At 53.6% G+C, this 60,948-nt stretch overlaps 3 protein-coding genes across 3 annotated transcripts; 1 reads left to right on the top strand and 2 right to left on the bottom strand.

Moving 5' to 3' along the window:
* Window positions 1-3,299: 3,299 nt before the first annotated feature.
* ELAVL1 (ELAV like RNA binding protein 1) lies at window positions 3,300-40,120 on the bottom strand. The gene is made up of 6 exons (XM_080815380.1): window positions 39,948-40,120; window positions 28,361-28,548; window positions 18,158-18,261; window positions 12,536-12,689; window positions 7,602-7,827; window positions 3,300-4,874 (listed from the first exon to the last, which is right to left on the bottom strand). The coding sequence occupies exons 2-6, from the start codon at window positions 28,530-28,532 to the stop codon at window positions 4,550-4,552; spliced, it is 981 nt and encodes a 326-aa protein (XP_080671506.1). The 5' UTR covers window positions 28,533-28,548; window positions 39,948-40,120; the 3' UTR covers window positions 3,300-4,549.
* On the top strand, window positions 36,717-49,503 carry LOC308354067 (uncharacterized protein; the record flags this gene model as incomplete). Its single annotated transcript, XM_080821316.1, has 6 exons — window positions 36,717-36,722; window positions 39,661-40,030; window positions 40,085-40,419; window positions 40,945-41,060; window positions 42,823-42,945; window positions 48,427-49,503. 6 exons carry the CDS (start codon window positions 36,717-36,719, stop codon window positions 48,491-48,493), a joined length of 1,017 nt encoding a protein of 338 aa, XP_080677442.1. The 3' UTR covers window positions 48,494-49,503.
* A 9,597-nt stretch (window positions 49,504-59,100) lies between these two features.
* On the bottom strand, window positions 59,101-59,328 carry LOC308354128 (cytochrome c oxidase subunit 6C-like; the record flags this gene model as incomplete). The annotated part of the gene is made up of 1 exon (XM_080821432.1): window positions 59,101-59,328. One exon carries the CDS (start codon window positions 59,326-59,328, stop codon window positions 59,101-59,103), a length of 228 nt encoding a protein of 75 aa, XP_080677558.1.
* Between the last annotated feature and the right edge of the window lie 1,620 nt (window positions 59,329-60,948).

Here is a 60,948-nt window from a genome sequence, read left to right on the forward strand (position 1 = left end):
ATTTTGAAAAATGGTCTTCTTTCAAAGCTTCTTTATTAATCTGAAATCTTCTGGATTATCAAAATCTAGGTTTGCTTTTTTCCTCCTAAAACACTAAAGAACATTTATTCACAAGGATAAAAAGGCAAATGGGGAGATGGAAAACTGAGAAGGGCTTTTTTTTTTTTTTCCCTGAAAATAATAAAAAAGAGCTAGTTACATAAGCATCCTCAAAAGAACACAATGGGATTCATTTTATTGTTGACTTTTGGACAGCAGTGTCAGACTTTATTGAAAACAAACCCATGTAAAAACAAAGTTAAAATGAAAAATGGTACCTGAAAAATAAATTATTTTATATAAAACAAATCAATAACTTAAAACACACTAATATACAAAACGTCTACCCATCTACTGTACAACACGGGAACCCGCTGGTCGAGCGCCCGCCCCCCCCACCCCCAGAGCAAGTCACTGGAAACGGAACAGTACATGGTAACGAGGTGGCCCCAACCCACGGACAAGGCTTCTCTCCCGGTGGAAGGCCACAGAGCCCTCTCAGAGCCGCTGCTCGAGCCGTCGCTTAGCCTAACTTAGGTCCCTGCGGTGACGTACAAGTAATTTTTTTGTTTTTTTTTTTTAATGACCAAGCGGAAAACTGGAAACTAGGTCACCAAAAGGCTGTGGGAAAATAGACGATACAATCATTAGAAGTCAGAGGCAAATCAAAAGGTTTGGAAGCGTGCGCCCTGCCGGAGGTCTGGGGTTCGGGCTCTACTGCTACGGTCAGCGCGGGCCGGTCGTCAGCGCCGCCAACAGAAAGCCCCGGCGACGTGGGCCGGGGGCCGGGGGGGGGGGGCCAGGGGCCGGGGGGGCCGGGCCTGGGAATCTGACGGACAGCGGGAGGTGCTTCCTGAGGAGCTGCCTCAGGTCCCAGAAGTGCCAGAGGTGCTGGGAAGGTGGCAGCGATTTCAGGGGGAGGAGGGCTCGGGGAGGGCGGCGGCTGGGGGACACCGACTTCTGGCGGCGTATTCTTAACTCTCTCATCCAACCCAGCAAGGCTGCCGAAAGCACAGAGAAATAAAACCAGGCTGAATTGGATGCGAAAGGAACAGCTGGGCGACGTTAACTTTGATTTCCAAGGCCCACGGCGGACTTGGGGTCGGGCAGTGGCCCTAGTTTGGAGGCAAACCGGGGCGAGTTATTGCCAGTAACCGTCTACGGATTCATCCCCTGGTCTGACCCAGCAGGGCCGCAGCATCCCCCCCCCTCCCCGCCCCCCAGCTGCCGGCTCAGAAAGCACCAGCTCCCTACAGCAGCTTGGGTCAGACCCTGGACGCTGGGTTTCCGGCATGAACACCAAGTGCAGACTCTCACAGGTTAAGGCAGCTGCCCTTGGCAAGGGAAGGACTCACCTTCAGGGAACAGAGAAGGCAGAGCCTGCCCAGCACCATCTGCCTTACAGGCCAAGCAAGCCTGTCTCCGGCAAGATGGTGGCGGCGGGTGGGGGTGGGGGTGGGGGGTGTCCCAGTCACAGGACGTGCGACTAGAGGCACAGCTAGCGCAGAAAACCACAGCTTGGCGTATTACCATGAAAAACTAAAGAAGGGCAGAGCCAAGGCGTAAAAAGTGACTAATAATTCAACCGGAACCAGGTTCACAAATTTGGAGCTTCTTAGCAAACGACTATCAGGGGAAGTTACGCCAAAAGAAAATTCAGTCAAAGCCTCTTTGGTATTTATGTACCAAACCAAACTTTCGATAAAGTAACATTATCTACTCTTTAATTCTTTTTTTTTTTTTCATCAAAATTCCCAAATAAAAGGAGAGAGCACTCATTTTGCGAAATACAAATATGATTGACCTATGTAAAAAACTTTTAAAAAACAGTTTTCTTTTGGATCGTGACTTTTAAAAAAATGGGATCTTCCTTTTTGCAAACAAGCCTGGAGAAGAGAAAATGAACCTTTTGGACACAGGGCCAGCACCTGATACATCACCGGGAGCGACAGTCGCTTTTCAGGGTTAAGTAGCACGTCAAGAGGGAAAGCCTTCTACACACCTGCAGACTCGCACTCCCACAGAAACGCACTGGGGTTTCAGCGAGAAGGCTGTTCGGAGAGGAGCCCGCGTGAAACGAGGATTTTACTGAACTGAGAAAGCTCAGGCAACTTTCAAAGGCTCTCCTCCTCCTCAGGGCGAGCATCAGAGTGATCAATACGGTTCGGATAGCAGGGAGGGGAGGGGAGGAGCGGCGGGGCTGGCTCCGAGCCCACCATCGTTTCACGGTTTAGGCTTCCGACAGAATTCGAGGAAGACATCGAACACTAGTGAGGGCGGGCAGGAATGTGTGTCGAGGAAGAGACCTAAGGGTCGCTTTCGGAACTGGGAATCTCATCTTCACTGAGAAGACGCTGGCCCAAGCAAGCACAAGCTGAAAGGCATATTCTTCCAGGAAAACATCCTGGTCTGCGGTGAGGAGGGCTCCGGGGCGGACAGAGCAGGGGGCACCCTCTCCTGTGTCAAATGCAGGCAAACGGGCCTTGGCTCTGGGTTCCAGGAGGAGGCACGTAAGCTGGCTTTGACTCAGGATCTGGAAACTTCCGCTGGAGGCGGGTGGGGGGGGGTCCTCCATGGCACATGGCCAACTCATGAGAAGGCCTCCAGGTATGAACTTGGCCCCTTCTGTAGGAACACAGCACGACATCTCAAGTCGGGGAGGATAATGCAAGCAGTTGGCAGCCCCCTGGTGATGTCTGAGGGATACGGGGCTGGGACAGGCAGCCTCAAGTGGTCCGGGGGCTTCTCAGAACACTGACCTGCTCTGGAGAAGGCTGTGCCCACTTTTTTTTTTTTTTTCCACTTAAATAAATAAATAAATAAATAGGTAGGTAGGTAGATAGATAAATAGAGATAAATAATACCACAATTGCATGATATTGATCAACTAAAACTGCCTATTGTTATGTGTTTTAGTCTTATGTCAAGGCTAAAAACTGTGGGTACTAAGTTCTCCTGTTTTCGATTCTCTCTAAACACTAGATATTTGTCAAAGTCACATCACACTCCTGAGGAGTTGCCTAGAGGTCCGGCCCTGCTACTTCTCAGGCTCTCTCTCTCTCAGACTCTCCCTACTGGCTCCCCCGTTTTAAAAAACGGCGTCTGTGACCGCACACACCTACGTCACAGACCTGTAAATGCTTTGTCTTGAGGCAAGTCTTTGTTTCTTAAGATCTTTTACAAATCCTCCCTGAATGCTGGCCGTCTGGACCTTACCTAGCCAAAAAGAAAGAAAAGGTAAAATAAAAAACAAAACAAAATTCGAGCAAAACAAAATCAAATTTAATGGTCTTAAATGCAAAAGTAAAAACAAACAAAAAACACAAAAAAGCAAAAGAAAATTAACAGAACAGAACAACCCAAAATGTCAAGGCAGTTATGAAGAGAACTTGGGAGGGTTAATCTTTAAAACTACAAATCAAAGGTTTTTTTTTTTGTTTTTTGTTTTTTTTTTTTTTTTGTTAATAGATAACTGGCAAGAAGTAAGTACTTTTCTGCTGAGTGTTCATACGAAAGCAAAGTTTCAAAACAAAATCCGACTAAAATAGAAACAAGTCTAGCGCTCACGAGAAGGGATGCGAGAAATACAATGCTCAAATGTTTCTGTGTTCTTAAAGTATAGAGCGATCTTAGGCATTCGAGCTGTGTGAACTGCTCTTGGAAAGTGGAGAAATGACCGGGAACACCAGTGCCCGGTGTGCGGGGCACCGCGCATGCAATGTGTGCACAGAAATTCGGGGTGTCAGAGGAGCAGCCCGTCTTCAGGCGCGCCTGGAGTTAGGTCTGACTCTGGAATATACTGGAGTTTCCCTGAAACTCTTTGGTCCGTTCCCACTGGCGCCTGGGCTTACGAAACCCGTGCGTGTCCTTCTCTGGAGGGCCCGGCGCGGCCCGGCGCGTGGCCCCCCCCTCCCCGGTGGCGGCCCCCGGCGGATGGCCCGCTGCAGAGCCCCGGGGCTGAGTGAGCAGGAGGTGGCAATGGCACCTGCTGGGGAAAGCAATTTCCTGTCAACCAAAGCAGAAATCGCTTAAAATGTTGAAGCGGTTGAGAAAACGCACACTCAGCATCTGTCTAACGTCTTTAGTTGGAAAACTAAAACTAAAAGGTCATGTCTTTTTTTTTTCTTTTTTCTTTTTTTTTTTTTTTTATATCCAGTTTGTGGAGACACCGAATGAAACGAGTGTTAGACAGTCTTAGAAGTTAAAGCATGCTTCAGGGTCACCACCGTCCCGAGGGACTGGTTAGTCAATGCAGTCTACTTAGATTTCTGTTTAATATATATTTTAAAGGAAATAACTTAAGAAACTTAAATTGGTCTAACATTGTGGGATTTCAAACATTTGAACATGTCGGTTGCATCCCAGAGTATAAAAACCTTTTCACTTCTCATTTAGACTAAGACAAACACTTGTGAAAATTGGCGCAAAATGAGTTGTACACTAACAAAAAAGTTTCAACTTCTTCACTCTTAATTATCTATTCCGTACAAAAAAAAAAAGCATGAGCGAGTTATTTGTGGGACTTGTTGGTTTTGAAGGAAACCTGTAAGATTTTGTCCCCCAGGCGGTAGCCGTTCAGACTTGCTATGGCCATGGCGGCTTCTTCATAGTTTGTCATGGTCACAAAGCCAAAGCCTTTGCACTTGTTGGTGTTGAAGTCGCGAATCACTTTCACATTGGTGACTGCCCCAAAGGGGCCAAACATCTGCCAGAGGATCCCCTCGTCGGCGTCCTGCCCGAGGTTGTAGATGAAGATGCACCAGCCCGAAGACGCGTTGCCCGGGACATTGACACCAGAAAGCCCACTCATGTGATCTACACCCATAGGGGAGAACCTAGCAAACAGAGAGCACAGCATGCAGGTCAGGGTCACGCGGGCTGGTGTGCAACGCAGGGGTGGGGGCACGGCTCGGGCGAGGCGGGCACACCCCCATGGGTCACCAACGGGAAGTCGGTATCGGGGGGCGCTGCTCCCCGCTCCGCAGAGAGCTGGCCCCAAGGAGAGACGCTTGCCACCTGCAGAGGGTCAGAGCCTCAACCAGCTCCCCTTGGAGGGACGGCCTGTCAGTGACCAGCCGCTCCCTTCAGCCCTTCCATCACTGGGAGGGGGGGGTGGTCCTGTTTAGTCATTCCCGGCCTTCCCTCGTTTTAAAGGATGGAAGCTTCTCCACGTCCTCCTAGGTGCTGTCATACCTGCAGATCTCCCGAGAGGAAAACTCACTCTTCACACCCTATGCCTCTGTATTTATGTATGTGTTTGGCTGGTGGGAGCAGGGGACTTTTTTTCTTCCTCCCCCACCACCCAAATTCTGTACCCTGCCCTCATCTGGACTGTCCCTGTCCGCGGGGTACCAGGGGAGCACAGCCCTGTGAAGGGCCAATGCAGGGCACAGGGAATTCCTTCCCACAGCTCCAGGCCACCTTCCGCTGCGGGTTCACCGCATCCCAGGAGGGCCAGGAGCCCAAGTGATGGCCGTGAACTCCAAGTTCGCCGAGCTGTACCAACACCGTGGGACCCTCTCCAAAGCAATGCTTTCAACTGCATAAACGATGAGCCTTCTACAAGCGTGTGGCCACTGCGACAGGATTAAAGGAGATGATAAAATTGTTGCTGAAGCCACATGGCCTCTGAAGGTTTTGGAAAAATGGACTCTGGGTCGGTTTAAGAACACCCGAGTGTGACACAGCATCTGTGGGGTCATGCTGTGCAGGACGTTACGACCTGCTCTGAGACAAAATCGGGTTTTGAGCTGTGGCGCTGAGCCAGGGGGAGCAGGAGCGTTCAAGGGCCATTCAACAGATCTGTCTTTTGACAGACACGAGACCGGAGTGACGGGCTCCCCGGGAACGGCCTGCTTATCCGGAGATTCTTTCCGGGTTTGGAAGAATCAAGATACAGGACCGGCCGTGCCTCTGAATCTGCAAAAGTAGTTTTGAACAGCTCATCGCCGGGATGTCTGAGTTGGTTAAAATGACTCAGGCGGCTTGTTAATGGACTTGACTTTGCCTAAACAGTGATCCCAATGTCACCGAAGCAGGGGTAGGAAAAAGCACCCTTGCTATCTGTGGGATAGTAAGCCATGCTGGTTTTCAATGAAAACTGGAAAGACGTTTCGACTTTTAATGGACCCTCATCGCCCCCCAGCCCTGGTTTTGTGGGAAATCAAATTCGGGCCCAAGTTATGCCAGTTAACCGGAACCTCATGTACCTGTTGTACTGAAAGTAACCTGAGGCCTTATTTCATGGGTTCTCATTCCTACTAATCAGCATTAATTGGTTCCTCTCCAGCTCACTGGAGCTGGTTTCTTTCATCCTGACCACCGTGAAACCCACCTTCCCATTCTTTTCTCTGATGATACAAAGGAGAGCTGAACTTTCCTTTATTTGGGGGCTTGTCCTGCCGTGAGAACCGACCGCGAACTCTCCGCTCCGCTGGCCTCTCTTCCTCTTACTTGCTGAGTCTCTTCCGGTGGCATGGGTTCCCTCCTGCCTCCCCGGCCACCCTCGCTGCCCTCTGGCTCTTCTCGCCGTGAACCTCTCTGGTTGTAGGGACCCCCTTCCTGCCTGGCCAGCAGTTTCGGCTGCTCTGACCCCCTTCCTTTGCTGTTGCTCGTTCCTGCGACCACAGCCCCTCCTCCTCCCGCACCCTTCCCCGGCTGCCCAGGGAGCCGGAACCCGCCGCTTGTGGCTGTCCACGCATCCCACCTGATTGGACGGTGTTTGCTGACCTTCAAAAATGGATGGAGCTCGCTTCCGCCCCAAGACACTTCCCCTGCCTTTGCCCCTGAACTAGAAAAGCCAGCGATGGAAGGCCCGCTCTGGAACCCGAGCGGAGCCGAGAACTCCCCATTACTAGAGGTGCCAAAATTGGTGCCTCCCCAAATGGCCTCTGTGCTGACGAGCAGGGTTTTACCCAACCTCACGGATTAACACAAACATGGGAAACCTGCAAAGTCGCAGAAAAAAGGTCCCTACCCTGCCTGAGATAAACCCTCACACCGCTGCTTTAGGTTTCGACAAAAACAAAACCAAGGGGCCCGTCCGTCGGGACTGCCGCTCCTTAAGAAGCGAACACACCCGACTTGGACGCCCAAGCTGCTGCCTCTCACTGTCTCTGTCCTACTAGATCCTGGCGACTGGTCACTTTCAATCTGGAAAGATGAAGGGATGTCGGAAAGCCATTCGCCTCCAGGACGGGGCTTCTCACCAGCAAAGCCCTGGGGAGGTGGATGAGCGAGGGCTCCCCGCAGGCCAGGGAGCGGGGCAGCTCTCACCTCTGCACGCCTGGGGCTGCGTGTTCCCGCTTGTACACTCCCGGCCCCACTCTGTACCCGGGAGTGCTCTGCACTCCCCGCTCCCTGGGCTGGCTGGAGACAGAACCCTGGAGACTCGGTTGGAAACGATCCATCCCTCCGCGCAGACACCCTGCGGTGGGGGCAGGGGCGTGGGGACAGGCCAGGGCTCCGACCAGCCTCACGGCCCGGGCTCCGACCAGCCTCACGGGCCCCGCGGGCCACAGGGGGCAGAGCTGCACCCGTGAGAGCGCCGCCTCCAGACCTACCTGAATCTCTGCGCCTGGTGGTGAACGGGGCCTCCGAACCGTCTGGCAGGCGAGTGGTACAGCTGGGAGAGCAGCGCCACGTTTTTGTTCTGGTTGGGGTTGGCTGCAAACTTCACTGTAATGGGCTCGGAGGAACCTGGGGGTTTATGACCATTGAAACTGGTAATTGCCTCTTCTGCCTCCGACCGTTTGTCAAACCGGATAAACGCAACCCCTCTGGACAAACCTTTTCAACAAACCAACAGAGACGGAGTTAGGGGGGAAAAGGCAATGATTTTTCAAACTGAAAAAAAAAAAAAAATCAAGTCAGTCAGGCTGCTGTGCTTCAAACCGACGCTATCTTCATGAGGCAAACAAAAATTAAACCTATATAGGGAAATGAATGAGTGAACTTTTAAAAAACATAGACTGCTGAAAGATGGTTTTGGACTTCCCTCTGAGTTGCGGCAGCAGCTACGGTCCCTGCCGAACGGTCTCCTGCTGATGGCTCGCTCACTCAAACCTCTTTCTCAGAACAAGCCATGGCAGAAGGGACGCCGCCCGCCATCGCCCCGTCAGCGCCCGGTGCCCACGGGCAGCGCACGGCCAGGCCAAGGAGCGGGCAGGCGGGCAACGGGGTCGGGTCTGAGGGACTCTCCGGCCAGCAGGGCCCGGGAGCAGCCGCTGTGAACAAGGAGTGATGGTCGGTCCTGTGGTCCTGCTAGGCCTTTGCAGGCCGTCGCCTTCCCCGCTGGCCTGACAGAGTCCCTGGCGGCTCAGCCTTCTCCGTCATCCCCAGAGGACACGGAGTCCTAGCGCACAGCCCTTTCCGCCTGCCCTCGGCTCACTCACCTTTTGGATGTTCCATTCTAAGGTCCCACTCCACGCCCGTTCTGCTCCTGCGTGGCAAGGCCCAGGACCCCTGTCCCCGGCCTCCAGCTGCCTCGGGAAGGCACTGTCCCTTGCTACCTAGACTGAGCCTCCCGAAGTCGGGCCCGGGGTCCCTACTCTGTCTCTCGACAGAGGAAGAATGTGGGCCAGAACCGGGCTGCCTGAGCTCTGAGGCCCCATTATGAAGGCGACGGCTGGTGGGGCGCGGGCGTGCAACCCAGCAAACTGGGCACAAGGGGCTCAGCCATACTCCACCCTGATCCGACCACACTCGAGGCCGGGAGGAGTGAGAACCGTCCCCCGTAGAACTCGACGAACAGGGTGGGGCTGGGATGAGGGAAGGTGGAGCCGTGGAAGAGGACCGGCTCCTTCTCTGGGGAGAAAAAAAGGGGGTCAAGTGTGAAGGTCCAAGTGCAGTGGAGACAGGACAGCCAAGGGCCAGTCTGAGCATGACGTCACGGCGGGAGTCATGGATATATTCCGGGGTGGTGGTGGGGGGGGCGACTGTGGGAGACAGCCCCTATCCCAGACACTCTTGTCTCGACTGCCAGTCATAGCCTGTCTGAAGTCGCATTTCTTCTCCAGACAAATGCCTTCAGCACACAGTGAATGGCAATTATTAAAGCAGGACAGCCCAGGGCCTTGGGCCCCCAGCTAAGCGAGTGCACCAGGTGTCCCCCAGGCAGCTCCCACTTCCCGCACCTTTCCTTACCCCTTCCCACAGAGCCCCACCAACTGCCGCACGAAGGGCACAGGCTGTGGGTCTCCCCTGCTGGCCCAAAGGCCACAGAGGGGCACAGAGAGACTCAGACATGCCAGGTGGGATGCTGAAGTGACAAGTGCACTGTGAGGTACAGTCACCCACTCTGGGCTTAGAATCCCATGCCTCAGCCTGACTCAGATGCCCCATCTCAGCAGTCAGGCAGCAGCCAGGGACCCTCGGGCCACGGCTTCCTTGTTTACAGCTTAACACACCGCAGACGCTCGGTGGTGAGTCCGAAAGCACAAACCCCAGCTCGCCCAACTGGGAAACTCTCCCTCCTGGTGGCCCCCAGCACAGCACCCTGGGGGGCCACACAGCTGCTCCTAGTGGCCTCCCGGCTGCCTCCACCTTGACTCCGTGATTGTTGAAATATAAATTTAAAATTCACACAGCCAGGGGCACCTGGGTGGCTCAGTGGGTTAAAGCCTCTGCCTTCGGCTCAGGTCATGATCCCGGAGTCCTGGGATCGAGCCCCGCATCGGGCCCTCTGCTCAGCGGGGAGCCTACCTCCCCCTCTCTCTCTGCCTGTCGCTCTGTCTGCTTATGATCTCTATCTGCCAAATAAATAAATAAAATCTTTAAAAACAAACAAAAAAAATTCACACAGCCAGAAACACTGAATTAGTGAGAACAGACCCAGCAATTCACACGTGTACCAAGAAAATTCTAGACACTGAGCTCGTTTTCCAATTTCAGTTCAGAAGGAACACCTAAAACCACACACTCAACATGCACAGTTTGCATTTACTCTTGAACGGCACGAACGACAGCTCTGACAGGCGGGTGCCTGAACGGACGGTCCGCCTCGGGCAAACGTAACCGGCGGCCGTCACTGGCTTCAGGGAGCCGGCTCTGCTCTACGGAGAGTGACCCTGTCGTTAAGCTGAGAGTGAGTGTGTGTGCAGGTGTGGTCTCCCTGCTCGGTTTTGGTTTTGTAAAATGACTTTCAAATGGGAACCGCCCAGGTGAGATGAAGAGAACCCAAGAAAGAGAAAGTCAGCGATCTGATGAAACATTCACCTAACTAACCAACCTACTAAACGATGTGAGGAATGAACACCTTTCGAAGGGGGCCCTGTGGTTTTTTCCCTCTAATGTTTTTAGAATCAAGGGCAGAGATCACCAAATGGCATGATTTCCAGACGAGTAAACTCTAAAGTTCACAACTGAACCGGGTAAGAAGGCAAAAAAGATTTAAAAATGAAGTTGTGTCAACGACGGAGGTTAAGAAAGCTGCCCACTGCTGTCCACGATACAAGGACATCGCACGGAGGCGCACCGGACACGCACGCCGGCCAGCCACGTTGTTTTCTGCTCCCCGGGGATGCCTATGGGAGCGTGAAGCTCCCGTGGACGCCACACTGAACTCACGGCCAAGCCGGGAGCCCTCCAATCCTGGGGCACTGCCCCCACCGAGACAGCAGCCTTACAGAGGGACGGGAGACCAGAGGCCCCACAAATGGCTGTGGGCAACGGTCTGCAGAAGTGACCTCTCTCGGGGCGGCGGGCACCCCTGGGAAAGCTAGTGGCCGGGGCGGGGGTGCTTCTGGGGAGAGCCGGCTCTACTCCGGTCATGCTGGGCTGCACGGAGATGAGCAGAGGCACAGCAGGACGTGTGGCAAGAGGAGGAGGGCCACGGGAGCAGAATGTGTAGCACAGTCACGCCATCCAGGTCCCCAGGCAGCCCACACAGGTGGGGCTGCGGATAAACACGCGCACCGGCCAGGCGACTGGACTGTTCTCTCAACTGGCACTTGAAGGTTAGTAAGGGAGCTTCAGGGACCATAGAAAACCGTCCTGGTGCAATCAAGGGGGTTGATACTGAGTAGATGGGATCCCTACCCGACCCCGTCCCACCCCCACCCCAGGGCGAAGGTGCAGAACAGAGGCTGCGGGTGATCCCTGCCCCTCCAGCAGAGCCTGGCGTCAGAGCAGGTGTCTGGAGCAGGCACGGGGCTGCTTAGAGCTCCTGGGAATCGCCGGTGAGCTGCACCTGCGGGCCACACTCCAGAAGGCCCTCCTCCCCCTCCAGGCCCTGGGGACTCACGCCGGCCACTCCTCTCCAGGCCAGGCCTCGGCCCAGACAGCGGGGCCAGCATATGCAGAGCTGAGCTTCCACAGGGGAGTGGGGGAGGGAGGGCAGGCGGCAAGGCCACCCACCCCAAAGCACACAGCTCAGGGAGACGCAGGTAAGTGTGTGTGCACCTCCACGCCCGCCGGCCATGGGCCAGGAAGGCCCAGCCCACCTGATCTCTGGGATCCGCTCTGCAGCCTCCCGGGGGCGCTGCTGGTCTCTTGGAAGGGAGGTCACCTCCGAGTTAGAGGACTTCCTGTGACCAAACTACCCAGGGTTTGCTGTAACACCACAGCCAAGGGGGTGGTAAACACACTGTGTTGGAAGAACATGAAAACCAACCGCAGAGCATTGCCAAGGCTTTGTGGGGCTCCACGAGCAAAAATCTTCCTTGCCAGTGCGTCAGCAGGTTTCCACTCGTGGTGGGAACAGAACCGAGGAGTCCTAAAGCAGGTGTGGCCCAAGCTCGCTGCTCTCCACGCAGAGCCAGGCCCAGGGCTGGCAACTGACGTCCCGACCCCAGTCTCTAGGCCGCACGGTCGGGGCTGGCACCAGCCTCCCGCACAGGGCTGCTCCCGGGTGCGGGGGGGGGGGGGGTCCTCAGCTCAGCTGTGCCTCACTGCCTCCTGCGAAGCCTGGAGCCCGCCCGAGCTGGTAAGCTCCCGGGCTGAGATGACCTACGAGGGGCTGGTGAAGGGGACAGGATGGCCAGGGAGGGGAATTTACTGCCTTAAGCAATCTGAGCTTTGAATGTGCCACTCGAGGGGCGGGGGCATCCGGATCGTGAAGACTGGAGACTGGCTCCTCAGAAACAGCCACCCTGTGGCTTCGGGCCAGTGAGAGGCGGGGACTCTGTATCATTCGGGAAGACGGTCCCGCATGGCACGCCACGTGCCTGCGAGAGCAGCAGCAGCGAACAGCTGACCGGTGGCCTTTCCAACCCACTCACGAGCCAGGCTGGGACATCTGGATGCTTGAGGGAAGGTGCCAGGATCTCTTGGTGTTTTCACCATAATGTGCTGGCCTGACACGGGGGCGGCTCTACTACCGCTTTTACCTCCCCAGCCTCGTAAAACAAAAGCCAAGGTCTTCTCGTTTGGAGTCTGTCCTCCCTGGGGGAATAACTATTCTGCTGCTGAAACTCAGACAGCAAGCGACCTGTCCTCCTGGAAACTCTCGCCCCCGCTGCAGGAAAACCTCAGCCCGCATCCGGGCCGCCCACTGTACCTGTGGTCTGATCCACAAGGACTCGGGAGTTGATGATTCGCCCGAACCGAGAGAACATGTCCTCCACGTCCTTCTGGGTCATGGTCCGCGGGAGCCCACTGATGTACAGGTTGGCGTCTTTGATGACCTCTGAGCTCGGGCGAGCGTACGACACCTTGAAAACAAAACCACTTTCTGGGGTTAGGGCAGGCGTGTGGCCAAAGCATTGAGGGAGGGGGTTAACTTTTCAGGTGGGAAAGAGCCACCTGTCCGGAGAGAAACCATGCCGACACTTGTCGCCTGTGGCGGCGCATGCGAGCAGCTCACCTGGGCCGAGCGGCGAGCCGGACAAGCGCCTAGCCTGGACTTTATACCCCACAGCGAGGCAGACATAGCCCAAGTTCTCAAAGCCAAGGGACTAAGGGCCCGCAGCTGGCGGCAGACAGGGCGACTGCTCAATCCCAGCTGTCTCTCCTCCCACCGCGGCCTCCCCTCTCTGACAGTGAGCAGGAGGGGACGGACCCAGTGCTGCCTGTGAGGGGCCCGAAGGGCAGCGGCTCTGGAGCTGGGCGCTGCCCGGAGCCCACCTCCCTGAGGCAAACTTGCCAGTGGAGCCCAGAGGGGACCCAGGGCTGCTGGGGGAGCCCGCAGTCCAACCTTGAGTGTTCGATATTAAAGGACTCCACGCCTTTTGGGCCTCTGTTTCTGTAAAACTGAAAAAAGCCTGCAAGGAACTTCCGCAGCAGCGTCCATAAAACGGCACGTGTGCGCCCTGGAGCGGGGAGGCTTCCGGGGCTGGCTGGCTGGCCTTTGTGCTTTCCCAGGTCAGGGTCAGGGCCACGGCTGTGGCTGGCCAGGAGGAGACATGGGACTGAGGCCACGGGGGAAGGAGCAACTGCAAAAGACCCCCTCTGTCTGCAAAGGGGAGGCCTGAAGGGAAAGAACTCGATCGTACCCAATGGAGTCAGAACCGAGTTAGGAGGCTGGGAGACGAGGTGGCGGCAGGGAAGGGGGCTCCGGAAGGGTGGGGGACTCGGACCTGTGCCAAATCATGTGCTGAGGGTCACAAAGCTGAGCAGATGAGGAGCCTGAAACCATAACCCAGGAGCAGACACAACCTCTCAGGCGTCACCGGGCAGCACGAGGCCACGGACAACAGGTGTCCTCCCACCACAACGCTCAGGCCTGCCAGGAGGGGCTGAGTGTGGCTCCTCACGGCAAGCACACATGTACCCCTGCATTCCTGTGCTTGCTGGCTCCGAACGCACGCCATGCCCTAAGAGGGAACGACAGGCACAACGTTTGCCAGCAGAGCAGGAAGCAGTCCAGTGGGCGATGGAGAAGGAAAAAGAAACCGTGTGCGGTCAGCGCCCAGCTTCCCCCCGCAGAGCCGCCAAGGATCGCGGAGGCTGCTCATCAGACGAGAGTGGAAGAGAAGTGGCCCTGACTGGAAGGACGCCCCAGGACACCAGGTCCCATCAGGGGCAGGCGACCCCCAAGCAGCAGTGTTGCCCAAGCCGCACGTTCCCTGCCAGTTCCCCGGTGCTGGGTCCAGGCCTGATGCACCACGGTTAGGCCTACAGTGGAGGAACACTGTGGGCACTCAGTGATGCACCCAAGGCCTGGGGCAGACGTGGCACTGTCCCCTGAGACACAGGCCACCCTGGCGTGCAGGGACTTCCCCGGCATCCTTCTCCACTGAGGCGGTGGCTGGCCAGTCCGCTGGGGCTTGGTCACACTCAACGCTCTCACACATCTGGGCCTAGATGTGGCGGGTCTGCATCAACCAGCCCGCAGAACTCACCCCCGCTCGAACCCTGGCCAGCCAGCTGCCCCATTTCACCAACGGCCCCAGGCAGGGGCACCGTGTTTCGGGCAGGAAGGCTGAAGGGGGAAGGTAGCCCTGCCTGGGCTGGGCCCACAGGCAGTGCCTCCCAGAACCGTCCCGCCTGGTCCTCTGCAGATCTGTCTGGACGGGGCTGCAGCTGGGGTCCGCCCTCGGCTTTCAGTGAAGGACATGGTGGGAAAGAGCATCCCCACACCGAGAGCCTGGCACCGGCGAAGTGGCGCCGAGGCTGGCATGGACTGCGACCGTCGCTGATGAAGCGCCGGAGCGAAGATGCCGGTTACGGCCAAATGCGCTTCAACGCCTTCCAACAGCAGGATCTTCAAGGCCCATGACGACCACTGCAGCTTTCCTTCCCTTCAACCACTATCAAGTTCAGAGTCAGGGCAGCAGCCAAGGAGACTGCACCAGAGCACCTGGCAGCCGGTAGGCTCCACGACACCAGATCCACAACCTCCTTCCTAAGTTCTTGGCATCACGGGCTGCTTTGCTCCAAGCAGGTCTTTTCCTGTCACGTTGTCCAGAAACCTTCCTAGGGCTGAACTGTGTCCCCCACATATTTGTATGTCGCAGTCCCAATCCCCAGCGCTGCAGAATGTGACCTCACTGGGAAAGAGGACTGTCACGGAGGTCATTCATGATGAAGTCACACTGGAGAAAGGTGGGCTGCAAATCCAGTAACTGTGCCCTCAGAAAAAAGGCGGAGAGTGGCCAGAGACGCCCACAGGGAGAACGCCATGTGAAGGTGAAGGGAGACGTCCCGGTGAGGCTTCCGGGAGCCCAGGAACGCCAGACATGGCCAGTGACCAGTGACCCCCAAGCCAGGGGAGAGCCCGGGACAGATTCTCCCTCACGGCCTCGGAAGGAACCAACCTGGCCACACCTTGACGTCGGACCTACAGCCTCCGGGACCATGAGAACAAGTGTCAGTTGGGTCACGCCCCGAACCCCACAAACACCATCTGTGGTGCTTTGCAGCGGCAGCCCTGAGGACCTACTCCACTCCCCCGGGGCACCCGACTGGCCAGCGAGCCGCTCCACCCACGGGCAGTGCCCAGCCCCCTCCCCCCGGGGAACTTCCTCCCCGGCAGGTACCCCAATCTGACGAACTACGTATCTTATTTAACAGTGTATGATACCCGAAGAGGGTGGAACTTTCACGTTTGCTGTGGTATCGCCCGCACCCCGCACGGTCACACGTGGACCGCAAGCCGGCACGGAGCAGTCGCTGAGCGAGGGCACAAAAGCAGCTGCCGTTCCTGCTAGTGATGCCCACCTACGCCGCCGTCTCTGCGCTCTGCTCGCAGCTCGTCAGTCATACTGTTCCGGGTCCCGGTGTTTACCTCCCGCGCTGGGCGGGGGAAGCGGCCTGGCAGTGGTGTTAAGTGCCCTGAGCCACAGCCCCGATTTCAAACCCTGGCTTTGCCCCTCTCTACCTCTGTGACGTTGGGAGACCTGTCATTACTCGAAACATCAGCTTCTTCAAGCCTAAATTGGGGATCACCTCTACTAGGCTGTGGTGAGGATAACAGAGACAAGGTATGGAAGGGCCTGGCCCACACTCACGGCGGCTGCCCGCGCTGCTGGCACAGGGCACAGGGCCAGGGAGACTCCTCCCTCCCTACTTGGATCGAGGAATGACGTTTGAACCAAAGAGGATGGACTGAACGCTGCTGAGGTCCAGGGCACATCCAGGTGGGCCGCAGGGTGCGGGACCTCAGAGTCTTGGGGGCAGACGAGCCTTTGGAAAGATCCAGCTTTCATGGTGAGAGTGGGGCTTCAACCTTGGGGAAAACCTGTAGTTCCCACAACGTGCCGGCCCTTGAGTCTCCCCCAGTGCGGCCACCCTTGCCTTATGCCCCGCCACAAGTGGCACACTTTGGCCCCTGCAGACGCCTCCTCCTAGGTACCCCTTGTCCTCACCCTGGCCTTCCCTACCCCTAACTCCTCGTGTCCCAGATCTCAACTCTGACTTTCCTGAGGGAACCTCTCTGGCTCCCCAAGCTGGAAGAAGGCCATCCCAGGTACAGTCACGCAGCGGTGTCGGACTTAACATCTTTGTTAACAAGCAGGCCCTCTGAGGGCAGCTGCCGGCGATGGAACCCGGCACCAGGCAGAGGACGTGGCCCCTCGAATGTACTGGTTGTATAACGATGAGTTTTCTGCACCCGAGTAACTGTCTGCTCTCCTGGCATCTGCAAAGATTTTCTAAATGCAGGAGAGAATTCCTAACAGACTGGGAGCTTTGGGCTGAGAATAAACAACCTAGAGCTGGTGGAGAGGAACCAAAGTCACCTGGCGTGTGGAGAGACCGTGACACGTGGTTTCCTTCACCAGCCCCCACAGAGAAAGGCCCCTCTGGGCGTCGGAGCTAGCCATAGGGATACGTGGGCCTCGCTCCTGTCCTCAGGGAGCACGCGACAGGCCCTACGTGCAGGCAGGCCCAGGAAGTCGGCCGAGGAGTGTTTTGTGGGTTTGGGGATGATTAAACCACGGAGCAGCCCGTATCACGAACAGTTCAGCAGAAGCAACAGACCACCGCCCTCCAAACTGAATGTGTGCGGCCCACAGCCAGACTCCAAGACTTCCCTAGCAGGAGGGAACACGGGCTCTCAGGGCCACCCCGAGATTTGACTTGGGAGGCCCACGCAGCAACCCTGGGAACCTTTATTTATACAAGCACCCCCATGGTCCCTTTGCCCGGGGAAGTCTGGGAAGCCCAGCCATGGTACAGGTCCCAAGAGGGACCTTTCCGGGCACCCACATGATCAGTGATACGAGATGCTGGGCCAGCAGGTCCAAAGGCTCACACAGGGCAGTCTCATTCCGAGTGGCCTCCCGTCGAGGACTAACATAGGCAGACAAGGTTTCTGCCGGGCTGCTGCAGGAAGCCAGGCTGGGGGACTGGCCCGGGGCAGTGCGAGGACACGTGTTCTAAAGGAGGGCTCGGCAGGGAGTAAAGGTCAGGAACACACGAAGTTAGTCCCAGACTGGGTCTGGAGCTGCCGAGGATCACAGGAGCCTGCAAACAGACACTTGGGGAGGGGGAGGAGGCGGGGCTCCGGGCTCCGGGCTGAGACAAGGAGGGGGTGGTAAGTGAGAGCAGCCTGAGAACACGAAGCCGTCCTGTGAGGCCTGGAAGACTTGCCAACTCGTCCCAGAAAGCCCCCGCAGCCCCTGAACGGGGAGTGACTGTGGTGCTGTCCTGCCGGAAGCCCCCCTGGCTGCGCTGCACGGCTCCCTGCTTTGCTCAAGCCATCGGTCAACGTGACGCCACCCCACAGAACGTCCCCCACCCTGCACCTCTCCCACACGCGACTTTCAGATCTTTAGGATATCATTTGAACCTTTGTGTGCATGTGCTCTGACACCCGGCAGGGGCTCCGTAAACATCAGCGGAGCAGGTGACGGACCCGGCCGTGATGGGGCAGGAAGGGAGATGACGGCTGGGAGGGGGATGCCGCACAAACGCTCGTCCGGCATGAGGACAGCACCGCCTGGGCCCAGGGCGGGGGATGACCGCCCTCACTGAAGTCCCCTTCCTGGTGACAGTCCCTCTGCTCGTGGAGCTGAGGCAGCTGAGTGGCAGCAGCATGGGGTGGGGGCGGTCCCCACCCAGCACGCACTGGACAGGCACCACTCCAGATCCGAGCAGACGCCCCCAGAGCAGCAGGGCCCTATGCAGCGGTCCCCTCAACAGCGACGATGAAGTAATAAGGGGGAGATCCCTCATCCGGGGGAGGCAAGGGGAGGCCGCTCCCCCAGGCCGGGCCGAGGTGGCGACGGCAGCGCTTTACCTTAATGGTCTTTGACTGGAGCCGCAGGCCATTCAGCGTGTTGATCGCTCTCTCCGCGTCCTTGGCGGTCACGTAGTTCACAAAGCCGTAGCCGAGGCTGTGCCCTGTGTGGGAGAACATGTGCACAATGGTCAACAGCCGAGAGCCAGGGAGGGTGAACAGGGCGACGACCGACTGGGCTCGGGAGGAGGAGGTCGCCAAGAGCCACGGCCTCTGGGAAATGGGCTCAGAGACCGGTGGTCACGATCTATACTGGCTTTTTGTTACGCTTCTTGGCAAACGTGCAAGTTTTCTACAACGAACAAATGTTACTTTCATTTAAAAAGAAATACTATGTGGCGCGCTTGGGTGGCTCAGTCAGTTAAGTGTCCAACTCCTGATTTCCACTGTCATGATCTCAGGGTCATGACATCGAGCCCCACGTCAAGCCCCGCTTTGGGCTCTATGCTCAGCGCAGTCGGCTTGGGTTTCTCTCCCTTTCCCTCTCCTTCTGCGCACACGTGCTCTCTCAAATAAATAAATAAAATCTTGAAAATAAAAAAAGAAGAAACGCCGTTACTAATAGCTCCCCACGGAAGCTCTCACCAAGGCAATGACAACGATCAGTCTCACTGGCTGCTGGCTGAGACGTGGGGACTCCAAGGGAGGAGAGAGGGCAGTCACAACTGCTAAGACAGGCAGGCAGGGAGGGCCGAATGGTGACCAGCTGTCTGTGTCCAGGGGTTTCTCCACAACTCACCCCAGAGTGGGAAGGTTTGCTGGGCTCTGGTGCCACCCAGCGTCAGGTCCCACACTTTTCCAATCCTACAGCTCAGCTACAAGCAGATGCCAGGGAACTCGAGGAGAAGCTGGAGTTGAGAGCAGTCCCAGGCCAGCCGTGTGCCTGGTGTCACAGCCCCGGCTAAGGCTCCAGGGCTGCCCTTGGCGGTGGCCCATGGTGGTGGCAGCAGCAGCTGAAGTCTGGTGGCGGGGAGACGTGGTTTGGGGAGGGAGGTGAAGGTTACTAAGAAAGACATCTAGGGTCACAGAGAGGTGTCCCCTCTCCTTGGTGAAACATTCAAGTGGTGACAGTGACCACCAACGGCATGCCACGGGAAGGGCTCAGCCTAAGAGGGGAGGGGCTGTGGGTTCCCAGGAGGCCCAGAGAGAAGCAAGGGCTGACGGTGGGGTAGAAGGAGCCTTGTCCTTTCCCTACAGGAGGGGCAGGCAGAGGCCCAGAGAAGAGAACCAATGCGCCCACCCTTACCCATCCACGTGACATGCTAGGGGGCAGCCACTGAGTGCTGGGCACTGCTCTGGGCACAGAGATAGAGCAGCAAGCCTCGCTTTCCTCCTCCAGTCGGTGGAAGGCGACAACAAGCAGGTAAAAAACACCAGGCCTTTAGCCACATGACGCAGACTTCCTCGGGTGCCTGCTAAACTCAGGCCCTCTGGGAGGTAATGAGACGTGGAACCTAGCAGAGTCTAACCCAGTTTTGCCACTTTCCTAACACACACAAAAAAACCCCCAACAAAACCCTTTACTTTTTAGATTTAAAGTTACAAAGATAATACAGAGAGTTCCGAAAGAGCCTACACCCCATTTCCCCTGGTGGTAACATCTTCCGCCAGAATGGGACATTTGTTACAACTCAGGAACGAGGACTGATATGTGGCTAGCTAACCACACTTGATTCAGATGGCCTTTGTTTTCCCCTAACGGCGCTTTCTGTCCCAGGAGGCCATCGAGGATCCCACAGGACATGTAGTCGTCAGATCTCTGTAGGCTGCTCTTGGCCGGGACGGCTTCTTGGACGTCCCTTGTTTTTCATGACCCTGGGCATTTCAAGGAGGACTGGTCAGGAATGTTGTGAAGTTTCCCGCAGCTTGGGTCTGTCAGATGTTTCTCATGGTGAGGCTGGGCTGTTGCGTTTTGTGAGGAAGATGCCAGAGCGAAGTGCCCTCCTGACACCCTATGGGCGGGTGTGCGGTCCCCGTAACTTACCACTGCTAATGCTGGCCCGGATCCCCTGGCCGAAGCCGTGGGTTTGCCAGGTTTCTCCACTGTCAAGTCCCCCCTCGCCCCACACCGCAGGCCGCAGAAGGCAGGCGGTGCAGAGCCCACACCAGAGGAGTGCCTTGGGGAGAAGTGCTCTCCCTCCTTCAGGGCAGTGTAGCTACATAAACTGTCAGCAGTTCTGCACGGGCCACTTTCTTTTTTAAAGAAACAAAACCCAAACCTCATCCTCCACACTCAAACTACTTCTTTCTTTTTTCTTAAGATTTTATTTCTTATTAGAGAGAGAGAGAACAAGTAAATGAGAGCAAGCAGGGGGTCTGGAGGGGTACAAGGAGACTCTGCACTGAGCTTGAAGCCCAATGCGGGACTTGACCTCACGACGCTGCGATCATGACCTGAGCTGAAATCAAGAGCCGGACACTTAACAGACTGACCCCCACACACACCCCCCACAACCAAACTTCGAACGAAACTCCACAGGTCTGAGAGACTTCGCTCTGACCGTGGCAGTGAGGACCCCAGAGCCGCAGACCCATGAGGCTGGGGCCCATCTAGCAGGAGAGTCAGACTCCGAAGTTCAGAAAACATGGGAATGACTGCGGTCGGCTCCAGGCTGGAACTTTAGGGCCCCTTGCAAACAGTCCAGACTACAATGTCAAAGCTGAGAACGCAGAAGGCCTGTGGTATGGACTCCTGAACTGAACTACACGCTTGCTGGGATTTTTCCTCGCAAGCACCTGCGCTCCGATCCCCGCTCTACCCATCTGTCACGGTGCCCAGGCCATGAAGCCCATTGGCCCAGCCTCCAGAGGGGCTCCTCTGCCTCTCTGGCGCACACAACCCATGCTCGGGTCTTCCTGTATTTCTGCTCTTTCCACAAGGCCAATCCCAGTCCTGGACCACCTGTCTCCTTCACTGGTGGCGCAGGTGGCCTAAGCCCTGCTACGAAGCACTAGACACTGATGAGGACTCGTGCCCAGGCCGCGCTCCTGTGTCTCCGCCGCAGGTGGCTCCTGGCAGCATATAAGCATGGGTCCTACCTGGACCCACTGCCTGATTCCTTGCCTCCCTGGTGCTTGGTGGCCCTGGCCGGGCTCCCAGAGTGGTCACTGCAGAATGCCAGCTCTGCCCTCACCAGAGCCACAACTCTCAGGGGCCACCCCACAGACAGGTGCCTCCTCCTCCAGGATGTGATGACAACAGCAAGTTTTCTTTCTCCCCAACAGTCCCTCCTCAAGCTCCTAGTCTTCTACCCATCCCATCGAGATGGCCCCTAAGGGTTCTCCTCTGGCTCTTGTCTCAGTCATAATTCTTCCTGAGTGGCCTCCCTGAGCACCATGTACCCACACCTGCCAATGTCACCCAGGAAGTCACACACCGCCAGATGGCTACTGCCTCCTTTCCCAGGCTTGCTCTCCCTCCCCCTCAATGAGCCAACAAGTATTAACCAAGCACCTACTATGTGTCAGGACCCATGCCAGGCTGGCCAGGGGTTCGACGATGATCATGACGGACAGCTTGTGCCTCAACGAATGTCGCATTCCAGTGGGCAAGCTGGATGACAAACCAGCATGAAACCAAAGAACAAAACCGCCACCAAGGTGCTATGAGGACAGTCCCCGCTGTAGTTGAGAGGGACCGATGGGACAGGGCTGGGGTCGACAGGGTAGCTGGGAATGCCCTCTGAGGAGCCGATGATTGCAGTAAAACCCTGGGATGGCTGCGGGCAAACAGTCCAGACGGAAGAGCAAATGCCAAGTCTGTGAGGCAGAGGGGACCTTGGCGTGTTCCAGGAAATGAAAGGTGACCAGCACAGTTAAACAAAACGAGCTGGGAAATGGCCCAGAGGTGGCTACTGGGCGGGGTGGGGCCGGGCCGCCGGGCCCAGGAACGAGACCAGGTGTGGATGCACAGGCTGGGGCAGCAGCGGGAGGACCCACCACAAGGACCCGCAGATTGGCTGCCGTAGGAGGGAGCTCAGAGGAGGCCGAGTTTCCCTAAGTGCCAGGGAGTAGCTCCCCACCAGCATGCCCAGCCCGGGCCTTCTGGGGCCTGGAGCTGCGTGGGGTGGATCTCTGCACACCCCGTTCTGGGTCTGGCCCTGTCTTCTTGGAGTCTATTCAACCCTCTGTGGTGGCCACCTGCGTGGAGTGGGAGGGCAGGCAGCTGAGGAATGAAGGGGAGCCCCTGGTTTGCACCCACATGAGGCCACACACGGAAGTGCCAAGTCCCGGCCTCCACCCAGCTGCCGCCCATAAAGCAACCGTGTTCAACTCTGGCTGCTTGCTAGAATCACCAAGGCAGCTTCTAAAAACGATCACTGCCCAGGTCATAACCTGAACCAATGACAGCGGTATGGGGGTGTGTGGAGTAGGAGGGGAGGCGGCATCAGTTGTTTTGAAAGCTCCCCGGCGACTGCAATGAGGAGTTGAGAGCTGCTGCTGGAAGTGAGTGAGGAGAGTGGGGCCCTCCAACAGCGCAGAAGCCTGTCGGTACGGCTCAGAGCAGGCGCCTGGGGGAAGGCCCTCACCTCCCCAAGCAGCCCCCATGTTACTGCTTCTCTAACAGGGTCTATAAGCCATGCCGGGCAATGACACAGCTCCCAAGGCCTGCCTCAGCCTGAGGATCCAAGATGTCAGGCAGGCATACTTCCCGTCTTCCTACAGATGACTCTCCTGTCCCCTAGAGGTAGTGAGCCTGCCAGGATCCCGGCCATGAAGGCGGATCAGGGGCGGCCCCCTCTCATTCAGGGCACTGGAAGACGAGCCCTGACGGAGGAAAGTCTGAGTCTGGTGAGGAAAAAGGGGTGCTCAGGGGCAGTGCTCGGGCCAAGTATGGACCCTGCACAGGCCGCTGGGGCTTAAGGAGGGCAGGACCTGCCTGGAGTCAGTGCTGGCAGGTGAGGGCAACCAGAAGCCCACAATGGCAGATCTGGAGAAGAGGGGAGCAGGCAGGAGATGAGTGAGTGAGTGAGTGAGAGAGAGAAGAGGTAGGGATGAAGCATGAATAAACTCAGGCTGAGGCCAAGGGGCGTCCTAGAGGCCAGCGCTCCCCGTGCTTCATGCTGCCCTCAGCTCTCGCTCCCCACGCTGCAGGCAGAGCTCCGAGTCTCTGACTTGCTCCCGCAGCAGCACAGTAACCTCCACGAAGGTTAAATCCGATGTGCGGACACCCTGGGCTGGCTGATTCAGGGGGCCTGGGTGGGGCCTGGGACGTGTGCTTCTCCAAGGAGCTGCTGCGGGTCGGCGGCCAGCACTCCGAGAGCTGCTGCCTGGAGGAGACCCAGACTGCCTCCTTGCAAAGCACTGCCCGTGCCCTGCCCGGCGGCCTCACAACCACTGCTCTTCCAGTTCCAAACACTGCCCTCTCTCTAGACAAGGTCAAAACCGAGAAATGATGCCCTGGCATCTCCTATTACACTCGCCGACCGGAGCAGCCAGACACTATGTCTCTCAAATTGACCCCGGGGCGGGCGGCTGGGGGAGGGGAGCACCTGTGGCCAAGGCCGCCCCTGCAGCGTGAGAGGGGAGGGAGGGTCAAAATCTGCCTTTAAATGTCTGGGGGCGCTCAAGGGAGGACTTCACAGGGGAGAGAGGCTGGGTCTTAGTGGAGGCAGAGGAGTGACTGAATTAACGAAGACAATAAATAAGACACAGCAAATGTCCCCAGAAGAAAACGGGCAAAGGACAAGAAAGGTATTTCATAAAGGAAGAGTACGAACAGCCCGTAAAGACATGAAACCAGATGAACGTCATTAAAAAGTGAATGACTACCCCAGCCAGATGTCACCTTTCACTTAGGTTGGGTGAGAGAACCCCCCGCCCCCCCCCAGCCTAGGGGATGGTGGGGCGGGGCAGAACAAGAGTAAACTGGTGATGGGTTTGAGTCGGTACACGCTGTCCCCTCTACGGGCTCACCTCCAGGAAGACCTCCAACGGCAATAACTGATGAGTGCGGACGTGCACCAGGATGCCAGAGGTTTCCATAAACACGCAATACGGCTCTATCCTGTTGTACACTCAGAACCGCCATACGACAGGACCCCGTGTAACTGTTCCGGTGAGGTAGTTACACTCAGTGACAGAAAAACATTCACAGGTACAGAAGTCAAGGTTCTCGCACGGCTTGGGTGGTGTGAGCCCATTTTTCTAAAAGCGCACACTTGCTCATGACCACAAATGTGGAAAGAAACAGGTACGGAAGGACACGAACTACACAACTAACAGGATTTGGGGTAATTTAAACTTTTTTTTCCGTCTTGCCTCATGTCGTTTTTCTAGAAGGAACAAAGGTCAGGCTGGCTCGGTGTGGAAGGGCTTTCCCGTAGAGGGAACAGTATTCACAAAATCACAAGACTATAAGAGCCAGGGCATGCTGGGAAACGACAAGCAGCTCAGTTGGGCCTGAGAGGAGGGTCAGTGGACAGCCGAGTGGCTGGGGAGGAGGAGGACAGGTCCCTGAGGAGACTTGGGAGCTGCAGGCGGGGTGTGGGCTTTGACAGGACAGTGCAGGAGGGCAGAGGCTGATTCCTGGGCCATATGGCATCTGCAAAGGACCGGACACCAGGCCAGAAAGCAGGGCAGGGCTGCACGGCAGGGCTAGCTAGAATTGTGGATGGACACGCAGCAACAAATGCATGTCCCCAACACAGGCGCTGGGGCCTGGCAGCCAGAAACACCCTGAATCTTGAGGCCAGCCCGTCAAACATTCCCAGCATCCTAGCCACCATCCGGTCCTCACTCCTGTCGCCCATGACTGGCCAATGGTTGGCACTCGATAAATATTTGTTGAGCAAATGAATGGCCATGCTGATTAGCATCTCCCTCTTCACTAGACGTACTCATTCATTCATTCAACAGGCACTGATTATGACTATCTAAGGAGCTAATAGGGTCCCTGCCTCTGAAAACCATATGGACCTCCTGGACAAGAAAGTTCTAACTTAGCACAGTGTGGAAACCCACCCGGCCATCTGCGCAGTTGCTATGGGAACCCAGACAAGGAGCATCTAACGCTGACACAGCTGGGCCAGGAAAGGTGACCTGAAGCAAGCAGGGCCTGGGAACTGACAGTGACAGGAGCACATGCAGACTGTTTAGACTCCTTTGCCGCAGTGAAGAGAACCTTCTGGAGGAAACACGGGTGGCTAGTTAGGAGGCCAGAATGCCAGTGCAGGCAGAAGACCACGTGGCCTCATCTGGATCTGTGGCGGGTAGTGGGGCGGGGGAAGGGGTGGAAGGAAAGGGATGGAAGCATCCAGAAGCAGGAGTGCCAGCCAGGGACACACATCAAAGGTCATGCTTAGATTTCTGACTGGAGTCACTGAGTGAACACTGGTGCCACCTGGTAAGATGCAGAGGCTGGGGAAAGGCTGGGGAAAGGCTGAAGGGGAGGGGTGGAGGGGTGGAGGGGTCTGAAGGTCGGGAGAACATTCTCGTTGAAGCACAGGTGGACGACTGAGGCTATAGGAAAGCTTCGGGGGTGCATCCGCTCTCCCTGGGGGAAGCAGCAGCTTGGGAATAGCCCTAAGGACCGTCTAAGTTAATGGTCAGGAAGGAGCTGTAAGAGGGAAAGCAAGGCCTCAGGGCTGGGAGAAAGCTAGGCAGGTGGTTCACGGAAGCCAAGGAGGAGGGGAAGCTTCCAGAAGGAAGAGAAGACAATCAACCGACGGCTCTGTGAATGGGAGGGGAGGGAAGACAAAAGCTAGAGCAGCCAGGAAGGATACTGGCGACACCTGGCAACGTCTAAGGGCATTTTTTTTTTTTTAGTTGACACGACTTGGAAGATGCCACTAGCATCTAGCAAGTGGAAGGGATGCCGCTCCACAGTCCGCAACGTAAGACGCAACCTCCGCCCCCAAGAACTGTCCAGTCCCAAGTGTCTCGAGTAGAGACACTCTGAGCCGGAGGGTCAGGAACCTCAGCAAGGATTCTTTTAAAGAGAACAGACACAAGCATGTCTGAACGCTGGCGAGGTGATCGCGAAGAGACCCGGGCAAGCAGGTGCTCGTCTAGCCTGAGGTTCCCAGGACGTGGAGACGGGCAGGGGTGGAGATGGCTGTTATTTTCCCAGTGAGGTGGGAGGCAATCACCGGCCCAGGGTGAAGGGTGCAGACGCGGTTGCTGTGGGGGCCGGGGATGCCTGCGTTGTGGGCTGAGCTCCGCTGGGAAGGGGCTTCGAGAGGGCACCCATCTATCTGCCTGGACGCAAGACTCTCTCCAGGGTGGGCTTCGTTAGCCCGGCCAGGAGGGAGCAGCTGGACAGACACTTCCCTGCCTGGGGTTTCACCAGAGCAGCCTAACAGAGGGCAGAGGGGCCGTGCAGCCGGCGAGGTTGCCGCACACCAGCGGCAGGAGGAGAGAGGCGGATGCAGTGCGCCTCTCCTGAAGGTAGGCTGCTTTCAATTTAAGGAACTGCTAGCAAGGCGCAGAGCTGAGATTGGAGCCTGCGACCACAGACTCCACAACTCTTCGTACGTCACACTTATCTTGCCCGAAGGGGAAGAAAAGTTTATCTCTGAACTGAAATAATTTCCAAATTACACTTTGTTGCCTTTACCCCATTCCCGAAACCAGTTCTCTCCGGACTGATCTTGCCAAATCTAGGTGTTCCTATCCTCAGAGCTCACATTCCTTTGAAACCACAACAAGTGAACAAAGAGTCAGGTACCGTGAGAATGCTGGCAAAATTGGACTGTAATGTTCAGGAATATCCACGGGGCTAAAAATTCCCTTCCGTCAGAACATAAGAGGAGAAAGGCAGGACTTGTTAGCAGCATAGGAGAATTTTAAAACGCTTCTGAAGAAGGACTCTTATGCAGATGGTCTCCTGAAACAGGAGAAAGATAATGGCTTCTAGAACATTCTAACACCCTTAAAATTTGTGTATTATCTACAATTCCTGGTTAGAAGATGTTTATTAAATCACAGACTCAGAATTGGAAGAGTCCTTAAAAAACTTCTGAAGTCAGTGCCCCCTCTGATGAACTAATTCCCTACACAGTAGTCAGCCGGCCTCGACAGGATACAGCCCAGAGACAGGCAACTTCAGGTTCCCGGCAAAAGCTGAGAATCGATGAAGTAAGATGATAGGTACATAGGGCTTAATATATCACTTTCATGCAGATCAGAATACAAGATATTATCTTATTTCCATAATAAAGTTGTTCTTGTGTTTTGTTTTTAACTTTTAAATGAGTTTTCAGTGCAGAGAACCACAGTCTCACAACCCAGGGTGGCAGCCAGAGCCCTCTTCGGTGGGTGGCGGTGGGGGGGGCGGCTGTCTGCCCATTCCTCAGCTCACCGGAGCAGAGAGGAAGAAGGATGAAGGAAGAGGATGCGGCGGGGGTGGGGGAGAATAAGGGTAGAAAGAAACGGAGCAGGAGACAGGAGGAGGAGGAGGACAGCTCCTTAAAGCAATGTTCCTCCACAGGGGCAGAAGGAAGGAAGTGCTTCGTAGCACCTGATCTTTCCATGTTTTCCTCCTTGAAATCATACTCTCGGGTCGGAGGCTGCGCCGTAAGGACAGCCTTCCCAGGTTTCTGCAAACCCTTATGAGGCAGGTGAGCACTAGGACGTAGGAGCCACCATCCCCACTTTAGGTGTGGGGACACTGAGGCTTCAAGGTCGCATGCGGAGGCAGTGGAGAGCAGGGCTCTCAGCCGGCATCCAACCAGCCAGCCTGCCTGTTGATCCACGGGGAGCCCCGCTCTCACCCACCAAGAGTTCAAGCTCCGCGTGTTTCAGGTGTCCCAGCTGATGGTGTGACGGCAAGCAGCACAGGGATACTCCGTGTTCTGCCACGGGCCTGACCGCGCACGGGGACCCAGAAAGACAGGGGAAGGGCCTGCCTGGACCAGAGTCCCTTCCACGCATGGGACCAAGCCAGGCCGGGCTGTCACGCATGTTCTCTGCTCTCTTCCAGCTGTCAGAGCCGTCCCCGTTTCTGGTGTCCCCTCGTCTTCCCACCCCTCCCACCATCTCACTTTGTACATGCTCTGTCTCATGAGGAGCTTTTCCTTTTTTGGAAACCGATGTCCAATCTGCCACCAGGGCGGTGGCACAATACAGTCTGAGATAACAACGGAACCTGACAACCGTCGTCGCAGGGCTGTGGCTCTTCTGCCCTGAGGAACCGCGGGCACAGAAGCCGGTGCTCAGTGGGACCCCCCAAGTCCCCCCTACAAACCCTCTCGGTTTCTTTACCTGCTACTTTATCCCGAATGAGTTTTGCAGACTCGACTTCCCCGATACTGCTGAACAGACTCCGCAGCTCATCCTGGGTCATGTTCTGAGGGAGGTAGTTGACAATTAAATTCGTTCTCCCGATATCATCCCTGCAGTCTTCGGCCATGTGGTCTTCATAACCATTAGACATTGTATTTTTTAAAAATCTGTGGAGGGGGGAGAAAAACCAAGTAAGTTCCACATGTCCATACTGCAGAACATTAAGGCGAAACGAATGACTGGCACTTAGGGTTTTTTCTTTTCAACACTGCAAGTTCAACTTCACATAAAAACCCGCACGTGGAGGTTTACGGCAGCTGAAGGCAGCCGGCATGCCCTTCAGTAGGCGAAGGAAGAAACACGCTGCTATCGTCCGCGGCCTGCACACAATGGAGCGTTATTCGGTGACAGGAGGAAATGAGCTCCGGAGGAGGCCTTAACTGTGTAACGTTAAGTCTGAAAGGCGACACACCGGGTAACCCCGGTTATAGGACATCGTGGAAGAGATGAAACCCTAGAGCCGGTAAGGAGACCAGTGGCTGTCAGGGCTCAGAAGGAAGGGAGGGAGGCACAGAGGAGCGCAGAGGACTCAGCGTGGTGAGGCTATCTGGGTCATCCTGTCATGGTGCATACAGGTTAGCACGCATCTGGGCGAAACCCACCGAAGGTACGACGCGGAGACTGAACCCGAAGGCAAACTATGCGCTTGAGCTGATCCATATCTGGCTTGTGGATTCTAGCAAAACACCACACCGACATACGATGTCCCTAAGAGGGAAGACTCTGATGGACACCTGCTCTGTACTTCCTTCACAGTCTTTCTGTAAACCTGAAACTGCTCTAAAACAACAGCCGTCTCTACTTACTAGGGCGTTTCAAAACCGCTACGAACGGGGGCGCCTGGCCAGCTCAGTCAGTGGAGTGTGCGACTCTAGATCTCAGGATCCTGAGTTCAGGCCCCATGCTGGGTGCGGAGCTGACTTCAAAACAAAACAAAACAAAACACCAACAACCAATTCCAGCACCATCATTCAAGCTCCTGCGAAAAGTGTTTGGTTTGTCTCGAGAGCTTTCCAAAGCTTCCGTTCGCCTTCTCGCATCTCTGCATGTACCACAGTGCAGCTGGGTGCTGAGGAGGCCGCGATGTGCACCTGAGCACCCCGACTCCGGCACCCCGTCTCTGTCCTCAAGCAGGGAGACAATGGTTTCCTGCATCCCTCTGTCCCAAAGGCCATAGCGACTGAGCTGGTGAAGAGGTCAGGGTTTCTCTACCAGTTGGAGGAACATGGTCTTCAAAGCTTGCAAGCTCTGCAATGCCCTTAGCCGCCTGCAGAGGTTTTCTCTCTCAGTGGCAAACACCACGGCACAGAGATGGCTTCAGAGGAGAGTCCGGATCAACGCAGCCGAGAGCACCGGGACCGCTCTTCTGAAAGCACGACCAGCGCTGGGCTTGCTCACAAGTCCTGCCGCGCCCGGCCACGTCATCTAAGATGTCCCACGTCCCTGCCTCTAAATATTCAGGCACTCACCCCCATGGGGCTGAAGTGTCATCACTGGAAAAAGGCCCCGCGGCCCACCAGCCGGGAGGTCTCGGGGGCAGCCCACCCTTCTCCAGATCCCTCTGCCCAGCCCTGCTTTTATGCTTGAAAACCCAGTGCCCGCTGTCAGGAGCACTCAGCCTTCTTTAAAAATAGCCTTGCCAGTGGTTATATAAAAACCTGAACACAGCTCCCACCTCCCCCCCGAGTCAGCACTGAGAGAGGACTTAGGTGTGGTTTTGGGTTTGGGTTTTTCTTCCCCTGCTGGAAACAGGTGGGACTTCTCTACCTTCCCGCCTCCTGATCTGCTTCGGACTATACACAACGTGCAAAGTTAGGGCACTCTCCCAGTATTTCTTTTATTTACTTGAAAATGTTTTATGCTCCCTGTTCTTTATAAAATAGGTTAGCATCTAAAGCCTAAAAGAAAATACTAGAAAGTCAGACTTCCAAAGATTAAGTTCTGTGTGGCAAGAGGCACCACACGCAGACAAGCAGCGGACTTGGGAGAAAATGCTCGCTACCTACTACATTATTTAGGCCGGTGGTTCTTGGTGTGGGTGATTCGGCCCCCCAGGGGACACTGGGCTGTGTCTGGAGACATTTCTGGTTACGATGACTGTGGGTGGTGATGTGCCACCGGAACCTAGTGGGGAGAGGCCGGCGGTGCCACAAGGCCCCGGGTGGGCCCCACAACCAAGAATTGTCCAGCCCCCAATGTCAACACTCCCAACGCTTAGACCACTCGATCCGGAGCATCAACAAACTCACCAGAAGGAAGACACATCCTTAACAGAGAAGGGGACAAAGGATATGAGCCTGAGCCGCAACTAATAGACGCCAGCAATTCAAATGCTAATAAACCAAGAGCCCAAACTCACAAATGAGGAAAATGTGAAGTCAAAAGAGATGCCACCTTCTGTCGGTCAGATACAAGACCGCCCAGGATGGACAAAATCTAGCGTCGTAGAGAAGGCTAAGGCAGACGGACACCCTGGTGCGCCGCTGATACAAGCGTGAAACGCAACAGCCCTTCTGGAGGATGCCCTTGACTTTCAAACCAATGCCACCCTCTGCTTCAGAACCGTCGGATCTGTTCTCCAGAAATAATCACACACGTGCGGGGAAGTATGTGTGAGTACCCCACGACCCTATAGCGGGTACAAGTGAAATGCTGGATATAATCTAAATATGAATTAAATAAACACCAGTTTTCAGGAGAAAGCATGCGGCCACCAGCATTCATGGGCTTAATCATGAAAAACTCCACAAATCTGTTAACACATCTGCAGCGTGAGGCTTTCAGATAGATCATCAGCTCAAACACACCATTTGCTGAAGCCTGAACCCAAGTGCAAGGGTTAACTCTGAAAAATTAAAATGCACATTTGCTCAAAATGTGATTCAAACATTTCTCTTCTCCCTTCCTTTGTTTTTCTTCATCCCTCCCTCTCCTCACCTTTGTTCTGAATTAGGGACCTACTCTCCCATCTTCTCCCTCCCTCCCCCGCTTTCACAGACGATGACCTGAGCAATAATGACCCCATTCTCATTATTCACAGTGGGGTGTCTTGCATGCCCAGTAAAAAAGATGACTTTCTTAAACAGTGGATGGCCCACCACCTGTTTGTAGAAATAAAGTTTTATTGGCACACCGCTATTCTCATTTGTTTATGTATTGTCTGTGGCTGCTTTTGCACTACAGTGACAGAGTTGAGTAGTTGTGACAGAGACCAGATGGCCCAAAAAGCTGAAAATATTTACCATCTGGCTCTTCACAGAAAAAGTGTGACGACCTCTGTTCTAAAATGTAAAAAAAGAAATTTTCTAAGGGAAAATCTTTGTGACACAGGGTGAGGCGAAGATTTCCGAGATACCACACCAAAAGTACAATCCATTTTTAAAAAATTGACGAACTGGATGCCATCACAACGTAAAACTTTTGCTCTGCAAAGCTTACAGGCTACAGAGAGGAAGAAAATATTTGCAAATCACATATCTGAAAAAGGACTTGCATTCCGAACATATTTTAACTCTCAAAACTTAATAAGAAAACAACCTAATTTTAAAGATGACAAAAGACACGAATAAACAACGCACCAAAAAAGATATACGGATGGCAAACAGACACGTGAAAAGACGTTCGACATTATTAGTTATTATGGAAGTGCAGATTAAAACTACATTAAGATACCGTTACCCATCTGGAATGAGGATCAAGACAATGCCACCCATTTAGAACGGTTAAACCAAAATAAAACAAAAGCAGGCAGACGACAACAAAACAGACATTATCAAGGATATGGAGAAACCAGAATTTTCATGCATAGCTGGTAGAAATGTAAAAATGTTAAAGTCGCTTTATTTTTTAATTTTTTAAAATTTTATTTATTTACTCGACAGAGCACAACCAGGGAGAATGGCAGGCAGAGGGAGAGGGAGAAGCAGGCTCCCCGCAGAGCAGGGGGCACCCAACGTGGAACTCGATCCCAGGACGCCGGGATCACAACCCGAGCGGAAGGCAGTCGCCCAACCGAGCCACCCAGGTGTCCCTTAAAGTCGCTTTAGAAGACGTAAGGGCAGTTTCTGAAACATACGCTTTCCAAGACTCAGCAATTCCATACTTGTAGTCATACAAGAGAAATGCAAAGCTACGTTTGAATAAAAACCCACACGCAAGTGTTCACAGCAGCTTTACTCAGTCACACCCCAAACTGCAGCAGCCCAGATGCCCTTCGAGCCATCAGCGGCCAGACTAGGGAAGGCCACCCAATGGAGCTCTGCTCCCAGTAAGAAAAGTGCTACCATCCACGCAACTTGAATCAGTCTCAACTACACTCCGCGGAGTGAAAGGAACCCGACTCCGAGGCTGCGTAGTGTAAGGGTGCGTCCTGGCAAAAGCAGAACTGCAGGGATGGGCCAGTGGTGGTCAGGGGCAGGGAGCAAGGGGGGGCGCTGAGTACACGGGGGGAGCACAAGAGAGCACTTCTGTTTCTTGGGGACTGTACCTCCCGTGTCTTGACAGTGGAGGTAGTAACACGACTCTATGCATTTGTCAAAACTCAAAGAACCCTACACCAGGATTTCAAGTGAACTCGAAAATAAATTTTAAAAGATTTAAAAAGCGAGCCTTACGCCACAGCACGCGGGGTCCTCCCGATGCCCCCCGTAAGGCTGAGCAGCCTCTGCGGACCCAGTTCTTAGGTCCACTGCCCACAGCAGAGAAACCCAAATCCCAAACAGAGCATGGCTTCTCAAGGCTTCAGGGCCGCACCGCCCTGCTCTCTGTGTTCCTCCCCCTGACCTTCCAAATCCACCTCCCCGGTCCCCGGCCAAGCCAGCTTCTGTCAAGCACCAACCACAGCTGGGCCTTTGTCTCTCCCCGACAATCAGTGACTTCCAAGTTGTAGCCACTTCTGGCCGCCCCTTGGCTTGTCGGGCTGTCTCCTCTGGCTCGGGGGCTCCAGGGAGACGTCTCCAGGTCAGCACATCCGGAGGCCCCTGTCCATGGCCCACTGAGGCTCAGAGGCTTCGGTACTGTGCTCACGGGCAGGGTCAGCCATGGCGCAGTTCATGGCAGCGCGGGGCCTCCAACGGTCCCTACAGAGCAGCCTCCCACTTCGCAACGTGGCCCTTCGCTCCAGCTTCTTCCCTAGAGGGCGGCAGACCTCCCTATCTCCGTGCCTCTGTTCCGGCTGCTCCTTTTACAGACTGTCCGCTCTCTCCATCACCTCCTCACTCATCTGCGAAACGTCCCCCCGGACGATAGGTTGCTCCAGTTCCCTGGGCCCACGCGCCATTTAGCCCAAGACTTTACAGATGCACGAATCACTCTAACTCCTAATTATCTGCTTTTCGCCCACATCGTTGGTGAGAGCCTGGAGGGCTGGTGGGGTCGGGGATGGACAGACACCAGGTCTCAGAGTCACCTGGGAATCATGTATATTTGCCACTTCACGTTAAAGGGCAGCTGAAAATTGTACTAACAGTCTTAATATAGCCAGTACCTTACTTTTTGTTGTTGTTGTTTTTAAAGATTTACTTACCTATTCTAGAGCGAGAATGCAAGAGCAAACAGGCAAGGCAGAAGGGGCGGGAGAGGGACAAGCAGACTCCACGCTGAGCACGGATCCCAACGCGGGGCTCGACCCCACGACCGCGAGATCACAACCTGAGCTGATACCCAGAGTCAGATGCTCAACCGACTGAGTCACCCAGACGCCCCAGGACCTTACTTTTACTTACTTACCCGTCCCATCTCACAGAATCAAACTCCACTGTAGAGGGCAAACAGGGAAACTTAGTTTAGCAAAGCAATTCCTGCTGAGCTGGGAACATTTCCAGTAAGTGCATGTACCATGGAGAAGCCCTGTTTGGATGATCTCTGAGGGTTTTCAGCCCCATTGCACTATTTTCAACAATTCTGGTTGTCTGTGAGACTTCAGCAATGCTGTTCCCATCAGTAGTATTACCACTATGCACATAGGGAAGAGATATGTGTATAAAGGACGTGAAAACTTACACAGGTAATATACACGTAAAGCACCAAGACTAGTTCCCATTAGGCACCCCTGAGAATCTGTCTCATTTGATATTCACAGAGCAGCCTTGCTGAACTACTCAAGCCGGAGCAAAACTAGAACAGTCAAATATGTCCTCAGGCTCAACCTTGACACTTCACACATCACATGATGGGGCTTGGACTCAATTATTTCTAAGGTCCCTTCCAGATGTAAAATTCTGAGTTCTCCAAGGTAAAAGCCTCAGGAATGTCAGGTCACCCAGGAAACACTCAAGGGTGCCAGAGCCAAAGTGAATGTACCACCTGACCCAGTTATAACTGCTATGCCAGGCGAGGGCTTAAGTGAACACGGCACATATTTCCTTACTCGCCCCTTCCCGCAGCCCCCGGCGCGGAGAGCCGCCGGACCCGGCCAGCCCCGGCTATGTCACAGCAATTCAACATCCACCAGGCTGAAAAGCTTTGGGTAGAAGCACATCAGGTGCAGCCAGTGTCTGGCCCAGTCCGAGTGCTGCGTGGGCCTGCGGGGACACGACTGGCTCCACAGCCCTGTGAAAGAGTTCTCGCTCCTTCCTGGCTGGTCAAGGCCACTCCAGGGCTCTTGCAGAGAACCGCACAGCAACATGGCACAGCAAACGCCCGGGCTGCGGAGTCTGATAGACCTGTGCCCCAATACTACCCTACTGCTGATCAACTGAACGACTGTGGGTAAGGCAGTTCCTTTCCTGGAGCCTCAGTCTCCTCGTCTGTGAAATGGGGAGGGTACCACCTGCTTCGCAGTGCTCAGCATAGCTCCTGACACTTGGTAAGCGGCCACTTCATCCGCCTCCAGGTCCACGAAGGAACGCTTCAACTCTTTGCCCCGGAACCCTGGAAATGATCCAAACAGCTGATGCCATTTCTAATAGGCCTGGGCTCCATGGGAGTCACAGGGAGTCACACCAGTCAAGGCTCACTACTCCAGCCTCACGTATGTGGAACACCTTGGTGCTGCCTATGCTCACTCACCATCAACTGCACACACCAGCTCGGATGGGTCACCTGGCCTCTCACTCTGCCCGCCAGAGACATGAACTTTATTCCAGCCCTGTCCCCTTCCTCCGACTTCACTTATAAAACCGAGGGCAACGTAGGCCTCCCTGACCTCCCAGTCTCCAACTGCAGGCACCCTCAAGTCCTCTCCTCTTGTCCTTGTCCCCCTCTTCAAGCCTCTTCTCCCCCTGAGTTACTTCCCCTGGTGGCAGGACACATTTGTGCCCCAAGCCACCTCTCTCCCTCCCCCATACCTAAGCAGGCACCAAAATCTGCCAGTTGCACATCGGCAATGTATCTCCTTCTCCCCCATCTCTCTGCCACTATTCTGGTTTGGGTCCCTTTATCCCTTACCTAGACAGAGTCCCAAATGGTCTCCCTGCCACGTGGTTATCTCAAACCCAGTCTCTGCAAACCCAACCAGGCCTTTTCCCTCCAAATCACTCCTCTGCCATCTGTTTCCCCCTCTGTGAATCCTTCCTCCAGGAGAGATGTCTCTTTGGTGGGTGGCTGGATCCAGTCACTCCCAAGCCCCCTTCTGGCCCTCCCTCCCCAAAGTAAACACAGAGTGCCAACCACATGCCAGGCACGGAGCAAGGTACTGGGTATACGAGATAAAGGAAGAGTCCCAGTCCCAGCCCTCCTGTTCCGGCCATTACCAGGCCACCCTGTACCACAGAAGCATCCTGACCAGCCCCCCCCCATCCTTAAGCTCCCCCAGAAAAACAAAAAACAAAAGATCACCTCTCGTCTGTATCCAGAAACCCTCTACCACCTGACCCTGACATACTTTCCTAGACTTATCTCCAAGTTCACCCTCTCAACCCTCTCTGCCTGTCCCAACCAGTCCACTCAGGCTTCCGGACCACTCTGTCTCTCCTCTCTTACTCACCCCGGGCCACTGGCTGCACCTTAAAAACTCCTGCCCATGCCTCTTTGATCACAACGACCTGTATGGACACCAGCTCTTTCATCAAACACAGAAACCCAGCACCAGACAATCCTTTCTTTCAACACTCGCGATGCTGTCGCCACCCGCTGCTTACCCTCTTGCTACTTCATATCCACACAGGTCTCTTCCCCCCAGCTCAGGCTGGAAGTTACTCAAAGAGGCAGTTTCTTCCCCTTCTCCCTATTCCCCATGACAATGCACAAGCAGTCACGTTCCGTGTTTTCAACCTGCAAAAGTGTGACTTGGCCAAAACACACAGAGGCCCTAGGTCAAGTGAAACCAACAGTGATCATGAAGGTGAGTCCCCCCAGCATGTACGGACGTGGACAATGCCTTCTGCCCCCTCTCCGCCTCACAGCATATCCACTGCACGCTTTCCTGTGTCTGCATTTCAAACTGCTCCTTCTCTTGCCTTTCCTGTTTCTCTTACTGACCACCGGCCTTCTACCGGTCCCTCAGGCGGAGACCCAGAATCACCCACTGGTGTCCTCTCTTCCTCACTCACATCCCACATCTAAATACCCAGAGTCCTGTGTCTCTTACCCCCCAACCATGTCTCAAACCCACCCCCCTCTTTCCCTACCACTATAGCTCTGGGTCACACCCGCAGCTTTTCCTACATAGAGCAAAGTGATCACCTTCTAACTGGTTTGCTGGCCTGCAGCACCGTCCCCCTCCAACTCTGCTCTAACTCCTGTGCACAGATCTGACTCCTTCACTTCGTGGACTAAAATCACCCCTGGCCTGGCCTACAGGACAACACTCTCTGCACACCAGTCACATGAGTCCTCTTGCCACTACCTACTTCACTTTGCTTGCCCCTGAAGGATCAGACCCCAAATGGTTCCCGGAACAAACCAAGATGTTCCCACTTCCATGCTTTTGCACATGCTCTTCCTGTATCCTGCAAAGCTGTTCCCTGTGGTCTGTGCCTGGCTAACCCGCACCTCCCCCCACCGTTGCTTGGCCTCCTCCAGGAAGCATTATGTGATCTCTTTTGCCTACCCAGCCTAGGTGAACAGTCTCCTTTTCTGCGCTTACACATCAGCCAGTGCATAACCCTCACCGCACGTGTGGCTAAATGTGCCCACACTGTAATCACCACAGCCTCTGAGAGCCTAGCAGCAGGGCAGGGAGGGTTGGGTCGGTTACAGGAGGGAAGCAAGACTCACTTCCCTTCCGTAGGCTGCTTTCGTCTGGTCTTCCCCTGACTTACAGACTCCGGCCGGCCCCGCTGCTTCACTATTGCCACCTAGGGGCAAAAGGCAGCAACTGCACTTTCCTCACCATTCAGCATTTAATTTGGCTCAATTGAATGGGATGGGAACACAGGCGAGGGAACGGTTAGTCGATTCCAGGGCGGGTCAAGGGAGAGTGGCAATCAGGGGGAGGCTTCCAATGGTGAGCGAGCTCTGAGCGGGGTCTTGCAGCCTGAGGAAAGCATCTCTAGGTGGAGGAGAACTGGGAAGTTCTAGGCCGTGGGGACAAGGGGCAGAGAGGATGGAGTTTCAGGTCCAGGTGCAGGTGAAATGCAAAAGGGAGGGAGGGTTAGAAGATGCAAGACCTGAGATCCCAAACTTTAAAGTCACCTAAAGAGGGGGAAAGGATTAATATTCGTTCCACACAGAAAACTTTTAATCAGGAGTGATGATCAGATCTGCATTTTAAAAAGACAACTTTTGCTGGAGTATGAAAGGATAGAGACGGGAAGCAGAGAGTGAGAGGAGCAATAAAGCAAGCAGGGAAGAGTATTTTCATAATTCTCTCGTTTTCCACTTGCTGCACATGACCTCAGACTCATCACATCCAAAGCGAACTCTGCCTCCTCCAAAACCAGTGCTTCAACAGAAACATTATTTATTTCCACGTTTTGAGATGTTCATATATCTCAGCCTCTTTGTAGACCCTGAAGTCACAAAATTTTGTAATAGATCCCAGCACAAAGCTTCGCACACAGAAGACGGTGAATGAAAACTGAACGGAATTCCTCTCGGGATTCCCTGGACACTTGTGATCACAAGAGCGATAAAATCTCATGGTTAAGAGTAAGGATTTTGAGTCAGAGGGCCTGAGTTCAAATCCCGCCTCGGCCACCTTATGGTGCGAGACTGGTCATAACAAGTGACCCATCTAAGCCTTGGTTTGTTTGTCCTGAAGACGGAAGTTACAACAGCACCTATCTCAAAGGCTGGAGATAAAGATCTATAAAGGAACAATTCCGCAGTAAAACCTCACTAAATACTGGTGATTATTTATGACATTATCTATTCAGTGCTTACCGTGCTCAAGCCATTGCTAGGGGCTTCCCACACCCTTAAATCTGCACGGCATTTTTCCATTCCATTTTACAGATAAGAAAACTAAGGCTGCCACAGCTGAATTTGTACAAGTTCTTGGGAACCTTGGATCCCCATGTATCAGAGATGAGGCCAGAGGAACTTTTAGTAAAAGATCCTTTGGTTCAGTGGTGCTTCTCCTGTGTGTGTGATACTTTTGACAATACCTGAAGACATTTCTGATCTTCACAACTGGGGGCGGGAGTGGGGGGGAGGGAGGAAAGGAAAGAGATCCTGCGGGCATCTAGTGGGATGCTACTCAACATCCTACAATATACAGGACATCCTCCCCACCTCACCCCCACCGCCACCCAGCATGATCAGACCCAAAATGTCAGTACTGACCAGGTTGTGAAATCCTTCTCCAGTAGGACTATCTTTTCCATTTCCCCACTTCTGGACCACTGACCATACAGATACTACATGAATACTTTTGGTAAGGGGGGGCTCTGTCCCTCCCGGGGCAGCGCATGCAAAAGTTCTTCTCCACCTGCCTGCACACAGTAGGTATCAGAACCCATTTTAATAAGCCGAGCAGCAGAAGAGACCGGAAAAGGAAGAGCATCCATCCCCCATTGTTCAATTGCATGCAGGTTGTGTTTTCAACACACACACACATATTTTACAAATCCCAACGTCCCACGCCCCAAAAACAGCTTTGTTAGAGATGGCGTTCAAAAAATACATATTTTTCTAGGACTCCCATACATTCGGAAAGGTATGCACACTTCTAAAAGGACCTCAGATCGACCGCGGTTCTCTGACAACGACTACAAAAGAATCTGTAGGATTTCCCCGGGGAGCGAGCCCGTGGGCCGTGACCTCTGCGCGCCGAAGGCGCTCACCCCACTCCCTCGCCTCTGGCTTCGCTCTCCCGCCCCCGGCTCCTCCGCTCCCAGGACTGCTGGGGCCCCGGCCGCGGAGCCCGGCCGCCAGGCGCGTGCCCACGCCGTGGTCCCCCTCGCCCGCCCCTCGCGGCGGCCGAGGAATCCGGCCCGGGGCCTGACGCCGGCGCCCACACCGGCCGGCCCCCGCCCGCCCGCCGCGGCCCGCGCGCGTCCCCTCCCGGCCCGGTGCGGCCTGGGCCTCGGCCGGTGCAGGCCCGCGGGCGCCCGCGGCCGGGCCAGGCGAGCTCAGGCCTGCCGCGGCCTACCCCGTCGGGTGCCGCCGAAGGCCCCCGCCTCACCTGGACGCGGGCGGGCGGGCCCGGGGCTGCTCCGGGACGGGCGGGCGGCGGCGGCGCGGCGCTAACGGCTCCGCTCGGCCTCGGTAGCGGCGGCGGCGGCAGCGGCGACGGCGACGGCGGCGGCGGCTCCTCCTCAGCGCGCACGACCCGCTCCGGCCCGCGGCCCGGACACGCCCCCCCGGCGCGCGCGCCCATTGGCCGGCGTCCGCCACGGCGCGCTTCTCATTGGCCGACGTGCCTGTCTCGGCGCCCCGGGGCGCGCGGCGGAGGCGGGACTTCCGGCCGGCGCCGCCTGCGAAGGGCTCGGCGGCCGGCGGAGACGCGGGTGGCCGGCGATGGCCGCGGAGGAGGCCGGCTGGGGCCCGGCCCATGGAGGCCGACGGAAGGCGGTGGCCGAAGAGCCGCGCCCCTTGCCGAGCGCATGCTGTGTGCCTCGCGCCTGTCTTTCCCGCCGCCGCCGCCTCCCTGCCAGGTAGGAATGGTCAGCGCGCCAGGGCTGTGAGGACAGGACCCGGGTTCGAATCCCGACCCCGACGTTTCCGCACTACGTGCCGTTGGGAAGTGGCTGACGTCACCTCGCCGGGCCTCAGTTTCCTTATCTGGTATGGTGAGGAGGTGGAGCATGGGACGTGGTCTGCCTTACATCAGTGTTGACTGTTGGAGCTAGCGGGTTCCCAGAGGCGCACCCTGGCAGGCAGTCATTAAAATTTTATTGAGCGTCTACTATATGCCAGTCGCTTGTATTGGGTAGCGAACGGGCAAAAACGTTAGCCACAAATGTTAGGTGCATAATTTAAATTTCCTAGGAGATGTGTTAAAGGAAAGAAAAGTTAAAAAAAAAAAAACAAACCCAGGTGATGTTACTATTATTAATGTGCTTTATCTAACAGCGTGTCCAAAATGTTATTTCTATGTGTAATCAATATAAAAGTTATGAAATTTTTTACATTTTTCTGCCCCCCGTCCATGCCTCTGAAATCTGGTGTGTCTTACACAGTGCATCTCAGATTGGACTGGCTGCATTTCCACAGCAGAGCAACCACGTGGCTACGGCGCTGGCCCTGCAGTGCTAGATGGGGACGTGGAAGAGACACCAAGTGGATTTCCCATCAAGTAGGTGGGAAGGGGTAAGAAGAAAAGTAAATTGGAGAGAGGTATGGGGAAGGTGGGGAGGGTTGAGAAGATGGCATTTGCCGAAGGAACCAAGCAAGTAATTATGCCGTTCATTGTTAAACGCAGTGTTAGTCTGGTAGCACTTCCTGCAATGATGGGCATATTCTCTACCATCAGTGCCTAATTTAGCAGCCACTCGCTGCACGTGGCTTCTGGGCACTTGACCTGTGGCTGGTGCCATGGAAGCACTGAATTTTTAACGTCCTTAATTTTTACTTAATTTAGATTTAGTCACCTAGAGGATGGCTGTTCTTCACGCTAAATACTTCGTGTGCATTCTCCTGTGTGATGCTCACAGTAGGCCTGTGAGAATGAAGTCCTCTGTGTATTTATACTTTGTCTTCGTTCTCACTGGTAGACATTGTCTTTTGGAGCAGCTTGAGATTTACAGAAATACTTGAAAGAAAGTACAGAGTTACCATTTTCTCCACACCCAGTTTCTCCTATCAGTAACACGGTTCATTAGCATGATACATTTGTTATAATTAATGAATCAATCTTGATACATTATGAAGCGAAGTTCGTGGTTTATTTAAATTTCTTTTGTTTTTACTTAATGTCCTTCTTCCCTTCCAGAATCCCATGCAGGGTGCCACATTACTAAAAGTTGGCCTGGTTTTCACTCTCTGTCTCTCTCTCTCTCTCTTTTCTTTCTTGAGCTAGAATTGACATGTAACACATGCCAGTTTTTGATGTACGGCATAATGATTAAATGTATGTATATGTTGTAAGCTAATTAGCACAATAAGTTCAGTTAACACCTATCACCACCCATAATTGTAAATATTTTGTTGTTGTGATGAGAACTTTTAAGACCCACTCACTTGGCTGTGCTGTTTCTTTAGGCGCCTCTCAGCTGTTGTGGGTTCTCACATTCTCCTTGTTTTTGATTACTTTGATGGTTTTGAGAAGAAATGATCAGGTATTTTGTAGAATGCCCCTCTATTGGAATCTGTCTGGTGTTTTTCTTGTGATAAGACTAGGATGATGGGTTTGGGGGGAAGAAGAACCCCAGAGGTAAAGTGTGACTCTCATCACCTCCTGTAAGGGTACCTACAGCCAGCATTATCTGTATCTGTTGATGTTGACCTTGACTGCAGGCTGAGGTAGCATTTGTCAGGGTTCTCCACTGGAAAATTACTTGCTGCCCCCCACCTTTCTGTAGTGTGTACTTCGGACGGAAATCATTATGTGCAGCACACTCCTAAAGAGTGAGAAGTCTTCCTTACGTGAGATGTCTATGTGAATTATGTGGAATTCTTCTGCATGGGAGCGTTCTCTTCTCTCCCTGACTTATTAGCTTACCCATCATTTAATTATGACAGTGTGGCCGCTGGATGTTTATTTCCTACTCTGGGTTATAATCTAATACGACTGTATTCTGTTGTTCGAATTCTTCCAGCTTTGGCCATCGGGAACTTTTCCAGCTGGCTCCTGTGACCCCTTAACACACTCCCATCAGTGTGTTTGGCTTGGGGTGTTTTTGTTTTCCTGGGAACACTTCCTTACTTCCTGGTATTACAAGATGCTCCGGGCTCATCTCATATATTTCCTGCCCCAGTCCTAGAATTAGCCACTTCTCCCCGCCTAGTTCCTTTTATTAGAGAGTAGTTTTAGAAATCAAGATCTGGGCACGCGGAGTGCTCGTTGCCACTGGGGTGTTGTTTCTTTTAGGTCCTCAGTACTTTTTACTCGGCCCCAGTGTGCCCTACAGGTGCTCCGCCCTGGGGATACCCCAGCAGCCGTGCCACACGGAAGTCACAGTCAGCCTGTGGGAACGGGCTGAAGATGGCAACTCCAGCACTGACAAGGTGTGCAACCTTGGGTAAGTTTTCTTAATCTCTCTGCGCTTCAGCCTCCCCATCCGTGAAGTGCGGGTGATTATAAGACTTCAGGAGGGTACTGGGATAATTAAAGGATCTCCCCACTCTTAGAACATTTGGTGTGATGTGTTTATTAAATTTGATTCTTGTTCATAGTGATCAGAAATTGCACAATTGCGATCATTACAAAATAATTACGATCTGCAAAGGTTCAGAATGCCAGAAAAGCATGTAGCAGAAGAACCTCATTTTGGGGTGGCCAGGAAAGCTTCCCAAGTCCGGGGGGTTGAGCTGTGGCAAGAAGGGTAAGTCACCAGGCACAGGGGAGGGCAGAATGTTTCTGACAGAAAGAACAGGAAGTGCAAAGACCCTGATGCACACAGGAGCCTGGCACACTTAAGGACTGAGAAGAGGCCAGTGGTGGAGACGGACAGGAGAGGAGACTTAGGAGGGGCAAGTCACACAGGGCCTGGTGGGCCATGGCGAATTGAGACTCAGTCTTAAGAGCAAGGGAGGTGACTTTTTCAAGGACGCATGTCTAGTAAGGACAGTCAGGATTGGAACCCAGTTCTGTTTAGTCTCAGAGATCTTTATTTTCTTGGTTTGAATTTGAGAGAGGAAGTTCTTGGTTGGTGGGGGCTTATTTTGTTTCTGTTTTTGGTAAGAAGCAGTTTTTGTTCTTAGGGGTCAGAATCTGAGTATACTCCAGCCACCCAGATTCTAGGTTTTTCTTGTCATCCCTCTAAGTACCAGCTCTGAGGGCTGGTGAGGTCAGGAGACACAAAGATGACTTAGCCCGCATTCCCACCCTTGGGCACCTCACTACCCAAGGGAGAGGAGGACGCAGAGACACGTAAATCCAGCCAGGGTGACGGGATAGGCACAGAGCACCACCTCTCACGGAGCTCAGCGTCCAAGCCGGAATACAGTTGGAGCAGGTGGGAGGTAGGGCTTCTGGACGGAGGGGCCCGGAGGAGGAGCGCAGGCACGGATTTGTCCCAGGGGATCTGGTAGGAAACGGGGGCCATCAGAAGCACTGGATGCAGCTTGTGAGGTGGCACTGGGGAGACGCCTGTCTCCAGCCTCAAAGGGCCCTGGAGAGTCAGGCAGAGAAGTGGGGATTTTATCCTGTAGACCAGGAGCCAGCAAATTACAGCTTGACTCGGCCCACACCGTATTTGTACAGCCTTTGAGTAACAGTGAGGGCTGCTCTTTTTTTTTTCTTAAAGAGAGAGAGCGCGAGTGCATGAGGGGGTGGGGAGGGGTGGAGGGAGAGGGAGAGAGAGTCCCAAAACAGGCTTCATGGCCAGCGTGGAGCCCGTGGCGGGGTTCGATCTCCCGACCCTGAGATCATGACCTGAGCCGAAGAGTCAGAAGCTTAACCAGCTGAGCTATCCGGGCGCCTTTGATGTTTACATTTTTAAGGGGTTGAGACAAATAACAGAAGAGGAGCGTCTGGCTGGTGCAGTGGGTGGAGCACATGACTTTTGATCTTAGGGTCCTGAGTTCAAACCCCACACTGGGCATGGAGCCTACTTATAACAAAAATGAAAGGAAAAGCAGAAGCGGAATAGCATCTCGTGACGTGAGAAAATTATAATTTAGGTGTCCCATTAGGTTGGGTGGTGACACAGCGTCACCTGTCGTCTGCACGTGACCCGTGACGGCTTTCCAGCCACAGCAGCAGAGGCAGGGCCGCGTCCCGGCTGGACATGCTGTGGCGTCTCACCGGACCCTCCTCCTCTGTCACCGTTTCGAAATTCTTAGCTATCTGTGCACGAGGGGCCCCTCATTTCTATCCTGCATCAGGCCCTGAAAATTACATAGCCAGGCCTAGCGAGAGAGACCGAATGGCCCACCAGGCCTACAGTATTTACTGTCTAGCCCTTCTCAGCAGCACGTGAATCCTACTCAGTATCGCAGCCCCTCCAAGACGTCCATGACCTCATCTCTGGCACCTACAGCTGCGTGACCTCACCTGGCAGAGGGAACCCTGCCAAGGATCTGGAGAGGGAGAATTAGCGCGGATGATCCACATGGCATGTGTAATCACAGGGATCTCATGGGAGGGGGCCAGGAGGATCAGAGCAAAGAAGTGATGACGGAAGCAGAGGCCAGCGTGCCCGTTGCCGGTTGCGCCCGTGGTGGAGGGGCCTTGAGCCGGGTGCAGGCAGCTTCTGGAAGGTGGCAAAGGCCTGGAAACAGATTTCCTCCTAGCACTCCCAGAAGGGCCCACAGCGTGGCTGACACCTTAATTTTAGCCTCGTAAGACTGCTTTCTCACTTCTGACCTCGGGGGCCGTAAGAGAGAGTAAGTGTGTGTTCAGGAGACACAAAGATGACTTAGCCTGCACGCCTGTGGGAATGCAGGGCGGCCATTTGTCACAGCGGCCACAGGGCACTAATGCACCTGTCCTAGGCAATGAGCATGTAAAAGAATTTGTTTTGTAGCCAGAGAATCTTAGATGAGAGACTGACTTTGCTTATTTATACGAGGAAAGCAAACCGGAGGCAGGGGGTAGACAGCCGGGGCAGGGACTGGGGGGCTGGATATGGACAGGAGGGTTCCAGATGTTGACGAGGTGCGATCAGGAAACTGGTCAGTGCCCAGTCAAAAGTGGAAAAGGAGGTGTCCTGATTTATTCGACCCAGTGATGTGAGGGGAAGCCGTGACGTCTGAACCATTTTCAGGGCTGCAGACATAGGTGGGGGCTATTTTGGGGACACAAGAAACGGGTTTCACTGTCAGGCAGTCAGTCACTGGCCTCCCAAACAGAGCTGAAGCATCGGAGCAGACACTGCTTGGGAGGCCAGAGGCTGGGCGGGCCTAGACAAGCCCAAAGAGCCTTCTGGAACTCAGCACACTTTACTATTGCCATCCGATTCAGTCTCAAGTGCCCAATAGGTCAGTTGTGTCAAGAAACAGGAAACTTTCTTTATTTTTCCTTAGGCAACAGTGTGTATTTTCAGGTTAGCCACAGTTTGGAGGTCATGGCCTTGTGCCAAGGACACCGGCCCCTTCCAGGTGTGGGTCACCTTGGTTCCTACATGTGCACATTTCTGCCCCGAAGAACCCGGCCCTGGAGGAGGCGCAGGAATGCAGGGCTTTCTTTCCGGCACTGCTGTGCTCCTACGTCCCTGCACCTCCGTTTGCTTATCTGTGAAAGGCAGGTGGCACCACCACCTCAGGGACAGGCGTGAAGCAGGCACCGAGCTGAGCGTGTAACGTGGCTGACACCCCAGAGAGCAGGAAGGGTCCGCTCTTATTTTTTTTTTTTTTAAGTCAGCTCCACGCCCAGCGTGGAGCCCAGTGCGAGGCTCGAACTCACGACCCTGAGATCGAGACCTGAGCTAAGATCTAGGGTCGGTCGCTTCACCGACTGAGCCACCCAGGCAGCCAATCTCCTTTTTGTCTTAAAACCGCGGCTCCTGGAATGCCAGCCCTGAGATAACGTGGGTCACTGACCTGGACAACCATGGCAAATTTTGCTTTCCAGAATGATCTTTCTGCAACTGACCCATAACCATTCCAGTGAGTATCTTTCTGGCAAGAACAGCACTGGGCGTTTTCTCTCTCCTGAGGTCAAAGGTTAGGAAAGGCCCTGCAGGTCTGGTTCCCAGGGTCACGGCATGGCCTGGCTTTCCCTGTTGTCCTGGGGTTGTCGATAGCCATCACTTTCACCTCCAGGTGTCCTCACCCGGTCACCCTCGGTCCCACGCTGACAGTGTAGCAGCCATTATCACTTTTAGTTTCTGTTTTTAAGGTTTCTAATGTTTCGTTTTTATGGCATATAAGTTCTCTTTCTTGCTGGGCTAATGTTCCCCGCGTACTTGTGGGGCTTTCTGCAGTGTTTTTTAATTTAGTTTTTTTTTTTTTAAGTGAAAATTCAGGGGTTTCTAATATATTCACAAAGTGGTGCAAACTTCACCACTGTGTCATTCCAGATCATTTCTTCACCCCAGAACGAAGGAAACCCATGCCCGTTAGCAGTCACTCCCCAGCCTCTGGTGACCATGAGTCTATTTCCTGACCCCAGGGATTTGCCTGTTCTGGTCACTTCATGTAACTGGAATCACGTCCCACGTGGCCTTTTGTGTTTGAGCGTCCTGTCATCAAGGTCCATCCACACTGGAGTGTGAACTGGTACCTCGTGGCTGAGTAACATTCTACCATGGCGACACCATATTTTCTTTATCTAGTCATCACGTGACGAACATGGGGCTTTTCCCACCCCTTGGCTATTGGGAATAATACGAGTTTTTATACGAACTTATGTTCTCCATTCTCTTGGGTCGATACCTAGGAGTGGGATGCTGGGGTCCTTTGGTCACTCTATGTTTACTGTTTCGAGAAACCATTTTCCCCAATCCTTTGTTTATAAATGAGGTGGAGGCTTCATGCTTGCTGTCACAGGCAGGCTATCAGCTGGCTGCGACGTGTCTCCAGCCTCATTCTTCATGGGGACTCACAGGAAGCCGACGGGGGGGGGGGGCTCATGCGTGTGCTGTGGTCTGCGTGCAAGGTGCCTCCCACCGGCCCCTGATGTGCTGGCTCAGGAACACCAAGGATGGGTGTTTCTGTTTCTGGGTCTTCCCCCCCACCCACCCCCCAGCAACACCCACACTCCCCGTATCACAAAATCTTCAAACCTGTCAGCTCCCCAGACATTGTTTCCAAAAGCACGTTTCTCAGAGCGCCCCAAGCTTGCCGGTGTGCAGTGGAGAGCGAGTTGTGCCGTAGGAACAAGCCATGTGTTATCAGTCTGTTAAGAGCTCACGCAAATTGATAAGAACCAAAGGAGCAAAGGTCAGAAACAAGTTGCAGGCAGAGTCCACAAACCTCAGAGCAGGTCAAAACCAGGGGGCCCAAGGGTAGGACCCAAGGTGTAGATCATTCCAGCATTGCCAGAACCCCCACGCTGGCTTTCCCCGGGGCTGGCAGCCATGTGATGCCAGAAAGACACCCATTGGAAGATACCTGCCCAGCGTAGAAAAAGTTCCACTTTTTGCCTCTGTCGCTGAAGTGCTGACCATTCTCCTGAACCACCCGTGGAAGGGCTGTAGGCCGAAGGACATTTCTTCTAGACCTTCGGCTTGGTACTGGTCCAAATGCCCGGAGATGAGGCTGGCTTAATGAATTGCACATCCACTAGAAAAAATGGGTAGAGGCCTGCGACCATACAGAGTTAGAGTGGCTCCCGGCCTCCAGGCTGGCCACTGTGTGGATGCCTTTCCTTTTTAAAAAAAAACTTCTAATTTTTCGGGGCGCCTGGGTGGCTCAGTGGGTTAAAGTGTCTGCCTTTGGCTCCGGTTGTGATCTTGGGGTCCTGGGATCGAACCCCGCATCGGGCTCTCTGCTCAGCAGGGAACCTGTTTCCCCCTTTCTCTCGGCCTGCCTCTCTACTTGTGATCTATGTCTGTCAAATAAATAAACAAAATCTTTAAAAGAAAAAAAGTTTTAATTTTTATTATTATTTTTTAAAGTCAGCTCCCCTCCCAGCATGGAGCCCAACGTGGCGCTCGAACTCAGGACCCTGAGATCATGACCTGAGCTGAGATTAAGAGTTGGACGCCTAATCGCCTGAGCCTCGCAGGTGCCCCGTGTGCGGATGCAGTTCAGTCCTCATGGTAAGCCTCGGAGCTGGGGCCTGTTAGCCCCATTTTACAGAAGGATCAAGGGGACCCAAGGTCACACACTCCCAGAGGATGGCAGGGCGGAGCTAGGGGTGGGGACCACAGGGCCAAACACCTCATGATGTGAGAGAAGAGGACGGGGGCACAGAAGCGCGTCTACACGACACGTGGCCCTCCACCCGCAGCTGGAAGAATCCTGGTGAGAGTGGAGAAAGGGGAGGGTGCAGGCCAGCCCCGAGAGGGGCCCCAGCCTCAACCCCAAGGGGACGGATGGGAGTATAGATTGAATAGGATGCAGATAAGAGGTGGGGGTATTGGGGGTTGCGTCTAGGAGAGAGGAGGGGCACGAGGAGAAGGCTTGCATAGACTCTGGAAAAGAAGAGCCCAGCGGGGTAGGGATCATGGGTCCACAGTGCACCTCTGACGTGTTAATTCCACTCCCCCTTTCAACCAGAGCCCAGTGGCTTAAGATGGTTGGGTTTGGAGGGAAGGGGACATCCTCAGTATGCAGTTAAAGTACTAGGTCCTCGTGGGAGAGCGGGGAGACCAAGGCCACAGAGAAAGGGTCTGTCTTGGCCTTCATTCCCTCTCCACGTCCCTAGGCACCCGACACCTCTCCCGCCTTACTCAGGTCTATCCCGGGTGCCTGGGTTTGCTCCGGCTGCTGAAGCAAAGCCGGCCGGTCTGGGTGGCCCCGGAACAACAGAAATCTAATTTCTCACCCTGAGAGTGTCAGATAAATGTTTTTTGTTTGTTTAAACATTTTATTTTTAAGTAATCTCTCCACCCAGCGTGGAGCTCGAACCCACAACCCCAAGACCTCGAGTCGCCCACTCCACAGACTGAGCCGGCTGGCGCCCCTAAAGAGATGTTTGATGTTATCATATGTATGTGAAGGTCCATTTGAAGTAAAATCGTTTTATTAGTAAACAAAGTTCTTTCCTCACAGTTCATTCTGGAGGCCAGGAGCCCAAGCTCAAGGTATTGGCAGGGCTGCGTCTTTCGGAGGTGTCCCTCCTTGGCTTGCAGATGGCCGCCTTCTCCCCTTGGCCTCACACGGTCTTCCTTCTGTGTTCATCTGTGTCCTCTTTTCCCCCTTCTGTAAGGACATCAGTCACTGGATGCGGGCCCACCCTAATGGCCTCATTTTAACTTGATCACCGCTTCAGAGGCCCTCCCTCCAAATACAGTCACATCCCAAGGCTGCGACACATGAATGTTGGAGGGGGCACATGGTCCCCCTAGGTAAGCCCACTGGCTTTTAGCTCAGGTGGCCCTTGTCTCCCAGGGGCACTGCCCAGCCTCGCTTTGCTCACACCCCTGCCTCCCTCCTTTCCCCTGGCCACCAGCCCCCGTCCCTTGCCCCGGCAGGGCAGCCAGCCTGTTCCCGCAGGTGCTGTGATGAGAACAGAGCTGAGAGCCCCCGGCAGCCGCCAGCACGAGCCCTGCTCTCCCCCGTCGCTATGGCTCCCTGCGGGGCCGGCTGGTCTTGTCACCACCAGTGCCCAGCACAGGGCCTGGCAGCCAGGAGATGTCAGAGGTTTGCCGGCTGAAGGAGCAAGAAACAGGCCCTTCCTGGGAGGCCAGCCACACTTAAGACCCCAGCCCGGGTTTGTCCCATTCTGGCATGGCCCGCCCCTGTCGCCTCCGGCCGTGAATTAGACCACTCACGCCAGGGTCCCTTCCATGGCTGGTGAGCAAGTAGGGCTCCCCAGTCCTGCCCCAGCCCAGTGACCCCACAGCTAACCCCTCCACCTGTCACCGGTCCTGTCCCCTGCTGCCCCATGCTTTGTGAATGAGCTAGCCTTGTGCCCGCCCAGTGACCAGTGCCCTGTGTCCTTAGTGCGTGCGGGGACCCAGAGGCCAGAGTGGTCAGCCTGGGGCGGGGCGGGGCAAGGTGAAGCGGGGTCGGGTGGGGTGAGGAGAAGCGCCTCGGCTCTTCCGGCCACCGTCCTGGGTCTGGGTCTTGCATTCCCCGGGGAGGAGTGTTTAACCCACCCGAGTGCACCCAGGGCAGGCCAAGGGTCGGGAGGAACTGAAAGCTGCTTTTCCCAAGAAAGGCAGGACTGTTGTGAAAGGCCAAAGGTCTCTGAGCAGAAACCCTCTAGGGGGTGGGGGGAGCCCCTCCAAGTTTGGAGAGACAGGGCCAGGAAACAGCTGTTAGTCCCTGTGCTGTAAATGGGGCTTCTCTCTCTCTCTCTCTTTTTCTCTCTCTCTCTCTGTCCCACTGACCTTTGAGCCGGAAGAGTCTTCCTGCTGGTGGGGGGGTTGGGGTGCAGCTCTAGCCATCCCTCCTCCCCTGCTGTGCCAACCAGTTATCTCTCCAGTCACTGCCAGGTGTCCCCTGCGGGCAAAATCGGCCCAGGTGAGAATCCCCCACTTGACAGAACCAAACCTGGAAAGGGGCCTCCTTTGCCTGGGGTTCGGAGGCTGATGTCAAGGGCCTTCGGATCACATCCGGGGCAGGTATTCGGGGAGCCTGCTGTTTGATGTGCCCTGTTGCGGGGGCCTGGAATTCTCCCCCACCCCCATCCCCACCCGCCCTTTTCCAGAACTGGGTCCACATACCACTTCCCCCAAGAAGCGTTCCGTGGGTGCTGGGGCGGGCAGAATCATCCCCCGCCCCAGGTGTCCATGGCCTCATCCCCGGAACCTGACGCTATGTCACCTTCCACAGCGGAAGGGACTTGGCAGACGGGGTTAAGGCAAGGCTCTGGAGAGGGAAGCAGATCCTGGGTGATGCCGATGGCCCTACGTCATCCAAGGGTCCTTAGGACAGGGAGGCAGGAGGGTCCAAGCCAGAGAGGGAAAGAGACAACAGAAGTAGGACGCAGAGAGAGACTAGAACAAGCTCCAACTGCTGGCTTTGCAGGAGGAAGGCCATGCGCCAGGGAGCGTGGGCCACTCTGCAAGCTGGAGGGGTGAAGACACACATGGCCCACAGAGCCTCCAGAAGGATCTTGGCCTGGCCAGTAGCTTGATTTGAGGACTTCTGCCCTCCAGAACCAAAAGATCAGAAATTCATGTTGTTTTACGCCACTGTGCTTGGGGGTAGTTTACGACCACGGCCGCGGGAGCTCAGGACAGGTGTGCGTTCCCTCTGGAGCCCGAGTCGGGGGTAGGGGCGCTGGGCGGTCAGGCTGGCCTCCGTCCTTCCTGGGGCACGAGCTATGCTGTACCATAGGCCTGCTGTCTCTCCACTTGCGCCGAGGACTCAGTGTATGAAGGTTGGGGTCCGGGCTTTGGGTGGACCAGACGTTCTCAGGCTGAGAACACCGCAATGAAGCAGACGGGGGGACCACTTTTCTCCCCACTCCACACCCCCAAGAATCACACATAAAAAGACCAGAAAGCTCCCGTCTTTGCTTCACGTTGCAGACTTGGAAAGGCTTCTCGTGTTCTTCGAGGTGTCCTGGGCCCCGTTCCTTTCGCCCCCGCCCCCAGGAAGAGGCCTCTTGGATTTTTTTAGCCAACATAAAAGGGAAAGTGAATTTTGTGTTCAGAAGTTCACAATTAGACACGTAGCCCATGAGGCACCTCCAGCCCCTTTATCAGCAGCAAAAGTACCAAGCGGGGCTGGTTGTGTGGCCTCGGCCTGACCCCAGAGAAAGGGACCAGGGACCAAACCATGAGAAAATGCTCTTGTCTCAGAGATGATGAAAATGAGGGGAGAAGGACCCAGAGCGGTGTGTCTCCAAAGCCAAGGCAGGCAGGAGCCCCTAGGGGAGCCACCAGGGGCCTGCGGGCCACACGAGCAGCTATCAGGGATCCGCGGAGCCGGAGCAGGGGGTGACAGGGACAGTCGGCAGGAGGGGTCAGGGATGCCAGGTTTCTTGGGGTCGGGGGGACTGGAGAGGCATCCTTGGCCTTTATCCCCAGCGGACGGGGTGGCCGCACAAACAGGCAAGACGGGAGAACTGGTGGTGGGAGCAGAGAGGTGGGGAAAGTGTCCGCTGCGGTTTTTATTATTTCCACTCTGATGCTTTGAGTTCCGGGGGCCTCGCTGCTGCGGGAGGAACTGCCCCTCCCAGGGCTCGCTGATCCCTAGGGAGAGCACACGCCTCGCCTGCCTCCGCTCCTCCTCTGATCCATCAGCAGGCTGCCACGCTCCAGGAGGCAGTGTCCCCTTGCCCTGATGTCCCCAGGGCCCAGGACCAGATGACTAGGCCGGCCACTCTCCCCCAGAGCCTGAAGAGGTTGTTCAGGCCAGCCGGTCCTAAGCTGACTGATCCTGCCTTCCGTCCCGTAGAAACCACAGTGAAGGCTCCTGCCCACGTCTCTGCCTTACTTGCTCCTTTGCGTGGCTGCACGTGGTGTGGTGCCGCCGCCTCCTGGGGTCGGTGAGTAACGGACTATCTCCTGCTCTGTTAGCCTCGCCATATCTGAATAATAATAAAACCTACATTTTAAAACCCCAAGGGACCTACCTATCCCTGGGGAGGGCCAGAAAGGAGAAAATGGTGTCCAAAGGAGGTAGAGGGAGTGGACACACGGGCCTCCTTGTCTGGGTGACACTGGAGGAGGGGGGACAGCTCGCTCAGCTCGAAGCCCACGGGAGCTGACGTGTGCAGGAGGTGACCCGTCATGTCCTGTCATCCGCTCTCAGCAGTCGCAGGGCTTCCCATGGGCTGTGCACCTGAACCGCCACCACACCCTCACCCTCTGCGGGTCCCACCCCATGAGCCCCACGAGGTAGCTGACCTTGTCCCCATCCTGGCTGGCACTGGCCAGCCACAGCAGCCCAGGACAAAGTTGCCACTCGCCCCGCAGCGCTCAAACACCCATCTGGTGACTCACCTCCAGCACGGCCACGGCATCCAGAGTCAGCTGGGGGAGAGCCGCACACGGGCCGAGCACCATGCCCCCCAGTCCCCCAGCCCCGACCCCCTGTTGCTGTCAGCTTGGGTACAGCCTGGGGCCCTGTGGGGCTTTTGGACCCCTCAGCTTACCCGTCCCTTCCTTTTTTAACGGAGGCACTGCTCAGCCCAGCAGTTAGGAGGTACCAGACTTCTGCAGTCAAGCAGGCCTGGCCGAGCTGCTCGGCCCTGATTCCCCGGGCACAGCACTGACTGGCCCCAGCCTCAGTTGTCACATCAGTGGATGTAAAATTCCTGGGGAGGGGACCTGGCATGTTGCAAGTAGACGACAGTGGCGATTGCATTCTTTGTTGCTACAGCTGCTAAGGGATCAGGGTCAAACAGGAATGGTGGCTTAAACATACATGGATACAGTAGCACAGCATGTGAGAATGGAAACTCGGATCCCACAGTTCCTCACTGGAGCATTGGTTCCCAGTGGGGGTGGAGGAGCCAGGGATTTTTGTCTGGGGACAGTTGGGGCTGTCACAACCAGGGAGCCATGCCCGTGGCAGCTAGTGGGTGGAGGCCAGGGATGCGGCCCAGCGTCCTGTGACACACAGCATGACCCTCGGCAACACAGAAGTGTCTAGCCCCTAGTATCCGCAGTGCCAGGACTGAGAAGTCCTCCCCTTGATTGTGAGCTGTGAGAGGCCAGGGGTTTAGTTTCTGTCACTCACTGTGTAGCCTCCTATTCTGGAACGTGGCCTGGCAGAGAATAGGCTCTCAGAAGCGTCTGGTACTCACGCTGTCCCAAGCCACGAGTGCTAACATCTGCTCCCAGCACCCTTGGACCCTTCCAAGGCACCAGCTGCCAGTCCAGTGCCCCTCGGCCACCACCCTCCTAAGCCATCTGCCATGGTGACAACAATGACAACAGTGCCCCCCTTGCAGGTGGGCTCGGACCACCACCAGGACCTGGAGGCCACCGTCAGCCACCGGATCCCCTTGGAACGCTGTGCCTCCTGCATCTGCCTGTCCCCATCTTTCTATTTTGGCCATGATGAGTTTGGCTTTGAGGAATGTTGCCACCGATTTTCCTCACCAAGCTCTTGAGGAGAGGGACCGTGCTGAGAAAATGATGGCACTGTGGGACCCACAAGGTGGCCAAGTTTCCCTCAGGATGGCAAGAAAGCAGACTGTGGTGACCGGGAGAGCAAGCTGGAGACCATGGAGCATAGGTTACTCTTGGTGCAAAATGTGATTCGATCACCACCAGCACTGCACAAAGCGGCCATTGACAAAAATGGCCAAGTCATCCCTGTAACTTCATCCAGTGAGGGTGACATCCATCAAAGACTTGAGCGATCACCTAACCAGCCTGCATAAAATGGGACCCCAGAACTCCTGCATGGCAGAGTTTCTTTTTGACGAGGGCACCCCAGAAGGGCAATGACCGCTGAGCCTTCGACAGGCTTCCCCACAGCCACAGGTGACATCCACGGCAGGGAGTGCACGTGCGCTGTGTGTTCCGTGCCCTCTTCGTTCAGTTGTGTCCACTTCGTACACTTGTACCGTTCCTTCAAATAGAGCAATTCGTTATCTCCTGAGGAATTGTGTGCGCCTGTTTTGATCTGTCTGGGGGTTCCTTGAAGGAATGATGCAAGGCTTCTGTTTTTTCCCACGTCGTAACTCTCAAAGCAGGGAGGGACTATGGAGGGCATTCCCTGAGTACAAATGAACAAAGTGCTGCCATATGGCGGAAAAGATGACAGTTGGGACAAACAGTAGAAGTGCTGAAAGCCTGAGAGGAAAAGCTGGGGGAGGAGCTACTTGGGGGATTAATGGCTTTGAAAATCCTCCCATCCCCGGGGCAGGATGCGTGCTCAGAAAAGATTTTAGAAGCCCCTAAGTGTTTACCTCTGGTGATCTTTAGTCTCACCCCAAGCAGGAAGTGGAGGCTAAGGCAGAGTTGTAAGTGACGTGGCTTGGAGTTACAGGAGTGCCCCAACATGGAGTCAGTCTGCAAACACCAAGAAAGTACTTTGCCTCCTCTCCTCTTTCCTCCCTTCCACCCTGCCCTCTTCCTCTCTCCTTTTCCACCTTTCTCCATCTCCTCCCCCTCCTCCTCCTCCTTGTGTCCTTCCTTCAGGCCTTTAAGAAATGTCCAACAGCTGCTAATCAGAAGCTAAAGGAACTGACCACACACAGTGAGAAATACAGTTTTAAAAATATTCTAGGAGGGGCGCCAGGGTGGCTCAGTGGGTTAAAGCCTCTGCCTTCGGCTCAGGTCATGATCTCAGGGTCCTGGGATCGAGCACCACATCGGGCTCTCTGCTCAACGGGGAGCCTGCTTCCTCCTCTCTCTCTGCCTGCCTCTCTGCCTACTTGTGATCTCTGTCTGTCAAATAAAGAAAAATCTTAAAAAAAAAAAAATATCTAGGAAAGTCATTCAGACAACTGCAACCCACAGCAAACAACAAACCCAGAGGGGGACAAACCTGATTTACGGAATTACTACATTGTAGTATTTAAATTACCTAATTTTCAACAACAACAAAAATGAAGCATGCTGAGAAACAAGAGCATGGCCTGTTTGCAGGAAAATGAGAAACTAACAAGTGATCCCTTGAGGATGCATACAGTAGACTTGAAGAAGACTTTAAAATAACTGTGTTAAGTATACTCAAAAAGCTAAGGGGAACCATAGACAAAGAACTAGGGGAAATCAGGAGAATGAAGTCTCATCAAATAGAGACTATCAATAAGAAAGAGAACTTATATGAAAAAAGCAAATAGAAATTCTGGAGCAGGAAAGTAAGATAAGATGAAAATTTCCCTGGATGGTTTCAACAGAAGATTTCAGTGGGCAAAAGAAAGAACCACTGAACTTGAAAATTGGTCAATTGAAATTATCCAGTTTGGGGAGCCAAAAGAAGAAAGAATGAAGAAAAATGAATGGGACCTGAGACACCTTTGGGACACAAGCAAGTGTATAAGCGAGGGTATAACAGGCATCCCAGAGGCAGGAAAAAATGAGAAAAACTTTCAAAGAAACAGTGGCTGATTGCTTACCAAGCTTAGTAACAATCATGAATCTTGACAAATTCCAAGCAGAAAATAAACCAGAGGGACGCCTGGGTGGCTCAGTTGGTTAAGCGGCTGCCTTCGGCTCAGGTCATGATTCCAGCGTCCTGGGATCGAGTCCCATATCGGGCTCCTTGCTCAGCAGGGAGCCTGCTTCTCCCTCTGCCTCTGCCTGCCTCTCTGTCTGCCTGTGCTCACTCTCTCTGACAAATAAATAAATTAAATCTTTAAAAAAAAAAAAAGAAAAGAAACCAGAGATCCATACCAGACATTATAATTAAATTATTGAAAAATAAAGACCAAGAGGGGTGCCTGGGTGGTACAGTCAGTGAAGCAGCTGACTTGGTTTCGGCTCAGGTCATGATCTCAGGGTCATGAGATTGCGCTCAGCACAGAATCTGCTTGACATTCTCTCTCCCTCTGCCCACCCCCTAAAATAAATAAATAAATCTTTACAAAGAAAAAGAAGGACCAAGAGAACCTTTAAAGCAGTAAGAGAGAAGTGACTCATTACATACTAGGGATCACCAGTGAGAATAACAGCTGATTTCTCATCAGATATCACGGAGTCCAGTAAACAGCGAAAGTCATTTAAAGTGATGAAAGGGAAAAACCTGTCAACCAAGCATTCTGTATCTGGTAAAACTATCCTTCAGAAAGGAAAGAGAAACTAAGATACTCCCAGATAAACAAAAGTTCAGAGACTTTGAAGCTAGTATACCTGCCCTACAAAAAATTACTAAAAGGAGTCCTTCTGACTGAAACGAACACTTGCTAGCAATTAGAAGACCCAGGAGAAAATAACACTGGGAAGGCAACCACATAAGTGAATATAAAAGCCAGATTTACTGTATTCTTGGTTTGCAACTCCTTCTCCCCCCCCACACATACATATGATTTAGGAAACAAGTCCATAAAGCAAGAATTATAAAGGTATGTTAATGGGAATACAATGTATCAAGATGTAATTTGTGATAGTAACAATACAAAGGGGAAGGGATGCAGATGAGCAGAATTTTGTATATTGTTGAAGATAAGTTGTACTAATTGGAACTGCATTGTCATAAGTTGAGGATACTTACTGTCACCCTAGGTAAATAAGGAGAAAATAATGGAGCATATACAGAAAACAAAATAAGGGAATCAAAGTGGTACACAGTAAAAAAAAAAAAATCAATGAAACACAGGAGAAAATTGTAACGAACAAATTAAGGAACAAAATACGTATAAGACACACTTGTAAAACAAATAATAAAATAGCAGAAGTAAATCCTTTCTATTTTTTTTTTAAATTTTATTTATTTATTTGACAGATTGAGTGTGAGAGAGAGCACAAGCAGGGGGAGTGGGAGAGGGAGAAGCAGGCTCCCTACTGAGCAGGGAGCCCAATGTGGGGCTTGATCCCAGAGCTCTGGGATCATGACCCCAGGTGAAGGCAGACACTCCACCGACTGAGCCACCCAGGCACCCCAGAAGTAAGTCCTTTCTTATCAGTGATTACTTTAAAGATAAATAGATTAAACTCTCCAAAGAGAAGGCAGACAGTGACAGAAGAGATAAGAGACATGATCCAGCTGCATGCTTCCCACAAGAGACTCATTTTAGATCCACAGATACAAATAGATTGAAATGAAAGAGAGGGGAAAAGAAAGTCCATGTAAATAGTAATTGAAAGAGAGCAGGGATAGCCATGCTAATATTACACAAAATAGACTTTATGTCAAAAACTTCTATGAGAGGGGCACCTGGGTGGCTCAGTGGGTTAAAGCCTCTGCCTTTGGCTCAGGTCATGGTCTCAGGGTCCTGGGATTGAGCCCCGCATTGGGCTCTCTGCTCAGCAGGGAGCCTGCTTCCTCCTCTCTCTCTGCCTGCCTCTCTGCCTACTTGTGATCTCTGTCTATCAAATAAATAAATAAAATCTTTAAAAAAAAAAAAAAAACCTTCTATGAGAGGGGCGCCTGGGTGGCTCAGTGGGTTAAAGCCTCTGCCTTCGGCTCAGGTTATGATCCCAGGGTCTTGGGATCAAGCCCCGCATCGGGGCTCTCTGCTCGGCAGGGAGCCTGCTTCCTCCTCTCTCTCTCTCTCTGCCTGCTTCTCTGCCTACTTGTGATCTCTGTCTGTCAAATAAATAAATAAAATGTTAAAAAAGAAAACTTCTATGAGAAACAAAGAAGAACATTACCAACTGATAAAAGGGTCAACCTACCAAGAAGATATGAAAATTATAAACCTACACCTACCAGGGTGCCTGGTCAGTGCAGCAGGCAGACCATGGGACTCTTGATCTCAGGGTTGTGGGTTCGAGCCCCATGTGGGGTGTAGAGATTGCTTAAAATTTTTAAAAAATCTTTAAATTTTTAAAAAAATATATAAACATATACATACCAAACTACAGAGCCCCAGAAAATATGGATCAAACATTGGCAGAACTGAAGGAAGAAATAGACCCTTTTACAGTAGTAGCTGGTGACTGTGATACTCCCATTTTCAACAATAGTTGTTTTTTTTTAAATTTGTCAGTTGTTTATTTATCAAGACAAACTATTCCATAACCCAATATTCATGCTTCATAGTTCAGGAACACATGTCAGTGACAAACTTCAATTGAACTCAACCCAAAGAAATTCTTTACATTCCACAGTCACTCTGCACTCTGAAAGATACCAGCCCTCTTCATCTCCTCAGAATCTTCCATGGAATCATAATTTCTGTAGAAATCTGCATATGCCTTCTTTCTTGGTTCGGCCACAGCAAACTTATAGAAAGCTGCAATCCCCAGGGATACAACGAAGGCTCCAACAACATGAAATCGCAGACACTTGGCCAGAAGGCCTCGCATCTGAGGTTTCATCAAAGCCCTGGAAGTCATGGTAGTTATTCTCCTCAACACCAACCTCAAACCTAACGTCCTTCCTAACTGATAAAGAAAATCCCCATTTTCAACAATAGTTACAACCAGACCTACTCAACATGCTGGGAATACTCCAGCAAACAACAGCAGAACACACATTCTTCTCAAATGTGCGTCATACATCCTCCCATATGGACCATAGATCAGGCCACACAACAAGTCCAGTGAATTTTGAAAAGTTGAAATCATACAAACTATCCTCTCTGACCACAACAGAATGAAGCTAGAAATGAATGATGGAAGGAAAACTGGAAAATTCTCCAGTATTTGGAATTTAAACACCACTTAAGAAAAAAAAAACCTCCAGTTAAAATACGGTGTTCTATTAGCTTCAGGTGTGCAATCCAGTCATTAAACACTTCTATATGCTACTCAGTGCTCATTGTGTAACCGTAACCTTAATCCCCTTCGTGTATTGCACCCATCCCCTACCCCGTCCCCTCTGGTAACTATCTTGTCGTTATCCATGGCTAGCGCTCTGTTTCTTGGCTTATCTCTTTTTTCCTCTGTTCATTTATCTTGGTGCTTAAGTGCTACATACAAGTGAAATCATATGGTATTTGTCTTTCTCTGACTCATTTCACTTAGCGTTATACTCTCCAGCTCTATCCATGTTGTCGCAAATGGCAAGATTTCATTTTCTTTTATGGCTGAGCAATATTCCGTTGCATACGTGCTATGTTGTCTTTATCCATTCATCTGTCGATGGACACTTGGATTCTTTCCATAATTTGGCCATTGTAAGTAATGCTGCAGTAAACATAGGGGTGCATATATCTTTTCAAATTAGTGTTTTTGTATTCTTTGGGTAAATACCCAGTAGTAGAATTACTGCATCACATGGTAGCTCTATTTTTAATTTTTTGAGGATCCCCCATGCTGTTTTCTTTAGTGGCTGCATCAGTTTGCGTTCCCACCAACAGATCACGAGGGTTCCTTTTTCTCTACATCCTCACCAACACCTGTTGTTTCTTGTGTTTTTGGTTCTAGTCATTCTGACAGGTGTGAGGTGATATCTCATTGTGGTTTTGATTGTATTTCCCTGATGATGAGTGATGTTGAGCATCTTTTCATGTGTCTGTTGGCCATCTGGATTTCTTAAACAACACACTCTTAAATACCAATGAGCCAAAAAAGAAATCACAAGGGAAATTAAAACCTATTTTGAGATGAATGAAAACAAAAACACAACATGCCAAAACTTACAAAATGCAGCAAAAACTGCTCAGAGAAGTGTATAGCTATAAGTGCCTGCGTTAAAAAAGAAGAAAGATAGTGGGGGCACCTGGGTGGCTCAGTCAGTTAAATGTCTGCTTTTGGCTCAGGTCATGATCCTAGGAATCTGGGATTGAGTCCTGCTTCGGGTTTCCTGCTCAGCAGGGAGCCTGCTTCTCCCTCTGCTTACTGTTCCCCCTGCTTGTGCTCTCTCCATCTCTGTCAGATTAATAAAATCTTAGAGAGAGAGAGAGAGAGAGAGAGAGAGAGAGAAAAGATCTCAAACCAACAACTTCACTTTATACCTTAAGGAATTAGACAAAGTAGAGTAAACTTGCCCCCAAAGCTAGCAGAAAGAAGAAA

The sequence above is a fragment of the Martes martes genome (assembly GCF_963455335.1).
Source record: "Martes martes genome assembly, chromosome: 1".
NCBI lineage: Eukaryota > Metazoa > Chordata > Mammalia > Carnivora > Mustelidae > Martes > Martes martes.

Coding starts and splice junctions, on each gene's coding strand:
- ELAVL1 (XM_080815380.1), bottom strand. CDS start 28,532: ATGTCTAATGGTTATGAAGACCACATGGCCGAAGACTGCAGGGATGAT. Junction 18,262..28,360: donor CATTCGGGATAAAGTAGCAG/GTAAAGAAACCG, acceptor TCTCCCACACAG/GGCACAGCCTCGGCTACGGC. Junction 12,690..18,157: donor TCCAGTCAAAGACCATTAAG/GTAAAGCGCTGC, acceptor TTTGTTTTCAAG/GTGTCGTACGCTCGCCCGAG.